The sequence below is a fragment of a genome, unplaced genomic scaffold (assembly GCF_019419815.1).
Source record: "Pyrus x bretschneideri cultivar Hongxiangsu unplaced genomic scaffold, Pyrus_bretschneideri_v1 Contig32, whole genome shotgun sequence".
Classification (NCBI taxonomy): Eukaryota; Viridiplantae; Streptophyta; class Magnoliopsida; order Rosales; family Rosaceae; genus Pyrus; species Pyrus x bretschneideri.
Window position 1 is genome coordinate 686,416 of NW_025999635.1, and position 53,677 is coordinate 740,092.

The 53,677-nt window shown below is 38.8% G+C and overlaps 6 protein-coding genes across 7 annotated transcripts; 1 reads left to right on the top strand and 5 right to left on the bottom strand.

The window, feature by feature from the left end:
* Nucleotides 1-4,391: 4,391 nt before the first annotated feature.
* On the bottom strand, nucleotides 4,392-7,491 carry LOC103966629 (zinc finger CCCH domain-containing protein 40-like). The gene is made up of 4 exons (XM_009379810.3): nucleotides 7,249-7,491; nucleotides 6,358-6,737; nucleotides 6,025-6,248; nucleotides 4,392-5,519 (listed from the first exon to the last, which is right to left on the bottom strand). The coding sequence occupies exons 2-4, from the start codon at nucleotides 6,730-6,732 to the stop codon at nucleotides 4,607-4,609; spliced, it is 1,512 nt and encodes a 503-aa protein (XP_009378085.2). The 5' UTR covers nucleotides 6,733-6,737; nucleotides 7,249-7,491; the 3' UTR covers nucleotides 4,392-4,606.
* Nucleotides 7,492-10,066: 2,575 nt separating this feature from the next.
* LOC103966630 (L-idonate 5-dehydrogenase) lies at nucleotides 10,067-12,525 on the bottom strand. Its single transcript, XM_009379811.3, has 6 exons — nucleotides 12,309-12,525; nucleotides 11,892-11,959; nucleotides 11,396-11,632; nucleotides 10,987-11,277; nucleotides 10,706-10,884; nucleotides 10,067-10,480 (listed from the first exon to the last, which is right to left on the bottom strand). The coding sequence occupies exons 1-6, from the start codon at nucleotides 12,454-12,456 to the stop codon at nucleotides 10,288-10,290; spliced, it is 1,116 nt and encodes a 371-aa protein (XP_009378086.1). The 5' UTR covers nucleotides 12,457-12,525; the 3' UTR covers nucleotides 10,067-10,287.
* Nucleotides 12,526-21,374: 8,849 nt separating this feature from the next.
* Nucleotides 21,375-23,035, bottom strand: LOC103966631 (chlorophyll a-b binding protein 6, chloroplastic). Its single transcript, XM_009379812.3, has 4 exons — nucleotides 22,758-23,035; nucleotides 22,207-22,309; nucleotides 21,830-22,118; nucleotides 21,375-21,723 (listed from the first exon to the last, which is right to left on the bottom strand). Exons 1-4 carry the CDS (start codon nucleotides 22,955-22,957, stop codon nucleotides 21,572-21,574), a joined length of 744 nt encoding a protein of 247 aa, XP_009378087.1. The 5' UTR covers nucleotides 22,958-23,035; the 3' UTR covers nucleotides 21,375-21,571.
* A 2,590-nt stretch (nucleotides 23,036-25,625) lies between these two features.
* Nucleotides 25,626-29,018, top strand: LOC103966632 (rhomboid-like protein 19). Its single transcript, XM_009379813.3, has 8 exons — nucleotides 25,626-25,803; nucleotides 25,881-26,005; nucleotides 26,730-26,790; nucleotides 26,915-27,081; nucleotides 27,505-27,610; nucleotides 27,706-27,908; nucleotides 27,995-28,132; nucleotides 28,540-29,018. Exons 1-8 carry the CDS (start codon nucleotides 25,780-25,782, stop codon nucleotides 28,640-28,642), a joined length of 927 nt encoding a protein of 308 aa, XP_009378088.1. The 5' UTR covers nucleotides 25,626-25,779; the 3' UTR covers nucleotides 28,643-29,018.
* Nucleotides 29,019-29,292: 274 nt separating this feature from the next.
* LOC103966633 (probable ubiquitin-conjugating enzyme E2 C) lies at nucleotides 29,293-32,171 on the bottom strand. The gene is made up of 6 exons (XM_009379814.3): nucleotides 31,822-32,171; nucleotides 31,673-31,700; nucleotides 30,742-30,972; nucleotides 30,010-30,073; nucleotides 29,876-29,935; nucleotides 29,293-29,588 (listed from the first exon to the last, which is right to left on the bottom strand). The coding sequence occupies exons 1-6, from the start codon at nucleotides 31,956-31,958 to the stop codon at nucleotides 29,533-29,535; spliced, it is 576 nt and encodes a 191-aa protein (XP_009378089.2). The 5' UTR covers nucleotides 31,959-32,171; the 3' UTR covers nucleotides 29,293-29,532.
* A 7,052-nt stretch (nucleotides 32,172-39,223) lies between these two features.
* LOC103966634 (MLO-like protein 6) lies at nucleotides 39,224-52,942 on the bottom strand. Of its 2 annotated transcripts, XM_048590391.1 has the most exons (17): nucleotides 50,591-50,618; nucleotides 49,663-49,880; nucleotides 48,591-48,743; nucleotides 48,252-48,309; nucleotides 47,925-48,136; nucleotides 47,717-47,833; nucleotides 47,563-47,623; nucleotides 46,862-46,950; nucleotides 46,656-46,730; nucleotides 46,471-46,565; nucleotides 46,323-46,372; nucleotides 46,196-46,236; nucleotides 45,854-46,027; nucleotides 45,715-45,750; nucleotides 45,474-45,541; nucleotides 40,043-40,103; nucleotides 39,224-39,943 (listed from the first exon to the last, which is right to left on the bottom strand). In XM_048590391.1, the coding sequence occupies exons 3-17, from the start codon at nucleotides 48,702-48,704 to the stop codon at nucleotides 39,494-39,496; spliced, it is 1,701 nt and encodes a 566-aa protein (XP_048446348.1). In that variant the 5' UTR covers nucleotides 48,705-48,743; nucleotides 49,663-49,880; nucleotides 50,591-50,618; the 3' UTR covers nucleotides 39,224-39,493. The 2 variants fall into 2 exon arrangements, with proteins under 2 accessions (XP_048446348.1, XP_048446349.1); XM_048590392.1 differs by lacking the exons at nucleotides 48,591-48,743; nucleotides 49,663-49,880; nucleotides 50,591-50,618 and adding an exon at nucleotides 52,709-52,942.
* Between the last annotated feature and the right edge of the window lie 735 nt (nucleotides 52,943-53,677).

Here is a 53,677-nt window from a genome sequence, read left to right on the forward strand (position 1 = left end):
AAATTTTGGAATTTGAGAAAACAAAAAACATGTAGTTTTAAACGCCAATGTTGTCTAATTCAAAACTAGTCCAGCCTTCTTTGATAAAATTAGCCTGCCTCAAACAGAAAATTAAAATTCGCACATCCATTTATAACTTTTCTAGCTCCGCCCTTAAAGAGATCAATGTAACCCTTATTCAATGGTTGCACTTTTTTATACGTTCATTATATATGATTCATATATTGAAGTATTTATTTCTTCATTATAAACAAATCAATTCCATTTTTTTTTAGATTACATCTCTTTGCGAATAGACGTATATTTTCATGTAAAACTTCAAATTATAACAAGTAAATTAACGCGTTTATTACGAGGGCGTGATTGTAAATATTGTTAGAATTCACTTCATTATTTTTGCATTATAGCATTGGTACCGTATGCGGACACTGTTGTGTAGTCGCATGATCGACCGACCACACTTTCCAACTAGGGTATATATCTATCACAAAATCATTAAGAAAGAAAAGTAAACTGGAACCACCCTGGATATTGGAAAAGGATCCGGATCCTTTTCTTAGGGATCTTAGGGATTTCGCAATCGTGTTCGTTCATCGTACATCGTACGATCAGTTTTCGTTAGGTACTATTTATATTTGAATTTTAAATTTTAAATGATTTCTGACCACACGATGTACGATGAAGGGACACGATTGTGGAATTCCTCGGATCCCTAGGAAAATGATCGGGCGAGGATCATTTTTCTTGATTTGACATTAGGTTAAAAAATTAAGAAGTAGGATTCTCTCCTCTCTTTTTTTTTCCTTCCCTTTCCTCCCCTCCTATTTGAACGGTCACGTTTAAGTCACTTCAACATCTTATATTAATTTTTTATTAAAAAAAAAAAGACAAAATAGAGAATATGAGAGAAGGGGATGGAAAGAGGATAGGAGAGAATCCTAGTCCAAAAATTAATAAAAGTAAGTGATGGCATGGAGTTGAGGGAATAGGATTCTCTATCCTCTCTTTTTTCTTCATCTTTCCTCCTCTCTTATTTGAATGGTCACAATTAAGTCACGTTAACATTTTATATTAATTTTTTTATAAAATAAGAAAGATAAAATAGAGAGCGTGAAAAAAAAGAATAGAAAGGGACAATAAGAGAATACGAGAGAATTTAAATCCCGGGTCGGAATAATTGTAAGCTTGTGATGATCAGTGCTTCTATACGCCTCGAACTACACGTAAACACACTAACACATTCACGCACGCAGCATTTTGAGATTTAAAAAAAACAACTAACATAATATGAGTATACTGTTTGTGATACTTTATATTAATAAGATAAGAATATACAACCAAAACTTATACATCTTTATTTTATTAATGCAAGATACTATTATAATAGTATACCAATAACATATAAGTCTGTTTTGGGTTTTAATTTACTTTGAGAATCACCATCCATCATGAGCGTGCTGCTTCCTCCTGTGCTGCTACTGCTGCTGCTGCTTGTGCTGCAGCTTCACGTGCTTCTCTTTCACTTCATTTTTAAATATGTACATATCAAAATTAAGAAAATAATTATATATTGTTTGTTCTCGAATTAAACACACAAAGAACACTTAGTACTGGTACTACGCATGATGTTGTAGTTGTAGTTATTGACATATTGGTATTGTGGTACTTGTACTATATATTCTTTCCGCCGCGCTTCCTCTTAATCAGCACGCCTTGCATGTGTTTGTCCGGCGCCCTCTCTCTCTCTTTCTGCATGTCTCAAAACCCTAGCAAATTGTCCCTCTATAGCACTATTAATATTATATTTTTATAAAGGAAAATGTTATTTGCATTCTAAAAATCTTATTCTACACTTTTCATAAGTGTATTTTTCTTTCTGAATATAGAAAGTTTGGAATGTAAAATGAGATTTTTGGAATGCCAATAACAATTCCCTTTATAACAATTATTATTATCACTTTAAAAATATCATGAAGCACTTCAAATTTATAAAACTATAACAAATAAAAAAATAAGTTTGTATAAAGTGCATAATTACATTTTTCAAGGAGACAATACATGAATGTCTCTGTAACATCTCATATCATCCAGGAGAGTAATCCTTATATGTATATTCTCATCCCTACCTAGCACGAGGCCTTTTGGGAGCTCACTGGCTTTGGGTTCTGTAGGAACTCCGAAGTTAAGCGAGAAGGGGGCTAGAGCAATCCCATGATGGGTGACCCACTGAGAAGTTGCTCGTGAGTTCCCAAAAACAAAACCGTGAGGGAATGGTAAGCCCAAAGTGGACAATATCGTGCTACGGTGGTGGAGCGGGCCCGGGAAGTGATCTGCCCTGGGCCGGGATGTGACAATTGGTATCAGAGCCTAACCCTGGCCTCGTGTGTGCCGACGAGGACGTCGGGCCCCTAAGGCGGGTGGATTGTAACATCCCACATCGCCCAGAGGAGTGATCCTTAAATATATATTCTCATCTCTACCTAGCACGAGGCTTTTTGGGAGCTCACTGGCTTTGGGTTCCGTAGGAACTCCGAAGTTAAGCGAGAAGGGGGCTAAAGCAATCCCATGATGGGTGACCCACTGGGAAGTTGCTCGTGAGTTCCCAAAAACAAAACCATGAGGGAATGGTAAGCCCAAAGCATACAATATCGTGCTACGATGGTGGAGCGGGCCTGGGAAGTGATCCGTCTCGGGCCGAAATGTGACAGTCTCACTAGTGGAATGCGCATATCCTACTCCTTTCGAATAATGCATTTTACCATACAAATTACATAATAACAAATGCTCAATTTCTTGATCTTGATTCAGGATCATTCTAAAAAAATATAATTCAAATCAAAGATCTTTTGTGCATTCAAATGTATAGAATAAATCGACAATAATGTCCATTTATTTGATACTATTAGATGACTAAACGATCTTCCATTAGAACTACTTTTGGCATAAATGATCTTCAAATAAAAATCAAGAAATTGAGCGTTTCTCGTAATGAAATTTATCCAACGAATATACAGTATTCATAAAAAGTGTTTGAACGCCCAAGTTATTAATGTTAGAGTGGTTCTTTGGACACTCACAGTTAATATTTTTCTGAACACCCATGTCAATGTACAAAATTTCTAAATTATCTCTCCTTAAAAATAGAGAAAAAAAAATTGGCACAACGACTCAACCACCTCTCCCAACTCCTTTCTTCTTTTTCTTCTTCGAGCTCTCCTCATTCTTCTCCAAAAACAGCAAATTTCAGTTCTAATCCAACCCCGAGCCCATCTCTATCTCAGGTGAGCGCTATTGGGCGCTCCACTGCATATGAGATTAACAAGCAAACATGTCTAGGAAGTCGAAATGTCTCTAACATGATGTACAGCAATTGCTCTATGATACAATCATATGAAACTTACCACATAAAATCACATGAAATATCAATCTTCGCAACATAAATTGATCAAGCAAACATGTCTATCAAGTCGAAAAATGTCTCCCAGACTGGTCAGGAATTCCACTGGGATTCAAATAGGTAATTCCTCACCATTGCTGTGTTTCTATGTTGCATGGATACGGATAAGGGCGGGGGGATTTGGTATGATATGGTACGCGCAGATACGGTAAAATTCTTAAAAACAATGATACAATACTATAAATATATGGCAATTAAAATATTGTAATTTTTTAAAATATATTTATATGTCCACTATGTAGCTTAGCTGAACTTCCCCTTCCCTTAGTATAAAAATATCGACGTACTAAAAAAACATAACAAAATAGAACATTGCTTAGTCTTTGATCTTGAGATTGGTCCTCGCCTCTCTCAGGACTGGAATGATTATCTTGACCGTATGGGGCTACAACCATCTCTAAACCCACAAGAACAACAGAATTTAGAAACTACAATCATTCAAATTCCTAGATCAATATCTTAGGACTATCTTGACCATATCCGCAGAGTATCCGAAATCAACAAAAAGTCAGCAACTCCAAATAGAGTATCTGATACATATCGGAAGGTATCGTTGGGGTATCGTGGGAGTGTGGGTATCCGATACTCACCCTTATCCAATTTTGAAGTATCAGTGCAACATAGCTTGGGACAATTTTTACATTAATATTCATCTCAGTTACGGAGAAGAGGATTCAAACTTGAATGCAAAGTATAGTGTGCACTGCTCTAGCCATTTTGACTAAACCTACGTCTATGTGTTCGTGACATACTTCACCAGTTTCAAAATCACATTCAGAATAAATGGTTGAAGAAAACATAAAAGGGTTCAACTTGATCCTAATTCATAGGCTGATAGGAGGAAAGAGGAAATTTCAATATTTTGTAAGAATGATGGCACCATTCTTCAGAATCCCCGAATTTAAATGCTCAAAGCAAAAATGAAATGCGCAGATTAAACCTCAAAGCAACAATGTAATGCTCAGGTTAACTCCAAAAACACAAAAAGTAAAGGATTGATCCACAAAAGGTGCAGAATTTTTGCTTACAAGGGCAAACCCTGGGAAGTTACAGATTAATTTCCGAAATCCAGAATGCAAGCCCAGTTTTGACTCGAATAACCAAAAGCACGCGTAACGACAGTATTAAAACAATAATAGGTGGGCAGTGTCACTGCTGTGATGACCCCGTTGGTGCAGATCCGGATGCAGATGGAGTAGATTCCGAAGGTCCAGAACTTGAAGGTGCAGATCCTGATGACGGCGCAGATCCCGAAGATGTAGAACCTGGGGGTGCCGGCCCTGGTGTCGCAGAATGCTGGTACTGATGGTTCATTGGCAAGGATGTTGGTGGCGGCACTGTAGCATGATATTGCGGAGGGTATTGCTGGTACTGTGGTGATGGTGGAGGCATATGCCCATATGGAGGATAAAACTGCTGACGATATTGGCCATGTGGATGAGCCATGTTCTGAAAAGCATAATGCTGACTATGTTGCTGCCTCTCTGAAGCGGAACTGCGCTCTCCTGACCCTGTGGTCCCACTAGGAGCCCCTTCCTTCGATGGAATAAGGGCACCCATTCTTTGAGGATCCATGGATGGGTAGAATGACCTCTCCTGTGAAGGTGGAGGTGGCACGTTGTAGTAGTGCACAGGCACAGCTGGGTCTTGTGATTGGTTCTGTTGTTGAGATATGACTGCTCGAGGCAACAAACCACCATGAGCCACCGCCTGCTGTCTAGCTTCAGCCGTGCCCTCTGATTCCTGTTTAGGTGCTTGAGGCCTACCCCACATTAACTTCAACCTCAAACCCTTTATTACCAGTTTGTTAGAGAGTTCTTCTGCAGCCTTTTCTGCACCTTCTCTTGTTGTGTAGGTTACAAATGCACATGCTCGTTGGAGTACCATCCTAACGGATTCTATTTCACCATGAGCATAAAACTGATCCCTCAAATCCTGCTCCGAAATTCTCGCATCAAGCCCACCCACGTATAAGGTTCTTATGCTTCCATCCTCAGGAGGTTCCAAGGAGGGCATCTCTCCTGCCTTGTTAAGAAGCTTCATCGCCACTGGATCATTGACTCTGCAGATATTTAACGATGAAACATGAGCATCACAAAATTCAGAAATCCATAGGATTACATTATAGGCATGTGCAAAGATGTGACGGCAAAATTAGGGATATAGCTATAGGTTTTTGAAAGCAATAATGTTGGTTGAAACAGCTAGAGGCTGAAGTAGCACACCCTATTACCTTCAGATCGATAGTTCAACTCTGACTTATTGAAAGAGGAATACGAACAAAGATATTAAACAAAACCAAAACGAAGAGAAAATTCGGACTTCATATACTTGTTTATCTACCACTTCTTATTTAATAATTTCCTCTTTAAATGAAAATAGGTAGACTTTCAATCTCAACAAACAATTGAGTGGAAACCATTAAACATCAGAATAATGCTCATCAACAAACAAATTCACAAGTTTTAACTAGCCAACAGTTGTCAGCTAACAATAAGCATAAAACATGCAACCACAAACTAATGCTTCCTTATCATTTCGAGATGAAGTAAAGTATGAAGACATACCCATAGTAACGATCTTTGATATTTTGTTGTGACAATTCCCCAGTTATGGGCATTTCGTGCCTGTAAGGGCACTCAGCACCTCTTGTACACTCACCCCGGATGTAAAAACTGCAGACATGTGCTCTGTTCCTTTTGTAATAGGGTGTTGTTCTTTGAAGTTTCAGAATAGTGTCACTGGGCCGTGCCTTTCCATATGAAGATTCATAATCTATACCCGCTCTAGCCTGCACTCACCAATTAAAATAAATTAGATGCTAAAGTATTTCAAAACATTTACATAAAACTGATGCCCTAACTTAGACTGATTATTCAAGAAAAAGACAAAGAAGTTACCTTTCGGTCATGTTCCTCAGCAAAAAACTCCCTATTTACATCACTCTTTGGAATAGCATCGTCAGAACTGATGGCCAGAGCAGTATCTCGAACCTGAACTGGCAAGCCATATTCAAGATCTAAGAGACAAACTTGACAAACGTTTTTCAACTTACTGCACGTCTGGCAAATCTCCGACTTCTTAAATCGCGCATCACGACCAGGCCTCCACCTGAAAACTGTGAACGGACGTGTGCAAATCTTGCACTCCTTGTCATAATCAGCTCGTGTCATCCGGACATAGGGATTGTCTCCCAAGCATGACTCGCAGATGATGGGAAAATCTGATCGTTCCCAACCATCTGCCTCCACATTCCTAAGCAACCTGTGTGCCATATTACCTAACCACCAAAATTTCCCGAAAACGCTTTAGAATTTCATTATGTAAGTTAGCCGGAATTAAACAGAATTCATGCGTTTTTTCCTCTCTCTCTCTCTCTCTGTCTCTCTCTCTCTCTCTCTCACGCAGACACACAAAATATACCCAAAGACCAAAAACTAGAAACTAAAACCTAATCACCCCAAAATCCCTAATCCTCAACCAAAAACATAATCAGTCACATATACTACATACTGAATTAGATGCGGACGCTCAAATCAAATGCAACCCAAGTTTCAAAATTTCAATCATTTCCCGACCCTAAGTTGCAAAATTTCAATCCTTTCTCCACTAACTCTATCAAAGATTCGACATACCAGAAAACAAACAATGGTACTAAAAACTAAGTAAATTTGGTATAAATTCAAAGCAACTTAACAAAATCAACAGAGCTACCGTGTTTATCTAACCCGATGAATAAAAAAAACAGACAGGCAAAATCAATCAGAATCAAATGAAAACGAAAAATCTACCTGGAGATGAGTTTGGCTAATTGCTGTCGGCGATGCGACGGCCGGAGATAACTAGAGGTTGCAGCTGGAGGTCGGCGGCGGCTACGTTTGAGGATGAAGAGTGCGAGCTGAAGCGCGAGGGAAACGCAATTTTACAGGTGCGAGCAAGGAGATCATCAATGGCGGATGGACTTCACAGACCAAAACCTAATTCCTCTCTCTCTCTCTCTCTCTCTCATTCGCGCTTTGGCTCCCACAAATTCGTTGCTTGGAGATAGCAGGCTCTTTAGCTTGACCTCCAGGAGACTTGACGGCCCAATTTCTTGTAAATTTATTTTGAGCCCTTTACAGGCCCATTAAAAGTTGGAAACCTTTTTCTTGGTCAACCGCATTTTTCATCTTCCAATTTTAGCAAAAACAGCCATTGAGCGGTGGTGAGGGACGCTGTGGGTAATTTTATTGCTGCTCGGAGGTTCCGTTTTCAGGCCCCTAGTGTTCCGGCTGCTGAGGCTTTAGCCATTCTTCGCGGCTGTGAGTTGGGTCACTCTTTGGGTCTCAGTCGTGTGGTTCTTGAATCTGATTCTTCGAAATCCATTTCATGTTTACAGGGTAGCATCACAAATGGCAGGTGGGAGGTGTTTCCAATCTTATCAAAGTGCAAGAAAGTTGGCAATTCCTTCCATGACTGTCGCTGGTCTTGGACTCCAAGATCAGCCAATATGGTCGCGGAGTTATGTGGAGATGTGTGATTGTACTTGGGTTGACAAACCTTCATCTTTTCTTTACTTGTTCATGTACTTAATAAAGATGGACCACCTTGCCCACATTAGTTTTATTCAGATGTGCAACGGGTGACCTTAGTGCTTCCTGGTAGTGTTGGGTTTTCTTCCCCTTGCACTTCCGGCTTTGTTTTTGGTTGATTGCCTTGCTGTGGGCTTTTAGTGTAATCTTTTACATCTTTGCTCTGGTAATAAAATCTAGTTTACAAAAAAAAAAAAAAATTTACATATCTTTACACCATTGGCCCCCTCATTTAGCTTAATCGTCAAATTAAATTAAATGAGGTATTCCATCCGGTAAAGACTTTTTGTCCGACAAATAATAACTTTCTGTAGTGTTCTTAATTTAAATTAAAACTAGAAGTATGATTAAACATGAATATTTCAGATCTTGTTAGGACTATACTCGTTTTTTTAATCAGTGTATTTTGCTTAGATTTCAATTTAGGTACGATTATACCTATTCCGATCCACCTAACAAAATTGAAACCAGTGCATTTCTTTATCAGGAAACAAAAATTACAATTAAAGATGAGAACATTACAAGCATGGCCTTATTGGCATTCCCCCCACAACCACAAGCACGGGTTTCAGAAACGCCTTTCAGGCTTCCGCCTTCCTTTTAGAAAATTCAACCAGTGCGTTACAGGGCTCACACTATTCTTACCGCTTCTAAAAGCTCGAGACACATGCCCATTGTATAGGTAACAATGCATGTATCAATTAGGACAAATTTTAGGATTAGTGTGTTCCGTTGATCTCCTGATCATTCATGTTTGTGAGACTCACAAATAAGAACGCAATAGTTAGACTGTTAGAAGGCGTGAATTTCGTGAAAAAGGTATAAACATAAAAATTACTTTAAACTAGAGTTAATTAATGATTCTATAACTGAAGCTAGATAAACATTGGTAATTACTAGATTTGAATCCACCAAAAGGATTTCCTTCCATATTAGTCATCCCTTCAGTACTACAAAACCCCACTTCATGCATGAAAGACTATTTGATAGCATCAACTAACTAAACCCTACAAAAGAAATAGAGGCTCTAAATTTTGTGTACTTTCAGATGGAAGGAACGGCTGCAATGCGTTTGAGGCTTGTGTTTGCTCTGGTGCTCTTGACATTCTTGGCTGCAAACCAGCACAGACTGCACAGTACTGTTTTTGTCGAGGGTTCGCGTCCATCAATAACCAACCAAGAAAGCCCTGGGCCTTCTCCTGACGTGGCCAGCTGCCATCCACAAGGTTGTGAAGCATCGTGCAGGGCTGAACTCGAGGAGAAATACATAAGCTTCCATTGTGTGTCTTTGGGTGAAGAAACTTCTTGTGCGTGTTTTTCCAAAGATACAATAATATCTGCTTCAAATAGAGTAGTATATCGATCGAAGTCTCAATAAGATGGAAAGAAAGCTACGTAATGAGGCCTATCGCCCCTTAGAAGTGAAGTTTCATTTCAGACTCTTTGAACGGGAAGGAATTGAAAAGAAATTTTAGAAGTTTCAACATTATACTAAGGTACACTGAACACTAACATAATATCTGTTCAAACTAAAAGTCCAAGAAAACTAGAAAACGAAAGCGTCCGGCAAGCAAGTAGACTTTTCGGGTAGCAAAGCTAGCCCTTCGTATCATTGGCATCGGGCAGGTGAACTTGGCTACACAACAACTGTTACTCTAGCAGAGGATCTAGTTCCTCACCAATCTGCTTACATAACAAATTCCCCGTTAACGAGTTGTGGTATATGTAAGCCTCTAATAATGTTGAGGATAATTCATGTATTATAAAGTAACATTTTTTCACATGATTGGTGGTCTTTTCTCTTAGTTTATTATTTGTTATGAATTTTTTATTAGGAAGTGATGCAAGGTTTTGTCATCGTGATCATTATCCTTTCGTGTAGTTGGATGTGGTTCATTATGCGGTTGAAATATTGCATCGCCTTGCTATGGTATTTGTAATCATGGAATTTTATTTCATGTTGATGAAGTTCTTCGTTTTATTTGATTAATAGAATATTTATCTTAGAATAGTATTTTTTAGATAACAATACGATTAGTTGTAGGCACAAAATTTATATTTTATTTTTGTTAACAATAGTATTATATTACAAGAAGCGGAGGGTTTGAACCCAGATCGCACTTAGCAGAAGAAAAAAGCTTATCCGACATCATAATTCACTGCATGCAACCAAAAAAGAAAACCCCAAATTACTAAGGCAAACAAAAACATCACCAAAGATTGGGTCCAAATGATTAATATCCTTGTCTCCGATCGATTTTACAGGTTAAACATGACCTTAATGGCATTGCCTCCGCGAGCACTGGTTTCAAAGGCTTCTTCCACCTCCTTCTGAGAAAATCCAAACCGATGCGTTATGAGGGGCTTCACATCAATCTTACCACTTCTCAGAAACTCAAGGCACAGCGGCCATGTGTTCTGGTATCGGAAAATTCCAATTATATTAATCTCTCTGCGTAAAAATCATGAAGCCACAACAATTTTAGTAATGCTAGTAGCAAGTCTCGCCTCTACTAGAAATGTGATACCAAATGCGGAGTAAAAAGAGTGATACAAATAGTTTCTGTTTAACTTTTATATCATGCACATATGGCAATTATGATACGTCGATTCAACCGGGTGCTAGCCCAAAAGGGACCGGCCAAAAGTTTAACTGAAAATAAGGATCAATTTATACCTGGTAGCGAGAGGAAGAGTCATCTCTCTCTGACCCATTCCCACAAGGCAAACTGTGCCTCCGGGACGAGTAGCACTCAAAGCTGTTGTTATGGTTTTGTTAAAGCCTGCACAGTCGAAGCTTATATCCACTCCATTTTCCAAAACCTTTTGTATCTTAGCCACTTCCTCAGCTACATCCTTCAGAACAAATATAAATGATCAATTCTAAATACAAGGTCTCGATATTTCGATATCACAATGCGCGTTAAACCATTTCAGAAGCATTACTATCGTACGCACCTCAATATTTGTTGAAACCTTAACGACTTCATCCGCGCCAAGACTCTTGGCAATCGACAAACGCTCGTCATTCACATCCGCAATGACAATTCGGGGCGCCCCAAAAGCACGAGCGGCTAGCAGTGTAACAAGTCCTATAGGTCCTGCTCCCACGACCAAGATATTTGTTTCTTGACAGACATTTGCCCGGCGACAAGCATGAATACCAACACTTAAGGGTTCACACATTGCCCCTTCCTCCAAACTCACATTGTCTGGCAGTTTAAAACATAGATCTCCTGGATGGACAACCTGCCAAAAGATAAAAGCAAACCTAGAAGATTAAAATTGACACAATTGAAACTACGCGGACTAAAGTGCACAATTGGTATATATATTATAGTTTTGAAATGCTGCAAAATATGTGTACCTGATTTGCCAGACAACCATTATTTGGAGGGGAGCCAAAAAACTTCATCTTGCGGCATAGATTGTACCGGCCTTGTTTGCAGAGGTTGCATCGCTTGCAACTGATACCAGGCTCTAGTGCCACACGATCGCCTGGCACCAAATCTTCGACCTCACTCCCAACTTCCTCGATGATCCCAGCACACTCATGCCCAATAACCATTGGCTCTTTAACTATAAAATCTACACACCTCATGTTCTGAAAATAGTATCAAACAAAAATAAAAACAGACCATTCAGTGATGATTTATTGGATATATATAACAACACCCACATGTATGTCTATTTTTATTTTTTTGTTATTCTTTCATGTGTAACCATGCACGCTAGAGCGGATATATGCTTCGATATGCACTGTAGTTCAAATCATTTTAACTCCAACTTAGCACTAATCCATCAAAAGCCAAAGAACTTAACAACTAATTTACTATTACACATCAAATTAAAGAAGGGAGCACCTTGAAGTGGTGTACATCACTGCCACATATGCCAACAGCCTTCAGCCGGACTCTAACATCATGGGGTCCTAAAATCAAGAAATCCCAGGAAAAAAAAAAAAGGGAGCAGGATGTTAACCAGGCAAAAGGATCACAATTCACAAATAGTTTGACAGAAAAATGAAACAAATCATATGAAGTTGACAAAAAAGACTAAAATTAAAATTTCAATCACTGAACTCAAAAAAAAATTAGATATCAACAATATAGCAATCAAATATCGACGACAACTGAAACCCTAATCATTTCACCAATTAATATTTTTAAAATGATCATCTTGACAAATTTCTCATAAAAAACTATACCAGTGAATCAAACAATCTAATTCTTCATTTCCAAAAAAAGTGATTCAATCAAAACATGAAAAGAAATAGATACCAAGATTAGGGAGCTTGTAAGGTTGAATCTTGAGGTTTTTAACACCAAGAAGCCAAGCAGCCATGTTCTCTTGTTGAACATCACCATTTATTGCTTCCCCATAACAGCGATCAGCATGATCTCCATCAGACATGCCTCCCTTTCCCATCTTTCTCTCTTTGTTTTCTCAGACTGCGAGTAATTAGTGAAGATGCAGAGTGATTAATGAAGCAGTAGTTAGGTAAGCTCCCTTCTTGTCATACTATCATCTCTGGCTTCCTCATATATACATTTTCTTGTATGTATTTGACGAGTGTGTTGGTGTAAAATAATATAAATTCCTTTTCACACTTTACTCTTATCTTGATAACGTTGGGGTTGAGATCGATGGGGACTGATGATGAATCGCCGATCTAGGACAAAATGCTTTGTGTATAATTCACTTTCTGTTGGAACATCAGTATTATTGATGAGTCATATGACTAGTAGTTGGATAGGACCGGCCTTTGATTTTGGAATTGTCCCTTTCATTTTCAATTAGGGACACGTAATGCAATTCTCTTCATCAAAACCAATATAAGATAACGACTCTTCTTCTTTTTTTAACCTTTTATACGACCGATTTTGGAAGAACGGTCTATCTGATACAAGATCTGAGTGCATGTATTTGGCGAATTCATGCAATTGTCACAATTTGTATGGTTTATATACATGAAATTGGTCAAAATTTATTGATCAATAATGTTTCTAATAAATTCAAGCGATGAAGTGACTAATTTTAAAAAAAAATGATGAGTCTATATGAGCAAAATGATAGGTCCATAGAAATGATACGAGTGGTTTATAAAACATTTGATCCGTTTATTAATCAAGATTTAGTTTTTCGTGGTATTACAACAGTTAACAAAAAATTGACATAAACTACCGGCATTGCCCTCACAAAGCACTGTTTCAAAAACACGTGTTCCGTCCACCTTATTTTAAAAAAAATCTGAAACTATTGAGTTAGGCTTCACTCAAAACTTACCACTTGTAAACGTTTCCAAGGCATATATGTTCTTTTATACAATAATTCCAAAGAGATCAGTTTGCCTATGTCAAAGATGACCAATGACCATTATAAAAGTAAATGTTGCAATTATCACAGTAAATTAATTAAAATGCATCACACGTGCATGAGTTTCATTTGTTTTACAAACTAAAAAGATTCAAACAAGTGTTTGATCACACAGGTTCACACGTGTATAAGTTTTATTTTTGTATATATAAATTATAGAAATTTGATCACAAATGCATGAGTTTGACTTTCGTTCAAATATATACGCATGCATATAGAACTTTCAAAGCGTAAAAAGATAAGTCAGACTACTATGATACCGTAAACAAAGAAGACATACATTATATAATAGTATTAGATACAGAAGATACATTGGTACAATAATTAAATACATTGAATAACGAGCTATCATTTATCATTTGCCTATCATCAATTTATACTATAAAAACCAAATCACACGACCAACACCTGACATCATTACCTAAAAACCACCAAGAAATTAGAGAGAAGTCTGTCAATTCCATCATATAAGCTTAAATTTTGTTTATCTTCAATGGAAGATAAAGCAATGCGTTTGACACTGGTGTTTGCTTTGGTGGTTGCGACATACTTGGCTGCAATTCAAATGTAGAGCAAAAAATAATCAAGAAAAATATGGAGACGACACGTGAATTTTTGGATAAAAAGGATCCGAATCAAGTGATGGAGATTGCGATGTAGCCCCACCACGACAATCCACAAGGCTCAATGCGGCGGCAAGATGAGCATCCTTGCCACCACGAAGCACCACCACCATGGCAGCCACGGGGATCTCCGCGGCAGTGGCGAGTGCACCAGCTCTGTGACAGCAAACCATGCCTTATGCGCTGCCATTACAGCAACCCAATCCTAGGACAAAGCCCAGGCGCTAGCAACAGTTGTGTAAGTAGCCCAGCAGGCGACCCAATCTGTAGCCCACGCCACAAGGCAGCCGAGCCAAGCCTAGTGCAAGCAGGCCCAAGCCGCTACCCAAGACGCATCGTAGGCCCAAGCTGCGCTAACCATTCCCTCTGCCCAAATCCAATGCGCTCTCAGCGCTGCACTACGTCCACGCACCCTACATGTGGCACGGCTTACTTCCGTGGCCCAGCTCACTCTCGTGGTGTCCCAAGTAGCCCAAGTCAGTCCAAGACTGGTTCAACTGTCCTGGCTCTAAATTTATGGGCCGACAATTGAACCAGGGGCATTTTCATCCCATTTCTTCGTGGATTTGACATTTCTCAACTCAAATATCGTACCCAAAGTCCACTACACTTCCGTTACTCAAGAAGACGCATTCTGTCCAAGCTTTTCCAACTCGAATGACGAACAACACTTGTCTCGACAAGTCATAGAGTTAATAAGCGCCCTCGCATAGTAGACAACCTTGGTGAATCAGCTCTTGCAACGTACCGAGATGCAACGTGCCCCAGACGAGGTGTCCCGAAGTAGGACAAGGGTAGACAATGAACCTCTCCTACAGTGTCCCAATAAACAGCCACTTGACCAGTCACGAACCGAGCATTCTGATGGAGTACACTCCCGACTGGACCCTTGAGATAGCGTACATTCTCATCTTAGCGCGCAGAGGAGTGTGCATTCTCAGTTAAGCCCATGGATGAATATACATTCACGGTTGAGGCCACACTCCAATAATCAACATGAGCAATCTTCCAAGCAAAGCGTTCATTCGCGTCAAGGCCATCAAGAAGTATTTTCCACCTCACATCAGAGTAGGTAGCACAGCGGACGGAGAGAAGCAGTCACTTAATCCGACTCAAGTTCAACCAGTAGCCTACGAGTTACCCGCTCGTCTAGAAACATACCACATGTACCGCAGCCGCGACATAAACTAGCCGAACATATGGAAGAGTAGCCTAGACCAGCAGGTCATGACCAGGGGCAGCCAAGAGCTCCGCTACCCCCAACAAATGCAAATTTGGGAAAAAGTAGAGAGGTTCATGACTAAGCGATTGCGCGATTTCCAGAACAATGAAGCTACTGACAAGGGGCTCAGATAAGACATGACCAACATAAGCGGGTCATCTTTCAATGACAAGATCGAGCAGACGAGATTATCGCACATAGATTGTCAAATACAAAGATTACTTCTGTTCCGACAAATGTAGCAGCTCAGTCTAATGGTGCACCGGGGGTAAACGAGTACCAGAATGACACACCAGCCCAACTCCAGACGATTCAATACTGAAGTAGCACATCACCAATAACTGAGCATCACAGACCTAGTGGTCTAATTCCTCCTGCTGCGCACAACCTGGCCCAAGCCAGCCCTAGCTCTACTTTCACAGCCGTGCGTACCTGCTCCAGGGCTTCCGAAAGCCATTGATCTATCACCATGGTTCATAATTGTGCCAATCTTGCACCACGGCTCCTAGCTGTGCCGATCTTGCCCTGTGGCTCATGCCAATCAAGCCTCAAAATGGCACACAATGAAACATATAATGATGGGGCAATAATTCTAGGAACAGATCACTGCGCTTACACCCTTACGCCGGTTCCACAAACAGTTCGAAGTCTCAAGCAGTTTGCCAAACAAGACCTTGCAAGCTGAGGATTATTTTAGTTGTCCAGTAATCTAGTTTTCCTCAGCTGCACTCACAACAACGACTTCCATGCTCTCCAATGCAAGAGGGTAAACCAATTCCCCGACACCCATATGGGTCTGCTTTCCAGTGCGAAAGATTGAACTAATTGTTCTCCAGTGTGAAGGTTAAGCTAATTGCTCTCCAGTGTGAGAGGCAAACCAATTCCCTGACACCCATATGGGTAAGCTCTCCAGTGCGAAAAGGTAAACTAATTGCTCTATAGTGTGAGAGAGTAAACCAATTCCCCAACACCTATATGGGTAAGCATTATAATGCGAGAAGGTAAACTAATTGCTCTTCAATGCAAGAGGGTAAACTAATTGCTCTACAGTGCAATAGGGTGAACCAATTCCCTAACACCCATATGGGTAAACTCTACAGTGCGACAATGTAAACTAATTGATCTTCAGTGCGAGAAGGTAAACCAATTCCCCAACACCCATATGGGTAAACTCTCTAGTGCGAGAGGGTAAACTAATTCTCTGACACCCATCTGGGTAAGCTCTCCAGTGCGAGAATGCCACATAGCTCAAAATATCAAATGCTTGAATACCAATTAGACAGCAAATGATCAGGGAGCAACAACAACTTTACACTCAACAGTTTGCTCAGCCGACACTTCATCTTCGGCAGCACCGATCTTGGCAACTTCATCCTTGACTGCTCCATCTATGGTAGTTGAGAAATCAAACTCAAGTAGTTTCCTTATTTGTGACAAGCAGCAGAAACGAGGTAGCCCAAACCGTGGCCCATGCCACACCACTTCCTCTGCCCATGCCAAGCCAATCATTGGCTTCAGTCAGGCCTAGTAGCACAAGCAGTGGCTCCTGCCACACTATCTCATTAGCCCATGCCAAGCCGACTTCTGGCCCCTGCTAGCCGACGTGCTGCACCACCCCGACTGCTAGCCCGTTGCAACATTACTCAAGAAGAAGACAAGGATAATTAAGTTTTTCTTACATTGGTGCGGTGCGGAGAAGACAAAGTAATCGACGGAAGATGATTCTTTGCATAGGCGAGCAAATAAGAGTGCTAGGGGAGGGGGAACAAATATCCTCTAGTTTTCTCTCTTTCTTTTAGGGACAAATAATTGCCCTTCGAAGTTGATTTAATCCCCTATTTAACGTAGGCTTAAATAAGCTTTGGAGGTGATTTATTTCCCTTTCCTAGAAGAATCTAATTCCAAATCCAAGTAAGAATCTGCATCAAAGTTGGAGATCTCTACACTTGCTGTCTTTTCTTGCGAGCAACCCAACAGGTGTGTGGCCATTTGTGGAGGAAAGAATAATCAAGAAAAATATGGAGACGACACGTGGATTTTTGGGTGAAAAGGACAACATTGCCCTCAAGGCACATCGGGATTTCTACGCGCAAGCAGTAGGCAATCATCCTTCAATCAAGTGAAAGTTGCCCAAATAGGTATTTATTTATAACCTATTTCATCCATCCGTCATCATATCTTCTCCACAGGTAACCCCTAAATCATTTCTTTTTTATTATATTAATTAGATAAGTAATTGATTAATTATTCAATTAATTTGCTAATTAAACATAAATCATGAATTTCACCCACAAAACCATCCAAGTGGCCGATCCATCTCCTCCCAAGGTGGCTGGCCACATCCCTATTTAAACACTATCATTCTCTCTAAAACTCAATTTCAATTCTCTTGCTAAATTCTCAAAATTCTCCAAACACTTTTCTCTTGAAATTCTAACTTTGGCATCAGAGGTTCTTCGGCCAAAGCCCCCCCCCTAATTCATCATGGGCGCGTGAGGTTCTTGGCCTTAACTTAAGGTGTTATTTGTTTTGTAGGTGCAATTTTGTCTAAGAACAAGTAGGAAGAAATTTGCATCCACATCAACAAACTCATTATGTCGAGGGTTCACATTCCCCATTGTTCAATGTCCAACAAAGCCCAAGCCCTTCTCCTGAAGATTTGGCCAACTGCCATCCACTTGAATGTGAAGCTTTATGAAGGCTAATCTCCAGAAGGAATACATAAGGCCATCTCCAACCGAAGGCTCGCAAAAGGGCTCGTTTTAGTCCTCTGGTCCTCCAAGATATTAATATTTTAATGAACAGTACATGACTCTATTTGCCTCATCTCCAACCGAAGGCCAAAGGGTTATAAGGCTCGTTTTAGCCATGTGACAAAACCATCTCCAATCGAGGGCTAAAGAGCCATAGGGCCAAACATAATTTATTATTTAAATTTAAAAACTACAACAACTTAAATTTAAAAAGGGTGAAAATTATGTGAAAAATGGTGTAGGAATGGCTTAGGTATCTATAGGAAAAAAAAGGGGGAATTAAAAAAAAAAAAAAGGACAATATTGTCGGATGAAATGTATTAATAATGAAAAATCCAACCCGGCTCGAGGTTGGCAGGTTGGATTGGGCCAGCCAGTTGGCCCTTTGGCCATTTTTTGTCCCATGGGGCCCACGAGCCATTTGGCCTAACCCTCGGTTGGAGACGTTTTTCGGACTATTTTCGGCCCTCTGACTTTCTGGACCCTTCGGTTAGAGATGGTCTAAGCTTCCAATGCATACCTACCGGACGTGATGTAAATGTTTGTGTGTGCTTTATCAAAGATGTTGTAATTAGCCCTACACCAAATGTGGCTGTGTAATATATAAGCCTATAATTACAATAACAATGCATGCGTTGATAAACAAACGTTTTCATATCATTGATACAGTAGTTCTCTAGTTTAATATTCCCAAAAAAATTAACTTTAGACCCTAAAATTCAATTTTCTCTATAAAACACGACATGATTTTTACTCAAAGAAACCCAATGATACTAAGATCCTAATAAGATAATTCGTTAATTACATTCTACTCTACGCAATTTCCTTTTTTCGAGTGCTAAAAGTACACGTATTGCGTGTTTGATATATACAATTAATTCTATGCAAATTATAAGGGGAAAGTTATTTATACCTTTTTGTTTTCATCTATTTTTTCCTGTTGCCACCAATTTAGCCAATTATTGGCATCATAATTCCCTTCACATATTCTTTGACACTAACTAAAATATATTTTATTGTTGTTTTTTCTATTAGGTGTCAAATGGAGGGTGCTATTATTGGAAGATGTGTTTTCAATAACAAGCCAGCGGCAATTTTAATTTAGAGAGTTTTAACGAAAAACTCACGGTACTGTTCACTTTAACGAAAAACCACATTTTAACACTAAAAAGTCAAACATGATACTATTTATTTTGTCCCTTTTTCATTGGTTTTCTTTGATGAACTTGTAGTTAAGGCTTTTTAGATGACATATATGGTGCCTGATTATCTTTTATATTTGTTGAAATCATATTTGGATGTGCTTGTTTTGCATTTGTGTAACATCCTACATCGCTCAGGGGAGTGGATATTGTAAGCCTTATATGTATATTCTCATTTCTACCTAGCACGAGGTCTTTTGGAAGCTCACTGGCTTCGAGTTCTGTAGGAACTCTGAACTTAAGCGAGTTCGCGCGAGAGCAATCCCAGGATGGGTGACCCACTGGGAAGTTCTCGTGTGAGTTCCCAGAAACAAAACCGTGAGGGCATGGTCGGGACCCAAAGCGAACAATATCGTGTTACGGTGGAGTCAAGCCCGGGATGTGGTGGAGGCCCGGGCCGAGATGTGACAATTTGGTATCAGAGCCAATCCCTGGTCGGATGTGTGCCAACGAGGACGTCGGGCCTCCCACATCGCTCAGCGGAGTGGATCTTATAAGCCTTATATGTATATTCTCATTTCTATCTAGTATGAGACCTTTTGGGAGCTCACTGACTTCGGGTTCCATTAAAACTCTGAAGTTAAGCAAGTTCATGCGAAAGCATTCCCATGATTGGTGACCCACTGGGAAGTTCTCGTGTGAGTTCCCAGAAGCAAAACCGTGATGGCGTGGTCGGAGCCCAAAGCGAACAATATTGTGCTACGATGGAGTCAAACTCAGAATGTGATGGGGATCCGGACCGGGATGTGACATTTGTCATTGTTCACTGACAAATAAAAATTGTGTGGTAATTGACATTCGTTAACATTGATAATCACACAACTTTTTTTGTCATTGACGGATGACAAATGAAAAACATGCACGTCAAAATCCAATTTCAACAAACATGGAGGAAGATCAGGCACAACATGTGTCATCTGGAAAGCCCCATTACAAGTTCATTGAACCTCGAACAAACTTCAGGTTACAATCCCACAAAAGAGGTATTATTAGGATAAATTGGAATTGCCGTTGGGTTGTTCTTGAAAATACAACAATGAAATATATTTTAGTTAGTGTCAAAGAATTATGATGCCAACAATTGGCTAAATTGGTGACAACGGGTATTTAAGAATCATGGTAGATTAAATAACAGACAATATGTACAAACAACAAAACAAAAATCGATAAAAAATCAAAAGGTACAAATAGTTTTTCTTTTTTGCCTAATGTGTACCTTGATAACGCAACCACAAAAAAAAAATGCATTGAACTCGAGTATGAATGATAAAAATATAGAAAAAAATCTCAATGTGAGAATGTTGATAAACTTGTCCAAATTTATATTGAACTAGGAATACACTAATTTTGTGGACCTCTTTGTATGTTTGTTTAGCCTTGGGCCCGGTATATAATGTCTAGTTTTCCAAAACAAAGCAAAAACAAAAAACAAAAAAAACAAAAACAAAAACAAAAAAAAAAAACAAAAAAAAAAAAAACAAAAAAAACCCAAAATTTGTTCCTTTTCAAATTTAGTAATATAATAAAAAGTTAAATTAGAATGCCTAATTTTATGAAAATTTGAAAACATGACAATGCTTCAATAACGTGTATCATATATCTGATTCTCTAAATTTTTATTATTTAAAATGAGAAAATAAGCATTAATATTCAATATTTATTATTAGCGTTTAAACTAAAGAAGTCGTTAAATATATAAAAAAAAATCTAACTCATATAATTTTTCAGGACAATTCTCATATTTCATATTAATATGTAATCAATCTAAAATGCATTCATTGATTTAGCTATATTTGTACACTTTAATTTCGCCTCCTCTGTGCATTGATCTCCCTAATTTCGTGCACTACTGTCTTTTATTTTCTTTTCTTTTTCAAAATCTTTTCTTTTTGTCGAAATCTTTTTCAAAATCACTAACTCTTCCCTTATAATATGCATACAATATCAAACATGCAATAGACCATTTTCGGTACACGAAAAATGTAAATTATTTAAAGTTGTAATTACTGAATTCGTTTATGTAGATTCTAGTCACTGATTTTCTTAAGTAAAAAAATCACACCGGGTTATTTTTATGAAAAAAAATTGAATTTTAGGGGGCTAAAGTTATATTTTTAATTAGATTAAATAGAAAGTCATATATCATTATGTATATATAGGCACTGAAATATAATTGAGAAGAACTAACTGATATATTCAAGCATGATCTTTAAGTACAGTTCTTTATCAATACTAAAATATGAAGGTGATGGTAAATGTTTGCTTTTAAACTCACTCACACATGACAAGAAGTTCGGATTCATCGAAGATGGTTACATGGAATTTTAAACTTTACAGTGGGTGTGAAATCAATACTGCACGAATTATTCAAGGAAAAATCCCTTTGGGGATGATGACATCCCCAATGTTGTTGTGCCATGGATCAGCCAAGTGAGTAGCCAAGTTCTCCAACGGTCCGGTGCCAGGGTACGCCGATTGCTGAACAACAAACCCGACGAAAGCCAACAACGCAAGCCGGCCTACACGATCGTCAATCAGTAATTAAATACTCTTCAAATACAGTCGGACAACATAACATAAACATAGATATGTGACAGAAGAAACGTAATGTATATATGTACTAACCATTTTTGACCTCTTTGACCTTGTATTCCTCGAACTTCTTGGGGTCCTTGGAGTAGCCCAAGGGGTCAAAAGCGCCACCAGGGTACTTCTTCTTCTCAGGGTCCTTCTCCATGCTGCGTTGGTGTTCTACAAAGGCAATGGAAAGGAATTCGATGACCAAAATTGTAGGCAAAGTGCCCCATGGAACTGGATTGCCTAAGTAGGTGGCTTGGCCTCCTGGAACGGCAGCCCACTCCTGTGCTTTTACCCAGTTGCCCAATCCCAAAGCCTCTGGTACTAGAATCCCTGGCTACAATTGAGGGTTTGCAAGGTTAATTTAGTCATTGCAAAGTAAAAATAGATGCAAATTTTAAGGAAAATGTTTGTATGGTACTTACAACAGCAAGCATTGCCCATCTGCAGTGAATGAGCTCGGACTCCTTGAACCTCTCCAAGTTCTCGGGCACTTCTCCTAGCCGAAGTGGGTCAAATCCAAAGTCACTGAAAACCCACGAGCAACAAATTAATACAATTAACCAAACTAATTAGTATGTTTTGAGGAGCTAATTTTGTCTAATCTTAACCATCACAGGGGTGATCTATTGGTTGGGAATGAAATTCATGACCATATTTCACATGACACACACTGAGTTTGATTCTTGGCATTTGTGAACCACACGATAGTGGCAAAAAAAGGTTAAATTGTCTCTGCGAAGCCACCAACTAATTCGTTTTTGTAAAAAAATAAAATAAAAATATTGTCTGATCTTATTTTATTAAAAAAAAAATTAGCATGTTAAGAAATCTTAATCACCTAATGGTGTGGCACTGAAATTTATCAAATCTAGTTCTACTCTAAATATTACTTTTCTAACAAGATACGTACTGAGATATCATTTGATAAATAACTTGTTACTCTTAACATTATTGAAGTGGTGTATTTCGTTACCCGGGGGCGGAGCCGTCGAGGTAAGGAGGGCGGGGCTCGCCGGGCATCCACTCGGCGGACATGGAGAACCTGGAGGGGGCATTGGCACCAATACCTGGGAGCTGGACTGCGCTGGTCGCAAATTTAGACTTGGAGGATGAGAGGACTGAAGGGAAGGCAGCAGTGGCGATGCCACAGCTCATCAAAGTGTTGGAAGCCATTAGCAAATTTAGTGCCTGCAAGATTTAGGGTTTGTGGGGAGGAGAAAGGCGGAGACTGAGATTATGGAAGGTGGAAGGAGTGGCAAGGAATACTAGTACTACAGGAAGTAGGATATGGAAGAATCTGGATGTGGATTGTGATTGGCTAATGTGTCTGGCTGGTGCTCTGTCATTGGGCCACGTGGATTCCGTTAATCCAGATAGGTGATTATGTGGAGTGGAATATCCAATTGATAGGTGAAATCTAGTGTCTGTGGTGCAGGTTGAGTTAGGGGAGGAAAATCTAACCCACTACTTTTCTGCAGCAAAAGATATTCTTGTAAAATTTTAGGGTGTTATTGGGGAAGAAATGGTTAGAAATTAGAACCATTTCGATCACCAATATGTTAGTGGAAGACTAGTTATTTTTGGATCACCGATGTTGAAGGCATTTTCTTGACATCCTCCAGTAATTGCCCCCAAGGAACTTTACTTCCAAACCCAAGAAAAATAAGTTTGTTTTTTTAAAGAGAATCAGTTAGTGGCTTCGGCACAGTATTCTACCTTTTTAAGAGCCATGAAGACTTACATAAGTATTTCAACATCTTATAGCCATCATCGTGTAATACAACAGTGCCAAGAATCAAATCTAGGACGTATCATGTGAAATATGGGTCTGGACCAGTGGATCATCCCGTGGTGGTTCAAAAAAAAAAAAAATCTCTACTCTTTAATTAACACCAAACGTTTGTCACCATATAATACACATGAGAGGACTTACCTATCTATTGATTAAGCTATCATGACATTCCAAACTTATCATTTGTATAAGTGTGTTTTAACTTTACATAGCATCGCATGATTGGTTTGAGACATCATCACTTTGACGTCTCACGTTCATTAGTGATAGGTAAGTTTTTGCCCAGCTAAACTCAATTAATCTAGTCTAGATACTGATTAATTGTTTGATCTATGCCATTTTATTCTAAACTCTTACATTAAGCCATGTCAATTGTCATGTTTAGAAGTTTAGCTGCTCTTGTTTTCTCTCGGGTGGACATGTTTCCACAATTGTTTACACCAAAAAGCAAGGTTATACTGTGCATGCTGTGTTCGCATGTCCACGTGTCAAGACCCTTTTCGCCTGCCGAGGCCACGTGGAGCGCAGTGCACACAACGCTTCTTCCACTGCCACTCCTTCTTCTTTGCTTCTTCATCACTCCGATAACGGGCAACAGCCAATCACAGCGTTACTCATTGAATTAACAACTAATTAACGCTAACTTAACAGTCAGTTTCCGTACAGAGGAAACACCAGCTCTCACATTCCGGCCAGCGATGGTTAACGGTACCAGCATCGCCGTCGCTGATGCTATCGTTGTCGTTTTTGCTTGGGTTGGATTAAGGTATCAAGGCCACACCAAATCCATTAGACCTTCGTCCTCTCAGCATTCCTTGTATTTACAAAAACTAAGCCAGAATGCGAGGACGGAGGTGGATCAAAGATGGCATTGCAAGCTGTCGAAAGGTACAAAACGGCGAGGTTGCATACACATGTCCGTCAAGTGGTACGACATCAGAACTCGTTTTAGGGTTCAACACATCCGATGGCATGTAATGTAAGCGATAGACATGCATCTCAATAGTGTTGTGTAGATGGAAAAATGCCGTCTGCAATTAGAGGGTGGACAAAACAGAGGGAAATGTTTCCATGTTGTAATACATCTAACTTTTCCTTTTGGTATTTGATACATGCAGTAAAGTAGAATGTGTGAGCACACAAGAAAGGACATGATTCAGAACGAGGATATCTGAGATCAAGTAAGAGTGGCCGTAATTGAACATAAGATTAAACAAAATCAGTTAAGATGGTTTGGACATGTAAAACGAAAACCTACCAATGTTCCACTAAGAAAATGCGATTATGAGGCAGGAGCTTAGGGGAAAAAGGGTAGAGAAAGACTTGGAAAGAGACTTTAAGAAAATACATGAAGTAGTTGGAGCTAACGGAAGATTTAGCGTAAAACCGAACGCACTGGTATCCTAGGATTTATACAGCCGACCTCACTTACTAGGATAAGGCTATGTTGCTGTTGTAGTTGATAAGTTAAGTGAACTTGCAATCTCAGTCTCATGCTTACAACCTAAGACCAAATTTACAAATGACCGTGAAAATATTCATTTAAATGTGATTTGTTCACATGCAGCACGTGTGAAACATTCTTACAGGGTTGTTTGAAGTATTGTTACATTGACGAATAGGGATTCGAGCACAAAATCTCTTGGGCGATGTTAATGCTCTTGATCACACAAGAGGGATTCGGGCACAAAAACTCGTTAACTAAAGTAGTTTAAACTTTAGAGTTTACAGTACTTGTATCAACTAAAAACATATAAAAACAAACTCCTTAAATTGAGATAAACTTTCTTGCAATGAAGAAATAGTTTTAGCGACATCACTTGTTTTAAAAAGTAACATCATCCTTCCAGTACATGTTTGCCATGTAGTTTCTTTGATTACAAGATAGCTTCTGCCCTAAATTGGACAACCTTGTATTGGATTAGGAAAACGACAAACTAATCCAAGTAGCAACCCAGCTATAATCTAGGTTAGTCCAATCTAATATTTGGGTGAAGTAAACTCCAACCAACTTACTGTAAGCTCGCGCCTTACCCAATCACGAACCCATTTTTATATTTAATATTCAACGCCTGATCAAACACTCATCCTCCGGTCTGACCGATCCGCAACCCGTACGATCCAGACCTTCCTTCCACCCAAAGTCTAATTCTCCGATCTCACATCGCCGCCGCAAATCCACCGGCCAAACCGCCCGCCCGCCATGAGCACTCCATCACTCTCAGGGGTAAAGCTTTCAAATTTTCTTCAATTTTCTTCCGCTTTGCGGGTTTCAATTCGAATTTTTTACTCTGGATGTTGCAGAGCGCAGGTGCGTTCTCTGGATTCACACGGCTATGCAAGGGCTTGTCTGTGGTGCTTTTTGGAGGCCACATTGTGGTTCAGCTTCTCCCCCATGCCGTCGATTACCTGGCTCTCATTCCCGCCAGGTATTTTTCTCTGGGTTTGGGCACCTCAACCGTTCAATTTTGGGTTTGTTGACTTGTGAATTGAAAATTTGCTAAAATGAATAGCGAAATATTGCATAAATCTGTGTTTATAGAAATGGGTTTTATGAAAATTTTGTGAAATTTAGTGTTTTGAACCGTTTGGTTTTGTGGGATTGATCTGAAAGTCAGCTCCGATTTTTCGCCTTTCTTGAGTGGAATTGGGAGTTTGTAGCAGCAATGAAAATGTTGATCCTTTGTTTTTTAAATGTTTGTATTACAAGGGATGGAGTGTATGGTTGGTATTGGATTACAGACTTCGTTTTCGCCTAGGTTCTGTATTTTCTGAAACTTAGAAGTTGATTCCCGAGTGAAGCTTAGTGCCTTCTTAAAAAAAACTTGAATGAGATGCATTGTCAATCCCGGTTCTGTGTATGTGCTCGTTGCTCCTGACTATTTGGGGCTGTTCGGGTTTCTCTATTCGCCTTTACAAGTCTGTGCCTTTATTATTTTATGCCTATTTTTTTCTGCGTAAATTTGTTTAACTTAATTCGAGACGAGTAATGTAATATTAGATTTATAATCATAATATTTTGAGGTTTTACATGATTGATTTTGTACATCCCTATGCTTGTTCACTCTAATGAAGGGTGAGAGCAAGCTCATCTCTTTAAATTTGGAACCTCTAATGCGCAACTTAATCCTAATCCAAACTTCTGTCTTGTAGGACGATTCCTTTTGTCTGGAACCTCATAACATCCGGTTACATTGAACAATCAGTATATGGGGTATGCGCTTCTGATTCCACAAATAATTTTTCTGTGCCATAGTCATATATCGAAGGGAATTTCTGGACCCGACACACTCTACTTTTATTACTAGATAGAACTGAGTTTCATACTTATTTAACAGGTTTTTATCAGCACTATTGGTCTTCTTTTTATTGGGAAGCTGCTTGAACCTGTGTGGGGTTCTAGGGAGTTCTTGAAGTTCATCTTTGTAGTTAACTTCTTAACTTCCATATGCACTTTCGTCACTGCTATTGCTATGTACTACATTACAATGACGGAATTTTACCTGTAAGTACTAAGAAATCAATTGAACATTTATTAAAAAAATTTGCATACCAGCAATTCATATTTTTTGTCCTTGTATTCCATCTTTCTGCATTTTCCTCTTTATTGCTTCCTTCTACCTCAAGGCATTCTGTAGCTTGTTGGTTTATTAGTAATAAGAAATTTAACATGCAATTTATTGCCCGCTTGCCCCCTTTTCCTTTCAAGCTGAGTCAGTCTAACTGAATGATGAACTAGGTAAATTTGGATCCAACTCTAACAGCACACAAATTTTTAAACAGATCATTCTGCAACTATCAACACGTATCTTCCATTGTCCATCTATCTTTTCGTATATAATAATGTTTGTACATGTGGTAGCATGGTTTGATCGCTTCGTTTGTCTCATCCTTTGTATTGTTACTTTCTTTGGTTCACTTGTGCTAGTTATATGCCTGTTTCTGGCTTCCACGGAGTCCTTTCAGGTTTGTTGGTTGGCATCAAGCAAATCATCCCCGACCAGGAGTTGCCTTTATTGAAAATAAAAGCTAAGGTTTGGACTTTCGTAAAGGACCTTTTGATGAAAATTTCTGCAGGTTATTGAATAGTCCTAAAACTCTGTTTGATGCTGGTTTCAATTATATGCAGTGGTTACCATCTATCTCGCTATTGCTGTCCATTGCCATAAGCTTCTGGACAGAAAAGTCAGCAACATATCTTCCATTCATAATATTTGGAACTTATACGAGCTGGATTTATCTAAGATTCTGGCAGAGGAAACCAGAAACAAAACTCAAGGGTGATCCAAGTGAAGATTTTGCATTTTCTACATTCTTCCCTGAACTTTTGAGGTAAATAATTGCCATTATTTTCAAACTTTTCACTTCAATATTCCTAGTTTCTATTGCTCTTAAGTGTTTCTTGTTAATTGTTGCAGACCAGTCATTGATCCTGTTGCATCTATATTCCATCGGATGCTCTGTGGAAGATCTGAAGCTTCCAATGAATCCCAAGGTTATACCCTGGGCAGTTCCTCATTGCCTGGATCTGACCCCATTGAAGCATCTAGAAGAAGGTAACGTTTCTGGTCTCAAACAGCATCCCGTTTGAATGTTAAATATTACATCTCTGAAACGAAATTGAGATATTCCTTGTTCGAATGAACTGTGGAGGGTAACCTCCCCCCTTCATAAATCACACCATTTCTTACTGTTTACACGGGTGTGAACAAGGGATCTTTGAACTCCCGATCCTTAAGGATGGAACACATGCCACTAGATAGCTAGGGAGATTAATAACTTGGGTGTATATAGACCCGTAGTTCGTGTAATATTTGAAAATCAAAAAAGTTTACTAGAATGGATTCAGAAACTAACATTGCGACAGTATAAATAAACGTCTTAACAGCACCAACTACGAATAATCAAATACTTGAATCAGGAAAAGGAATCTTCATTTTTGTGACCAAACTGTCTCTTGCAGAGAAAGAGGTGCTCGAGCACTCGAGGAAAGATTGGCAGCTGAGAGGTTGGCTGCAGCGCACGGTACAGAAGAGTCTGGAAGAGATGCCGCAGAGAATGTTTAATTGCTTCGCGACTCAAGTATCAGTTCCTATCAATCAACCGCCCAAATGTGTCATCTCCGTTGCAACTTCAGAGGTTCCGTGTTATTTGAAGAGAAGGTTTTTCTACTGTTTTTCTCTGTTCCCGCTCTCTGTGAATTCTCGAGGATCCTTAAGCTGTGAATTTCTCTGTGGACAATGGTATCTTTGCACAATGATTAATGTGTGGTGTTGCTCAAAATACGTAGAGTAGAAATTCTTAAGAGGCATCCATATCCTTGAAACAGTTGGGGCCATTTTGTCATGTTGTACAAATACATCTTTTAGCACAGATACGTTGGTATAACTTGTGTTTGATCTCAAATTTTTATTATAAAAACGGAAATCTTTTTGCTCACCACCCCAAATTGGCGGTAACTTGGATAACCGTATCCATTAGGTCAAAATCATGTGTCCGTACGTATCTAGCATGTATTGTATCCAACCAAGTATCCGATATGAGATACGCGACTAGAACGATGTATCCATGCTTCATGTTAATAGGCGGAGAGTGAGTGGGGACATTCGATGCATGCATGCATGGTCGTAGTTTGGATAGCATTAGAAATATCATCCATCAACCATTTGAAACTCGGAAGTTTAAAAAGATGTGGGAATGGTGCCTCCTCCAGTCATTAGAGAAACAGGTTTCACCTTCATTTGACTCAACCAAATTTACAACTTCTTATTGTCTTTATTTAGCAATCACAGAGGACAGGCAATATAAACAAGGTTGGCCAGGGTTAGCGTTTCCATCACCCCGGATTCGTTGAGAAACTTTACTTTTCATTGCAGAACTTTCACCTCCCCGGCGCTGTAGACAAATCAGGGGCCACATGACAATGTTGTCCTCCGTCGTGAGTTATATGTACAAGTCAGCTCTCGATTGATTCTCCAGCAAAGTACTGTCGATGGACCATTTTTTTGTAATCTGTAAAAGAAAGACATAAGAACAAGAGTTGCATCAGAGGTTTGTGCAATTCAAATTGGGAAGGATAGGCACTTCATCACTTGGCATCATATTCCATGATGTTCAAGTTCGAAACATAAGTTTATCAGGTCGACATTCATAGCTCACGGTAAATTTGCGTAAGGTACAAAGTCTGAAATTAGCATGGATTGGAAGGCGGTTGAAACAGGATGAGCATCTACGATGAAGTTCTAAGTTTTTGAATCCCAGTTTTAGAAACATTCGATACGAATGACAGAGTAACTAACCTTCCTTGTTACTCCACAGAGCAGCAGCATAGCTGTTGAGGGGGCTCTCCGGGTTTGGTTCTGCAGGTAAGAACTAAATGGTCAGGCAAGAACGAATGAAGTCTACAAGAGAATACATATAAGAGCAAGCTTACCTCCCAACAGACTTTGAATGGAGAGTAGAATAGTCCTGCAATCGTAAGCTGAAGACCACTTGTCCTGTGCCACGTATAACATAAGCTTTTTGAGATTACACGAAAATGAAAGAAAGGAAACTCAATCCAACAACAGACTCAGACTGACACTTCCGCCACCCATCAAATTGATTGCTCTACCCGCTTGTTATCACCACCCCCGTGATAATAAATAAAACTTGTATTACGCAACCCTTGCATCAATGTTCTCAAATTACCCATAAATCCTGATATAACTTTTTGTTTTATTAATCTGCATGAAAATGGTCATGGCAGCCATGAGAGCTGTTATGGCTGTTGTCAAGTTAGCAGCGCCCTTGCGATAAGGGCACATTCATGTGGGCACCGCAACACCCCTGGGTAAGGGGCATTGGCATACTGCCATCTAAGCAGCACTTCTGAGTTAGGGCATTACATGTGGGCAACACCCTGGATGGAAAAAGCATTGGAATTATCCAACTGATACTAATTTATATACTCTCTTCTACACAACTAGGAGAGCATTTAGATACATCCAACCGAATACTAATTTTCCATAAGAATCCTAATATACTAACTCCTTGGTACAAGAAACAATGACAATCAAATGGTCAATTTAACTTCTCCATGTTACAGTCATGGACAGTTCGTACTTGAAGTTTAGTATCTCAAAAGCTTGATACCAGTTTATTTCGTAAATGTAATGATAGATACCTGCAAGATATCAAGACATATGTTGCCAAACTGATCAACATTTGGATGGAAGCACATTGTCTCAAACTTGACCTGCGGTGGCTTGAAAGGATAGTCCAGAGGAAAACGCAAAGAAAGCTTGTAGGAAAAACCCTCATACATGGTTCCTTTTCCACCTTCGATTGTGCCAACCCATGTAAAAATGCTCTCACCTTCAGGAAAAGCCGATACTCTAAGATCTCCTCCACTCATCTGAAACCAGCGGACGTTGGACGAACAAAGGTCAGTAATACAACAGTTACCAGTCTCATAACAAGAAATGCGGTCACTTATTCATCGTTAAAATCTGTCTAGTACAGACTAACTTCAGTGTCAAACTCAAATAGACTACTATTAGACCTTAAACTTCAAGACGATATTATTCAACTGAGAAAATTTTATTAACACAACAATATATACCTACAAGTATGATAACGGCGGAGACTTCCCGAATCACCACACATGCAGTCATAAATTGAAGCTTTGCAGTCCACAGACTCACACACACCTGCCCAACCCAACCTCTGTATAATACATCCCCATCCTCCCATGATTACCAAGAATCAATAGTCCCTCTTTTACTTCTTAATTATGCTTTATTTTTTTAGGAAAATTAATGAAAAGAACTTAAAAACTTTGAATTTTACCGATAAGGACAAAATAAAGAGTAAAATAAATAGTACCAAGATTAAATTTTTAGTATAAAAAATGTAATTTTTCGTTAAAGTAATCTGCCTGAAGCTTTTTGCTAAACTTCCTTTTCTTTTCTTTTTTCGCTTATGAATCTAAATTTAAATCCACATCAAACCCAATTCAAGATTACAACAAAAATCAACAAAGACAGTAAGAAATAAAAAAAAGTACACAAATTTGAGGAAAAATCAAAAGCAAAGAATCAAGAGGGAGAGAGTACCATGAGAGACATCAACTCCTTCTGAAGCCTACAGCACAATTGAAACAAAACCCATCTTTAGTGAGGACTTCAATTTTCTCGGGACCGAAAAAAAGAAAGAGAATTTTCTCGGGCTCCAAACAGAAAACTAAAGAAAAAAAAGGACTGACCTTTGAGAAACGGAGGTGGTGTCGACGGGGATGGAAGAAGCAGGAGGCTTTTTCTGACTAGAAGTGGGTGTACGGCGCTGACGCTGCTGCTGCGTGGCCGACGAGTTGTCGGCCGTCGGGTTGGGTCGGACCTCCATGGCCGACGACGATCAATCGCCTCCCCGATCGACAGTTGCTAATCAATATCCGATTTAACGGTTTCTGGAAAGCGGTGGTGGCGATGAGGCTGTCTTTCTGTTTATTTCGTTTCTTTATCCTTTTTAATGCGACATTAATGGAGGGGCGACTTTAGATGTTGGTGTGACAAGATTATAATCACAACCCATAATATTATAGTTTAATCTAACAAATTTTTTTTATATAATTATAAATTTATAAAGACCAAACCTCTAAATAATTTTCAAGAGATTGTGTGGGGGTTAATGGTTGTGCTATTTTAATGATTTAAAAAAATATATATTCAATCAATAACCGTGACATAATATGTTTTGTAAAAATAATTTAAAATTTTAATAGATGTTGCATCATTATAATTAAAAAGTGATTTACTACTCTGTCCTACTAATGCGAGAGTTTAAATGTAACATCCCACATCGCCCAGGAGATTGATCCTTAAATGTATATTCTCATCCCTATCTAGCACGAGGTCTTTTGGGAGCTTACTGGCTTCAAGTTCAATCGGAACTCCGAAGTTAAGCGAGAAGGGGGCTAGAGCAATCTCATGATGGGTAACCCGCTGGGAAGTTGCTCGTGAGTTCCCAAAAACAAAACCGTGAGGGAATGATAAGCCCAAAGCGGACAATATCGTGCTATGGTGGTGGAGTGGGCCCGGGAAGTGGTCCCCCCCAGCCGGATGTGACAATTTGGTATCCAAGCCTAACCCTGGTCGCGAGTGTGCCGACGAGGACGTCGGGCCCCTAAGGGGGGTGGATTGTGACATCCCACATCGCCCAGGGGAGTGATCCTTAAATGTATATTCCCATCCCTACTTAGCACAAGGCCTTTTGGGAGCTCACTGGCTTCGGGTTCCGTAGGAACTCCGAAGTTAAACGAGAAGGGGGCTAGAGCAATCCCATGATGGGTGACCTATTGGGAAGTTGCTCGTGAGTTCCCAAAAACAAAACCGTGAGGGAATGGTAAGCCCAAAGCGGACAATATCGTGCTACGGTAGTGGAGCGGGCCCGGGAAGTGATCTGTCCCGGGCCGGGATGTGACAATATGGTATCAGAGTCAATCCCTGGCCGGAAGTGTGCCGACGAGGATGTCGGGCCCCTAAGGGGGATGGATTATAACATCCCACATCGCCCAGGAAAGTGATCCTTAAATGTATATTCTCATCTCTACCTAGCACGAGGGCTTTTGGGAGCTCATTGGCTTTGAGTTCCATCGGAACTCCGAAGTTAAGCGAGAAGGGGACTTGAGCAATCCCATGATGGGTGACCCACTGGGAAGTTGCTCGTGAGTTCCCAAAAACAAAACTGTGAGGGAATGGTAAGCCCAAAGCGGACAATATCGTGCTACGGTGGTGGAGCGGGCCCGGGAAGTGATCCGCCCCGGGCCGGGATATGACATTAAACTTATAAAAGATGTTGTGCTTAATTTGATGAATTTATCACCCACTCAACTTATTTCACTGTGTGCCACTTAATACTACGATCTAGTGATATTCCTCATTATTTGTAAGTGAGAAGTCTTAGGTTCGATTCTCACCAAAAGTAAATTTGAATCACAATATTGCTCACTTATTATGAGGCTAAACTCACTTCTTTCCCCTAATAACAAATCAATTTAATATCTTAGTTACAATCTCGGACTCAACAAAATAAGTTAGGACTTAATTAATAAGAAGAAAATATCAAGCATTTTATTAGAGGCTGTGTGCAACCATAGAAATCACCTAGTTGGGATTAGAATGAAAAAGATGACAATTGTGAAAATTACGAACCTTTTGATGATAATTGATATGCATGCAAAAGGATTCTTATAAACATTAAAAATAAAGCATTGGCAATAGTTGTGAATCAAATGACATTATACAACCTGAAGGGACAGAAAGGAATCTGAGAACAAAGTGCATATTACAAATTTAAACATCATATGAATCAAGCATCTTAGTAAGTGGAATGATCTATGGTAGGCAAGCCAAAAACAGTAGAATCAAATTGAGTTCAAACTCCAAAGAATATTAAGTTCAGTCGTGTTTGTGAGCGTGAAGTATCTATAACTACTTATGATTACATATGCCCAAACGCGACTAATAATAGCATTCCTCTTTACATCATGCTGAAGCCATATAGTGCTTAGGGGGGACGTTCCCCTCAAATTTTGTTGGCTAGTTTCTTGTTTTAATGACCTTTTTCTAAAATTTTCTTATTTGTATCCTTCTACACGTAATGGGTCACCCAATCAATCCAATAATAATACTCTTCTATGTCTATTGTGCGTATGATTTCCAGAAACTTGATGAGGGCATGATTTCTAGAAACTTGATGAGGGCGCTCCTCTGAATCAAAATCTTGGCCTTGCCTTTGCTTTACATCCTAACTTTTGAGAATAACTATCAAATAACGGATATATATCTTGGTAAGCGAGAAGCGAGTGAGTGAAATGAATTGTTGAAAGAATGTATTTATAGTAAAAATGTAAGTGTACGTATAAAGTACAATATGTGATGCCAAAAAGAACAAAAATTGGAGAGAGACGATGACTCCCCATTTTCACTCGGAGACAGCTGGGTCTCGCTGTGCGGAAAGGAGAGAAAGGGGACAGAGGGAGTGAAGAGGATGGGGACACAGAGGATGAGGATGGCTCCCCATTTTCATTCGGCTTACTTTATGTTTCAAATTAGTTGGATTTAGCATTCTTCACAACCTTTGATGGGTGTTTAATTTCTAATTTTTGTTCCATGCATTGTTGGTTTTTTTTTTTTATAATTGTTGAATCGCTTTTATATTTGCTTGGTCCTTAGGATCTAAAGCATTTTGCCTTTTGAAAAGCAGATACAGGGAAAGTATTAGGTACCCTTTTCTTTGTTGTGTTTTTTTTTTCCCTAATTTCTAATTTTTATGCAAGACATAAAATATTGTAGGAATCAAATGTATGATTGTCACCAAATGTATTTATCTTTTGTGGAATATTATTGGTGATTATAGTATGCATAGTTAGTTTTCCTTGCTCTATTTGAATTTCTCTCTAATTTTCTTTACTCTTCGTTATCTGCTGTGTTGTTTGTGAAAATCTGAAATGATAACATTTGTTAATCTGTGTTTTGAGTTGCGATTTTCATATTTTACTTCCAAGTTCTGAGTCGTTCCTTCTCCCATGGTTTCTCAACTTTTGAATATGTAGTGTAATGCCCTATTGCTAGACATTCTGGCAACATAGGTGGTTATGTTGCCAGACAGTGCAGATGGACCACACATTCTTGCAAAAGTTTACCTTATCAATGGTTTAGATTTATAGTTTGGCATATGTGGTCAAACTATGATTCTGAACCATTGATAAGATGGGTATTTGCTTAACATGTTTCTTACGGGGCAGGGTATACATGTGTTCTTTTTTTTAAAAAAAAAAGAATATATATATATATATATATATCTACTGAGAGGAGCCTCAATTGCAATGTTCTAAACTATCTCTCAACTTATTTTTTTATGTTCTGTGCTTTTTATGTTTGCACTTAGATCGATGGGTTCAAACCCTTGAATACAAATTTATTTGACAGCCTTTAAAGTTTTTGACTTTTTGGTGCTCTTTAATACATATTTTCTTTTGTTTATCTAGATTATAGTTTTTCCTACACACTTAATCCTTGCAGTTCACAGAGTTCTTATTGATCCTGCAATTGTTCTTAAGTTATCTTTGTTGAGTAGAAGCTATGTTCTGTGGGTTTTAGGGTTTAGGGAAATTTTTGAGCTGCTTTGGCATTTTAATGTTTAGAAAAAAATTTTGATATTCATTAATGAGATTTTGGTGGCTAACATTCTTTAGCTAAATATTTTGTGTCTCTTGGTTGCTTTCTGCAATTTCGCTTTTGAGAAAACCTAATTGCAGGTTCTTCTCTCTCTCTGTTAAGTTACCAGTAGTAATGTTTTTCCTGCACTCTTAATCCTTGCAGTTCACAAAGTCCTTATTGATCCTGCAGTTGTTGTTCTTAATTATCTTTGTTGAGTAGAGCATATGTTCTGTGGGTTTTAGGGTTTGGGGAAAATTTTGAGCTGCATTACTATTTTAATGTTTTGGGAACATGTTGAAATTCTTTAATGGGATTTTTCTGGCTAAGACTCTTTAAGTAAATTCCTAGCTATTTACTGGTTGCCATCCATATCTTATAAATATGTTGGCCAAGACATATGTTAGCTTATAATGCGTGTGAATATTTAATTAGCTCACAGGTTTGTTGGTTCAATTCAACTACAACCCTGATGACACACCCTGATCGAAATTAAGGTGTGCTGGCCGTCACGCCTTGATTTCGGTCGGGGTGTGTCACCTGATGAAGTTAGTTTTACATCACAAACACATATATATTGAAGTTTAGACACCTTCGCAAATACCACCTTTTAGTTATTTTCATGGTCTGTTTAGTTGGTTTTCATACTCTAACCCCTACTTTTGTAAACTAGATTGTGCATTTCCAGTTGTTAAGCATGAATATGATGGTGTTACCTAAACATGTAGATATTGCATTGCTTTTGTGTCATGCATATTAACATTCTATCTCGCCTCTTAGATAATAATAGAATGACATTACATAAACTTTTAGTTAGTTTTCATGAGACAATTTCAATTTCTTTGCTTTGTTTGAAAATTGGCGTGTTTATCTTCTGGACACTTAATCAATTTAGCTTGCAGTTTAACTATTGCAGTTTTTATGTATTTTGGTTTTACCTAGATTCCATTTCTAGAATGAGCATGTGTTTCTCATTGTATCTAGAAGTTATTTCGGTTGAAGTAGCACGCTTAACATTTGTACTCTGGAGTTGCATAATTTTCCTTATTGTCTTTTTTGGATCGGAAAATTTTACATGAGAAATACCGGATGATATATGTTTCTTCAGTATGATATTTGCAATACTATCTCAGATAAAGTATATAAGTAACCTGCTAAATTCTACAGATAATACTTGCAGAACCTGCAACTAATGCCTATATTATATTACTAATGGGTGTAGCTTTGCTACAATCCCCGTTTCAACAGTGTGTGTTTACTGCTAATAGAATTTCGCTACTGTCTTTGAGCTATTATTTTCATTGTTGTTCTGTGAGTTAGTGCTAATCGATTTGCTTTGTTTCCGATTTTCCAAAGGTTGGATCGATCGCTGGAGCTCTTGGCCCTTTGACTTTTGAGGTATATTAATTAACACTGGTTTCACAACAGTTCTTACATTTTTTTTTTTTTCACATTAGGATTAGATTTAGCTATCTAATTATAGCGTCCTTTTCATATATATATTTATATATATATATATGACCACAATAACAGTAGAAGTTGAATATATATGACTGCAATAACAGTACAATGTGTGATTGTTACGTCTTAAGTTAGTGTGATGTAACAAATATTCATGCCATCAAACCTAAACCGAAACATAATAATAAAACGCAGTTGTTTACAGTTAAACAAGAACAACGTAAATAAACATGTTGTGAGATGACCGATTCCAAAACACATTTTAACAGCTTTATCCGGGTGATAATTCATAACATTATGAAGTATAAAAGACTGGTCGTCAGTTAAACCCTTCTCAGATTTACCCTTTCTTTGTTGCACTTTCATGGATTTAATCTATTCCACCATCATAGTTTTGGTTACTTTTACAGTTTCCCCATGCTTTCTGGAATGCGTTTTCAATCTTAATAATATATGCTCTGTTGCTTCAAATTATCAGTGGTTTCAGTTATTCACTTTCTTTTCTTCTTGGAAAGCATGACTGAAATTTTATCACTGAGTTTCACAGACAACCATATTAAACTTTTCATATAGCCTTTAAATTTACCCTATATATTTTTCCTTTTCTTTTTCTGACACATGTTCCCATGCTGACAAACACTGTATAATAATCTGTATGATGCCTTAATATGGTGGATTACCTTAGCTGCTAACTTTCCGTCACTGCCTTGCTTTATGCATGATCGAACTAATTTACTTTTGAATACATGCTTTTTTAGATCTTCTTAGTTTTGTTACAATGTTGTTAATGTGATCTCTACTAGTTCTTTAAATGGTTTGGTTTTTCAATCAGTTAACACTTTTTTTAAATTTAAACAACATTATAGTTCTAAGCATAATCATCTGATTAGTCTCCCCTTTAGCATAATTTCTCGAAACCATTTTCTTTGTGCCATTTGTAGAAAGATGGGTCTCTTTTAGATAAAATTTACAACATTTGGTTTAGGAATTGCAGAGAGAACTAAAGAATCTCCGACCAAATTGTGCAAGAATTTAGACGGGATTTGAGGGTTTTAGTTCAAGGTTTGTTTTTTGCGATTTACACATACAGAGAGATAGAACAAAAGTGAGCGAGAGAAGGGAGGATTTTATGCAAGGGTTAAAGCGAAGGGGTAAGGAAGGTATGGGTAAGGAAAGGGTAAGGACGCATAATCAATTTGACTACACGTGTAATTCATAAATTGATATTGTCTGAATGAGTTTTAGCAAGTATATATACTTAATGACTAAGTGTTTCTAAATATTAAACTAATGGAATTTGGATGCCATCGTTTCTATTTATGGTACATATAACTAAATGCATCGTTTTTTATTCGAGTATCATGTAGAGAGTTTCTTGCTAATTGAACATGTTTGGTTTTGAGTTTCTAGATATAAAATTTACCATAAAAGGCTCTGTCTCTTTGAAATTTTGACCATTATTTTTCTGATCAAAATAGAGAACTTTGATTGTTCTATTATACATGACCTATATTTTTCACGTTGTTGAATTATTTATACTATTAAGGATGATTAATATGGTATGTTTTATTGTTTGTCCCATTTGTATGTAAATTCAGCGAATTGGGATGCCTTTAAACTTAAAGTATTATATATATGGGTGATTTTGTTCTTTTTCGTTTCTTTCATATACATGTCTACATGAAAAACATTATGGTCGCGTTTCTTAAACTATGATTTATATTTTTTGCTATAGTGCGAAAGATATCCACTCTCAAAAAAAGTGAACAATGCAATCTCCGTAATCGACTGCTGCAGGCAGTTCTACATGTTTTTGGCTATCAACATTTTTGCTTCAACAACTGCCTATTTTTTGCTTTGCACATTCGTGCTTGGAAACTTAGATGCTAGAATAAGAACAAAACAGTTTTTATGTTTTTTGTCAACTACAACATGTAGCTAACCTAGAAGATATATATTTTATCACCTTAACTACAAGGGCAACATTTTTGTAAACTATATGTTACTTCTATTTCTTCTATTTATTAGGGAACCAAAGCGTTCCGTTTCGTCCTGTTAATTGTACAATACAGTTCAAGGTGATGCATTCAAATCCCGCAGCATCGTGCGGGCATTTTTTCTAGTGGAACCTATTCCTAGCCACTATTGCTGCAAATGCTCAACCAAATAATGCACCAAAAACGGGGAGAGAGAGAGAGAGAGAGAGAGAGAGAGAGAGGAGGAAGCAACAAGTCCTATGATCCAACACCATCAACTTGTTCAGCTGCCTTTCCCAAATGAAAAATTAGATGAAATAATCTCAATTTCATGCTGTGACCGAGTACGACGCGGCGCGCGAGCCAGTTCTGCTGAGCCAGGCTCTTGATCCAGATCCCCAATGTCGTTGATTTGCATAATCTCATCCCCATCGCAAGGTCCAACATTGTTGTTTGGTGAATGTGAGGACCCTTCAGTGCCCCAGTGATCCATCTCAAGGTTTGATCCCCTCGGAGGTGTGATAAATCCATCGTCATTGCTGCGGTAGTTGTGGTTGTGCAGCAGATGAACTGGGGACATGCCTTGCGTGGGAGTTGGTGGCATGGTTGAAAATGGGATGGTTGACGGTGAATGGTGGTTGTGTTTCGCGTTCTTTTTGGCTTTGTGGTGCCAATTTTCCACAGCTGCTGCCACTTCCTCATTGAAAATGGTAGGTTTCATGGTCGAACCCATCTGTTTGATCAAACAAAACAAAGTAAATCGACGTTAAATCAAGGCTTAATTACCCCAGTTCCCCCCTGAAAAATCAAACCGAAGCGAGATCATTTTTACCTGTGTTACTAGAGCATAGAGAGGCAGAGTCACATAACTGCATAAAACTTGTACCATGACCCTGTGGAGATCAACAATTTAGCATTGTGTGCATTAGCAAAACACTTGTGCTCGTTGAGTAAGTTTGTCACGCCCCATGTTAAAGAAGATCGAGCTTAGAATGGAATGTTGACTTTGTTTATATTGTAAATAATTCCTTTCCTCATTTGTGAATGATTTAGCTTGATTGTAGGAACCATATTTAGACATCTTTGTAACTATAAGTTGGCAGGATTTCCTCTTGAATGATAAGAATCAAATATCATTTATTCACATGGTACTAGAGCATTGATCTGGGCAATAAACCAAACACAACAAAACCTTAGCCGACCTCCATGGCAGAAGACAAACCATCAGGCACGGCCTCAGGAACCCAGTGGGATAATCCCAATCATCAACTATATCTTCATCATTCAGACCAACCCGGTGCTATTCTTGTGCCACAACCTTTGGTCGAAGATAATTACAGCACATGGAAACAATCCATGACAATGGCCTTAACAGTCAAGAATAAAATCAGACTTGTAGACGGTTCGATCGAAGAGCCGAGTGGAAAGAATCTCAATGAATGGCAGCAGTGGAATCGCTGCAATAATTTGGTCCAGACTTGGTTGCTAGGGTCGATGTCGAAAGACATTGCTAGCAGCGTGATCAATTGCAAAAACACCAGGCAGATGTGGCTGGAATTGCAGGAGCGATTCTCGCATGTGAACGTAGTTCAACTGTTCAACGTCGAGAACGAGATTCATGATTGTGTGCAAGGAGGTATGTCTGTGGGATCTTACTTCACGAAGTTGAAAGGACTCTGGGATGCCTGTGATGCTTTATGCACTTTCCCGATCTGCACCTGTGGCTCAGTTAAGGAAGTGGTTGCATATTTGGACACGCAGAAGACTATGAAGTTCCTCATGGGCCTCAATGACTCATATGCAAGTGTTCGCAGCAACACCTTGCTGCAAGATCCTTTACCCACAGTGAACAAGGCATACTCCCTCGTTCTGCGGCATGAAAAGCAATCGGAAGTAACAGCAGGAAAAGCTTCGACACAACCGGATGCGGCTGTATTTGCCGTGAAGAATGCCAACCATGAATCCGAAGGAAACAAAGGTGAGTTGAAGTGCATTAAGTGTAACAAAACAAACCACACTGCCAAGAATTGTCGTGCACACCTCAAATGTGCATTTTGCAGCTGGAAAGGTCACACGGCAGAATACTGCCGCAAGAAGAAAGCAGCGGCTGAGGCTGACTTTGGGGCAGTGATCTCGAAAGGGAACCAAGCAGCGACGTGTTTGACAAAAAGGAAGGAGATGAAATTCCCGTTTACTGCTGAAGAGTGCAAAACAAATCTTGAGTGTGCTGCAAAACAAGTCCTCATCTGCCAATTATGTTAGTAATCCCGCAACCCATGAAGAACTCTCAGGTAAAGCTTTTTCACTCAACTCTCATGGCAAACAAAGCAATTGGATTTTAGACAGTGGCTGCACGGATCATATGATTTATGATCCCAACCTGTTCTCCACCTCGAGGCCCGTCACTAATCACACAGTCGAATTGCCGAATGGATCCGTAGCATAAGTGACTCAAATTGGCAAAGTTGTCTTGTTCCCCAATTTGATTCTTGAAAACGTTTTATGTGTCCCATACTTCAAGTTGAATTTAATTTCAATTAGCAAGTTAGCCAATTCATCTTGTATTACCATTTTTCTGAACCAATTTTGTATCATACAGAACCTACGCTCGGGGAAGATGATTGGGACGGGAATTGAACGGGAGGGCCTTTACTATCTCGATCTTACCAAGAAAGGAACATGCAATCAGGCACACCAAACCCATCCCATCCTTTGGCACCAACGTCTTGGCCACCCTTCTACCAAAGTTCTTCCATTATTTTCTTGTGCTAAATTTAAACATGCATCTTATGATATCGACAAGTGTGCAATTTGCCCCTTGGCCAAACAAACCAAACTTCCTTTTTCTTCCAGTTCAATTACTACTCATTCTAGTTTTGATTTAATTCATATAGACATATGGGGTGGTTATAAAATTGCTTCCACTTCGGGTGCAAAGTATTTTCTTACCATTGTTGATGATTACACTAGATGCACTTGGATTTACCTTATGAAACACAAGTCTGATGCTCGGTCTCTTATAGTTAATTTCATCAATATGGTTGCCACCCAATTTGATTCCAAAATTAAAATCATTCGTAATGATAATGGCCCTGAATTCAAAATTGACAGTTTCTATGCAGATAAAGGTATCATGCATCAAACTAGTTGTATCAACACACCACAGCAAAATGGGGTTGCTGAAAGAAAACATAGACACTTGTTAAATATGGCTCGTGCCTTGCTCATTTAGGCCGGGCTTCCAACTCATTTTTGGGGGGATGCAATTCTCATATCCGCATATCTCATCAATCGTACACCTACTCCTCTTCTTGATGGCAAAACCCCGTATGAAAAATTGTTTCACAAATCTCCCAGTTATTCCCATTTGCGTGTTTTTTGTTGTTTATGTTTTACTTCTACCCATGCCCAACCTTGTTGAAAATTTGATCCACGAGCATCTCAGTGTATTTTTTTGGGCTATCCTTATGGTCAAAAAGGCTATCGAGTTTTTGATCTTAGTCAACAAAAGGTGCTCGTTTCCCGTGATGTGAGCTTCTTTGAGGATACGTTCCCTTTTCTCCTTCCTCACCATTCCACTGCGTCACCACATCCCCACATTCCCAACATTTCTTCCCCTCACCCTGACCCATTTTTATCCTTTGATTTGGACTCCTTTTCTGCCGCCCATCTGTGTACACCCCTTGCTGGGCCAACCCCAAACCCCAGCTCACCTGACCCCGCTTCACTTAACCCACACACTGCAAAACCCACACCCCTGTCCATCACCGATCTACCCTCTTCTTCCCCGATCTCCTCTCACTCTCCACCAACCCCTCTTCTTTCCCCACCCCCGTTGCCTACGCCTACCAGCCCAGCTCCGCGCCGCAGCGGTCGCTCCACCCGACCGCCTGCCTATTTGCAGGACTTTCAAATCGAGACTAGCGTCCCTTCTCGGCCCGCTCCATCATCTTCTTTGAACCTGGTCACTCGTTTAGGTACGGCTCACCCGCTCTCTCAATTCTTATCTTATGCTCACCTTTCTCACTCTCACAAAACGTATCTTGCTAAACTTACACTTATTAAAGAACCTACGAGTTTCTCTCAGGTAGTCCAAATACCACAATGGCGTGCCGCCATGCAAACTGAGATTGCTGCCTTGCAAGCTAATGGGACTTGGAGCTTGGTGCCGTTACCCCCTCATAAACAGCCGATCGATTGTAAGTGGGTGTATAATGTGAAATTGAAGGCTAATGGAACGGTTGAACGCTACAAAGCCCGCTTAGTGGCCAAGGGCTATAGTCAGGTCGAAGGCGTCGATTACCGGGAAACCTTTGCCCCGGTTGCAAAAATGGTGACAGTCCGTATCCTTCTTAGTGTGGCCTCTCTGTGTGGCTGGCATCTCCACCAATTGGATGTGAACAATGCTTTCCTGAACGGCAACCTTGATGAGGAGGTCTTCATGTCCTTGCCTCTTGGTTTCGGACGAAATGGGGAGCATCGGGTCTGTCAATTGCACAAGTCATTGTATGGATTAAAACAGGCATCTAGGCAGTGGTTTATCAAGCTGTCCACTGCCCTCAAAGCCACGGGATTCCAACAGTCAAGATCTGACTATTCTCTCTTCGTCCGACATCGTCAAGGCAACTTCCTAGTGTTGCTTGTATATGTTGATGATGTCATACTGGCGGGAAACAATTTGGAGGATATAGAGAACACAAAGTTATTCTTGGCTAACTGATTCAAACTCAAGGATTTAGGGCAGTTGAAATATTTCCTCGGCATCGAAGTTGCCAGGTCACGACATGGAATTAGTTTGTCGCAACGTAAGTATGCCTTGGAAATCTTGGATGATGTAGGCTTTTTGGGCGTCAAACCTTCTCGATTCCCTGTGGAACAGAATTTGTCCCTTACACAGCTCGATGGAAAGCTGTTAGATAATGCTTCCGCATACAAAAAAATGGTTGGGAGATTAATATATTTGACCACAACTAGGCCAGACCTGACTTATGATGTACATATACTGAGCCAGTTCATGGACAAGCCACGACAACCACATCTAGAGGCAGCCCACAAAGTGCTTAAGTACATTAAGCGAACACCGAGTCAAGGCATCCTACTGCCATCTACAGGGTCACTCCAATTGCAGGCATTCTGTGATGCCGATTGGGCACGTTGTAAAGACACAAGAAGATCAATCACGGGATACTGCATCTTACTTGGGCAAGCACCGGTCTCTTGGAAGACTAAGAAACAAACAACGGTATCACGTTCGAGTGCGGAGGCTGAGTATCGTTCCATGGCTTCCACTTGCTGCGAAGTTACATGGTTGAAGAACATTTTGAAGGATTTGGGAATTGATCACACGCAGCCAGTAGCCTTGTTTTGTGACAATCAAGCGGCTATACACATAGCATCGAATCTGGGGTTTCATGAAAGAACCAAACACATAGAGATAGACTGCCATCTGGTTCGAGAGAAAATACAAGAAGGGATGATTCAGACAGCTCACATTCGAACCACAAATCAGCCGGCAAATTTGTTCACCAAGCCATTAAGCTCGACACAGTTTGAAGTGCTACTTAGCAAGTTGGGTGTCATAAACATACACTCCAACTTGAGGGGGAGTGTTAAAGAAGATCGAGCTTATGCCTGGTTTGGTACTGAGGTGATTCTGAAAAAAGCTGGTATCAAAAAAAGCTGGAAGCTGTTTTTGTGTTTGGTAAACATTCAGCTTCAGCTTTTTTTCACAGTTTTGGGTGAAAAAAAGCCAAAAACAAGAAGCTGCAAATCCCAGCTTTGAAAAACTGGCTTTTTTTCACATCTGTTTTACATAAAAGTTTACCAAACACAATAATACTGTTTTTTTTTTTCAAAAACACTTTTACAAAAAAGTTTACCAAACACTCAGCTGCTTTATTTCGCAGCTGCTTATTCTCACAGCACAGTAGAATTAGCTTTTTTCAAAGCACAACAATACCAAACCAGCCCTTAGAATGGAATGTTGACTTTGTTTATATTGTAAATAATTCCTTTCCTTATTTGTGAATGATTTAGCTTGATTGTAGGAACCATATTTAGACATCCTTGTAACTATAAGTTGGCAGGATTTCCTCTTGAATGAAAAGAATCAAATATCATTTATTCACACCCCAAAACACCGAACACACGTGACAGTGTCACGTACATCCAGATTAACAAAGTTCGTACTGCAGTCACATGCTCAGGATTTTGGGGGCGAGACATAGGTAATGATTAGTGTGTAAATTAAGCTAACTGCTCACCCGATTGAGAGTCTGATGACAATGTCTTCAGTGCGCTGGTGGAAGCAAGATTTTATCCCAAACTGATACTGAAGGAGGAAAAAAAAACAAATGATAGGATATGAGAGACGAGGGGGTTTTTCCTCCAATTGAGCTCGTGAAGTGTTTTTGTATAAAACCTATAGCTGCCGGAGTGTTCTTTCTAATATTCTAAAAAATGGATCTTTAACTAAAATGACAATTAGAGAGGAAATGTGCTTACTGTACTCCATGCAAAGAAGGCCAGTTGAAATGCATTCTGCAATGAAGAGGGAAGGACCACAGAAAAGAAGCATGTGAGCATATAATATCAGTGAATTGAAGTTATAATACACATGAAATTTCGATGTGTTTTGATGTACCTGAAAGAGAACAAAGTGGATGAGAAAGAGCATGAGACGGGGGCTTCCGAACCAGAAGAGGTGATCGCCGGGTTGAACAAGAGGTGCACCCTTCACCACATCCCCTCTCTCCTGAATCCTCAGCCCCATCTTTGTTATAATCACTAGCAATTTGGTTCCAACCAGTAGGACTATCTGCAATGTTTACAATTACCTTAACGATCTTCTGTTTTGCTCACGATCTTAAGGCCTCGCTCGGTGTCTAGGCTAGGATTAGATTGGATAACGCACTAACCACCAGACGAGGCCTAAATATATCTAGCATGCATAAAACTTCGATGATGCATTTTGGGTGGAACTTACAGTTAAAGAGATGATTGGTAGCCAAAGATAAGAATGCCATCCTGTCCAAAGAGGAAAACATTTCTTCGTCAGTAAATTAAGGTTCATCGCATTTTCGGAATCAATTATGAAAGAATATCTCACTTACCGTATGTGTTGGACAGCATGAACAACACTGCAGAGAACCATATAACTGGACTGCATTAATAAATGAAAGTAAAAGTTAATTTCGTAGGACAATACTTAACCAAACAACCTAATGAGTTTAATTAGATACCTAAATAAAGAACACCAACCTGATCTCCACAATAACTTTGAAATCCTCTTCAAGTGATCTGGTTATGTACTTCCGAAAATCAAACGTTGACTCGCTTCCTGGTGCCAAATGTGCCTGAAATCACAAAGCATATATAGAAATTGAGTCCCTTTACAACCGGCATCGATCTCTGATGCAAAAAACTTGGGCAAATGATGCACTCACCGTGATAAATCCATGCCTCAAAGTTAAGTAATCAACCTTAGTAACTGAGTGGAAAAATTGCCTGAAGAAAGAGGCCTGAGGAAGAAAAAGGAGAAACAATTAGAACTCCTTAAATCATTCCCAATCCAATGTCCTGCTGCCCTAATATTCCAGGCATTATTTGAATTTCATGGTACTAGTCCATTGACAAGTGACATGTTACTTACAATCCAAATGGAGACTGGTGACTTGCTCCAGAAGTTCAAATGTCTTCGCCCAAATGATGTATCCCTTGTAAACCTAAACCTTTCTGGATCTGCAGTGGAAATAATTGGGTAAAAGAAAATAATAGTGAACAGAAGAATTTTAGAAAAATGAGCATCTCCAAGAAATGTTGTAAAACAACCAAAACTTTATTTTAAAGAGCCAAACTCAAAAAATTCTTCTCCAAGATATGTTGTAAGCGTGTTTATTATAGCAAAATGAACGGTCACTCTTTGAATTTAAAGTGCAACTGTTCACTTGCTAAATAATAAAATTTAAGGGTGGACTCTTGAGCAAGGAGGAAAAAAAAAAAAAAAAAAAAAAAAAAAAAAAAAAAAGAGAGAAGGTTGCTCTAAAAAATAAGTGAGTTTGAGTTTAAATTGTTAATAAAATATTCAAAGTTCATTAACATAGAAAGTAATTAAAGAAGAAAAACTAAACTGAGTAGTAAAGCTTTTTTACACAGTTTACTCGTTAGTTTAACAAAATTTAAAATTTTTGTTGAAGACACTATAAGAAAGTCGACCTCAGTTTCAACTAATCATTCTTTAAGAAAGGAAAACATGAACTGGAAAATTAATCTTTGGATACATAAACCATTCATAATTTGGGATAGGGCCCACGTAGCTTTGAAGTAAAAAAAAGGGTTTGGTAAATTACAAACCATTATGGCACTGGTATTCAATTGATCTTGTCTCCTCCTCCCAAACCTTCCATTTTCTCATCTGTAAATCCAAAACAACAATGAAAAGATGAGAGAGAGATGAGAGAGAGTGAGAGAGGGAGATTCCAAAACAGTAAAAATTTGCTAGTTTTACCTTGTATCTTCCAAATCCCAAGGTAAGAATGCAGTAGAGCACATGAAAAACTGCTAACACAAAGATAAAAATATGCAGTTGGTGAATCGCATATGCAGACACAAAGGCTACTTTTCCCTGCAAAAAAAGTTCACTGTCAATTATACCCAACTCACATACACATGGTAAAAAGATGATAATAACTAACTATCCCTCGCTTAGTTTTTACCTTCTCTGTGCAGTAATCATTTCCTTTTACTGCTAATCTGCGCCTGTGATTGAAGAACTCAAGAAGTTTCCTACCATTACTTCCAGATTTTGATGACTTATTATATTTGCAGGGATGCCAAGTGGCTCCAACACTTTGTGATATGCATATATCAGAGATTGTTCCTTGCAGCACAGTTAGGAGCAAGGATAAAAATCCCAGCAGCATAAGCTCTTCAAAGAAGTCAAAGACAACAAAGAAAATGGTTAGGCTAGGAACAAACACAACATTTTATAATCCTCAAAAAATAAAAAGGGAAATAAATGACCAAGTTAGATGGTTATATACCAGATTTAATCTTCTCAAGCGCTTCAACTAGAGCTCTCTTGTGTTTCCTTGCTAGCCACTGAAAGTGATGTAAGAACAACAATCTCAGTTGCAAATTATTCCCAGTTCGGAACATTGTGAAGTGACTTGAGAGGTGTAGTTTAAGTGGAAGCAGGAAACGGCGAAAGTGAAATTCTACTATTTTTAAACGTTAGTTTACTTGTTCCGTGATTCAAAGGCAGGGGATCGCCCTTACTACATGGGATTTGGTTGCATTTGCATGCATGATCTGTATATTTGAGATCATCCAGAGAGAATCGTAATTAGTTAGTTAATTAATTAAGAATATGGATTAATTACCTTTCCTATGAGGTGGATCATTCGTTCAATGACGATCGAAACTGCAAGCAACACAAAACAGACCACAGCAACAGCCCATGTCGGTGTTTCCTCCAAGGAACGCTCTTTAGCCATTACAACTTAATTCCACTGACAAAAGCTCGCTACCAAGAACTGCTTTTTTGAAACTAATATTAGCAAAAATATATAAATAATGAGTTTGTCTTTGTTATTTATAAGGGAAATTTTGTCTGCAGAAGAGCCTTGGGCAAGGACAAAAAGTTCAAGATTTATTCAAAGACTTTGATTGTAGCATTAGGCAGTCTCTGTCATCGTAGAACTTGTCCAAACAACATAAATATAAATCAGCAAACTTTAAATGGAGAGTAGAATAGTCCTGCAATCGTAAGCTGAAGACCACTTGTCCTGTGCCACGTATAACATAAGCTTTTTGAGATTACACGAAAATGAAAGAAAGGAAACTCAATCCAACAACAGCCTCAGACTGACACTTCCGCCACCCATCAAATTGATTGCTCTACCCGCTTTTTATCACCACCCCCGTGATAATAAATAAAACTTGTATTACGCAACCCTTGCATCAATGTTCTCAAATTACCCATAAATCCTGATATAACTTTTTGTTTTATTAATCTGCATGAAAATGGTCATGGCAGCCATGAGAGTTGTTATGGCTGTTGTCAAGTTAGCAGCGCCCTTGCGATAAGGGCACATTCATGTGGGCACCGCAACACCCCTGGGTAAGGGGCATTGGCATACTGCCATCTAAGCAGCACTTCTGAGTTAGGGCATTACATGTGGGCAACACCCTGGATGGAAAAAGCATTGGAATTATCCAACTGATACTAATTTATATACTCTCTTCTACACAACTAGGAGAGCATTTAGATATATCCAACAGATACTAATTTTCCATAAGAATCCTAATGTACTAACTCCTTGGTACAAGAAACAATGACAATCAAATGGTCAATTTAACTTCTACATATTACAGTCATGGACAGTTCGTACTTGAAGTTTAGTATCTCAAAAGCTTGATACCAGTTTATTTCGTAAATGTAATGATAGATACCTGCAAGATATCAAGACATATGTTGCCAAACTGATCAACATTTGGATGGAAGCACATTGTCTCAAACTTGACCTGCGGTGGCTTGAAAGGAAACGCAAAGAAAGCTTGTAGGAAAAACCCTCATACATGGTTCCTTTTCCACCTTCGATTGTGCCAACCCATGTAAAAATGCTCTCACCTTCAGGAAAAGCCGATACTCCAAGATCTCCTCCACTCATCTGAAACCAGCGGACGTTGGACGAACAAAGGTCAGTAATACAACAGTTACCAGTCTCATAACAAGAAATGCGGTCACTTATTCATCCTTAAAATCTGTCTAGTAAAGACTAACTTCAGTGTCAAACTCAAATAGACTACTATTAGACCTTAAACTTCAAGACGATATTATTCAACTGAGAAAATTTTATTAACACAACAATATATGCCTACAAGTATGATAACGGCGGAGACTTCCCGAATCACCACACATGCAGTCATAAATTGAAGCTTTGCAGTCCACAGACTCACACACACCTGCCCAACCCAACCTCTGTATCATACATCCCCATCCTCCCATGATTACCAAGAATCAATAGTCCCCCTTTTACTTCTTAATTATGCTTTATTTTTTTAGGAAAACTAATGAAAAGAACTTTAAAACTTTGAATTTTACCGATAAGGATAAAAATAAAGACAAAATAAAGGGTAAAATAAATAATATCAGGATTAAATTTTTAGTATTAAAAATGTAATTTTTCTTTAAAATAAACACCGGAAGCTTTTCGTTAAACTTCCTTTCTTTTCTTTTTTCGCTTATGAATCTAAATTTAAATCCACATCAAACCCAATTCAAGATTACAACAAAAATCAACAAAGACAGTAAGAAATAAAAAAAAGTACACAAATTTGAGGAAAATTCAAAAGCAAAGAATCAAGAGGGAGAGAGTACCATGAGAGACATCAACTCCTTCTGAAGCCTACAGCACAATTGAAACAAAACCCATCTTTAGTGAGGACTTCAATTTTCTCGGGACCGAAAAATAGAAAGAGAATTTTCTCGGGCTCCAAACAGAAAACTAAAGGAAAAAAAGGACTGACCTTTGAGAAACGGAGGTGGTGTCGACGGGGATGGAAGAAGCAGGAGGCTTTTTCTGACTAGAAGTGGGTGTACGGCGCTGACGCTGCTGCTGCGTGGCCGACGAGTTGTCGGCCGTCGGGTTGGATCGGACCTCCATGGCTGACGACGATCAATCGCCTCCCTGATCGACGGTTGCTAATCAATATCCGATTTAACGGTTTCTGGAAAGCGGTGGTGGCGATGAGGCTGTGTTTCTGTTTATTTCGTTCCTCTTTAATGCGACATTAATGGAGGGGCGACTTTAGCTGTTGGTGTGACAAGATTATAATCACAACCCATAATATTATAGTTTAATCTAACAAATTTTTTTTTTTAATTATAAATTTATAAAGACCAAACCTCTAAATAATTTTTAAGAGATTATGAGGGGGTTAATGGTTGTGCTATTTTAATGATTTAAAAATATATATATATTCAACCAATAACCGTCACATAATATGTTCTGTAAAAATAATTTAAAATTTTAATATATGTTGCATCATTATAATCAAAAAGTGATTTACTGCTATGTCCTACTAATGCGAGAGTTTAAACTTATAGAAGATGTTGTGCTTAATTTGATGAATTTATTACCCACTCAACTTATTTTACTGTGTGTCACTTAATACTACGATCTAGTGATATTCTTCATTATTTGTAAGTGAGAAGTCTTAGATTCGATTCTCACCAAAAGTAAATTTGAAACACAATATTGCTCACCTATTATGAGACTAAACTCACTTCTTTCCCCTAATAACAAATCAATTTAATATCTTAGTTACAATCTCGGACTCAACAAAATAAGTTCGGACTTAATTAATAAGAAGAAAATATCAAGCATTTTATTAGAGGCTGTGTGCAACCATAGAAATCACCTAGTTGGAATTAGAATGAAAAAGATGACAATTGTGAAAATTACGAACCTTTTGATGATAATTGATATGCATGCAAAAGGATTCTTATAAACATTAAAAATAAAGCATTGGCAATAGTTGTGAATCAAATGACATTATACAACCTGAAGGGACAGAAAGGAATCTGAGAACAAAGTGCATATTACAAATTTAAACATCATATGAATCAAGCATCTTAGTAAGTGGAATGATCCATGGTAGGCAAGCCAAAAACAGTAGAATCAAATGACATTATACAACCTGAAAAACATCATATGCAGACACAAAGGCTACTTTTCCCTGCAAAAAAAGTTCACTGTCAATTATACCCAACTCACATACACATGGTAAAAAGATGATAATAACTAACTATCCCTCGCTTAGTTTTTACCTTCTCTGTGCAGTAATCATTTCCTTTTACTGCTAATCTGCGCCTGTGATTGAAGAACTCAAGAAGTTTCCTACCATTACTTCCAGATTTTGATGACTTATTATATTTGCAGGGATGCCAAGTGGCTCCAACACTTTGTGATATGCATATATCAGAGATTGTTCCTTGCAGCACAGTTAGGAGCAAGGATAAAAATCCCAGCAGCATAAGCTCTTCAAAGAATTCAAAGACAACAAAGAAAATGGTTAGGCTAGGAACAAACACAACATTTTATAATCCCCAAAAAATAAAAAGGGAAATAAATGACCAAGTTAGATGGTTATATACCAGATTTAATCTTCTCAACCGCTTCAACTAGAGCTCTCTTGTGTTTCCTTGCTAGCCACTGAAAGTGATGTAAGAACAACAATCTCAGTTGCAAATTAGTCCCAGTTCGGAACATTGTGAAGTGACTTGAGAGGTGTAGTTTAAGTGGAAGCAGGAAACGGCGAAAGTGAAATTCTACTATTTTTAAACATTAGTTTACTTGTTCCGTGATTCAAAGGCAGGGGATCGCCCTTACTACATGGGATTTGGTTGCATTTGCATGCATGATCTGTATATTTGAGATCATCCAGAGATAATCGTAATTAGTTAGTTAATTAATTAAGAATATGGATTAATTACCTTTCCTATGAGGTGGATCATTCGTTCAATGACGATCGAAACTGCAAGCAACACAAAACAGACCACAGCAACAGCCCATGTCGGTGTTTCCTCCAGGGAACGCTCTTTAGCGAGTTCAGCCATTACAACTTAATTCCACTGACAAAAGCTCGCTACCAAGAACTGCTTTTTTGAAACTAATATTAGTAAAAATATATAAATAATGAGTTTGTCCTTGTTATTTATAAGGGAAATTTTGTCTGCAGAAGAGCCTTGGGCAAGGACAAAAAGTTCAAGATTTATTCAAAGACTTTGATTGTAGCATTAGGCAGTCTCTGTCATTGTAGAACTTGTCCAAACAACATAAATATAAATCAGCAAACTTTAACTTGGGGATACGGCATGCAAATTGGAGTTATATTTGTCGACAGAATGGACTTGGTACAAATTATGATTGATTTGACATGACACGTCTTTAACTAATACGATTGATTTTGTATCAATAAAAATGGTTACGTATGTTTTGTTATGAGTATATCATCTATCAATATTATCAACAACTTATTAACGATATATTGACAATATGACATTTTTCAGAAAATTTGTAATTTTAAATGAATAATAAGTCCATATCTTTGGAATTAAAAATTGACCAAATCCCAAATATGCTGGTCAAAATGGCTATTAAATGTTCTTCATATATTTTATTGTACTTTTCAAATGCGCGGGTCAATCACAAAGAAGATGGATATGTGGTGGGAGAGAGCTTAAGATTATTCCTCGTACAAACTAGGGAGAGAGCTTAAGATTATTCCTCGTACAAGGGGACATATAAGAAGAAGACAGAAACTTGAAAGGCTGACAATTAGCCAAAGAAAATTCAAGGGGACATATAAGAAAAACTCATTCCACGCGATCTTTGTGACCATGCAAGTGGTTCTCATTTTAGCAAGCCGAGCGATATGGATCTTAATTGGTTTAATAATCTAA

Coding starts and splice junctions, on each gene's coding strand:
- LOC103966629 (XM_009379810.3), bottom strand. CDS start 6,732: ATGGCACACAGGTTGCTTAGGAATGTGGAGGCAGATGGTTGGGAACGA. Junction 6,249..6,357: donor CTGAGGAACATGACCGAAAG/GTAACTTCTTTG, acceptor TGGTGAGTGCAG/GCTAGAGCGGGTATAGATTA. Junction 5,520..6,024: donor ATCAAAGATCGTTACTATGG/GTATGTCTTCAT, acceptor AAATATCTGCAG/AGTCAATGATCCAGTGGCGA.
- LOC103966630 (XM_009379811.3), bottom strand. CDS start 12,456: ATGGGAAAGGGAGGCATGTCTGATGGAGATCATGCTGATCGCTGTTAT. Junction 11,960..12,308: donor TTACAAGCTCCCTAATCTTG/GTATCTATTTCT, acceptor TCTTGATTTTAG/GACCCCATGATGTTAGAGTC. Junction 11,633..11,891: donor GTGATGTACACCACTTCAAG/GTGCTCCCTTCT, acceptor TACTATTTTCAG/AACATGAGGTGTGTAGATTT.
- LOC103966631 (XM_009379812.3), bottom strand. CDS start 22,957: ATGGCTTCCAACACTTTGATGAGCTGTGGCATCGCCACTGCTGCCTTC. Junction 22,119..22,206: donor GATGGGCAATGCTTGCTGTT/GTAAGTACCATA, acceptor CCTCAATTGTAG/CCAGGGATTCTAGTACCAGA. Junction 21,724..21,829: donor GGTCAAAGAGGTCAAAAATG/GTTAGTACATAT, acceptor ACGATCGTGTAG/GCCGGCTTGCGTTGTTGGCT.
- LOC103966632 (XM_009379813.3), top strand. CDS start 25,780: ATGAGCACTCCATCACTCTCAGGG. Junction 27,082..27,504: donor ACAATGACGGAATTTTACCT/GTAAGTACTAAG, acceptor CACTTGTGCTAG/TTATATGCCTGTTTCTGGCT. Junction 27,909..27,994: donor TTCTTCCCTGAACTTTTGAG/GTAAATAATTGC, acceptor TAATTGTTGCAG/ACCAGTCATTGATCCTGTTG.
- LOC103966633 (XM_009379814.3), bottom strand. CDS start 31,958: ATGGAGGTCCGACCCAACCCGACGGCCGACAACTCGTCGGCCACGCAG. Junction 30,973..31,672: donor AGGAGTTGATGTCTCTCATG/GTACTCTCTCCC, acceptor CGCTGGTTTCAG/ATGAGTGGAGGAGATCTTAG. Junction 30,074..30,741: donor TATGTCTTGATATCTTGCAG/GTATCTATCATT, acceptor TACGTGGCACAG/GACAAGTGGTCTTCAGCTTA.
- LOC103966634 (XM_048590392.1), bottom strand. CDS start 52,831: ATGGCTGAACTCGCTAAAGAGCGTTCCCTGGAGGAAACACCGACATGG. Junction 46,237..46,322: donor CATGCTGTCCAACACATACG/GTAAGTGAGATA, acceptor CTCTTTGGACAG/GATGGCATTCTTATCTTTGG. Junction 45,751..45,853: donor TCCACTTTGTTCTCTTTCAG/GTACATCAAAAC, acceptor TCTTCATTGCAG/AATGCATTTCAACTGGCCTT.